Source organism: Panthera leo, chromosome F3 (genome assembly GCF_018350215.1).
Source record: "Panthera leo isolate Ple1 chromosome F3, P.leo_Ple1_pat1.1, whole genome shotgun sequence".
Lineage (NCBI taxonomy): Eukaryota > Metazoa > Chordata > Mammalia > Carnivora > Felidae > Panthera > Panthera leo.
In genome coordinates this window covers 64,895,141-64,964,835 of record NC_056696.1, presented here as the reverse complement: position 1 = coordinate 64,964,835, position 69,695 = coordinate 64,895,141, and the positions used below count along the sequence as shown (strand labels likewise).

General features: G+C 53.1%; 3 protein-coding genes across 3 annotated transcripts; all 3 read left to right on the top strand.

Moving 5' to 3' along the window:
- Nucleotides 1–14,031: 14,031 nt before the first annotated feature.
- Nucleotides 14,032–15,706, top strand: DUSP23 (dual specificity phosphatase 23). Its single transcript, XM_042925068.1, has 2 exons — nt 14,032–14,353; nt 15,383–15,706. The coding sequence occupies exons 1-2, from the start codon at nt 14,087–14,089 to the stop codon at nt 15,566–15,568; spliced, it is 453 nt and encodes a 150-aa protein (XP_042781002.1). The 5' UTR covers nt 14,032–14,086; the 3' UTR covers nt 15,569–15,706.
- A 10,231-nt stretch (nt 15,707–25,937) lies between these two features.
- LOC122211557 (Fc receptor-like protein 6) lies at nt 25,938–47,325 on the top strand. The gene is made up of 6 exons (XM_042924790.1): nt 25,938–26,016; nt 43,962–44,024; nt 45,458–45,724; nt 46,122–46,406; nt 46,553–46,831; nt 47,177–47,325. The coding sequence occupies exons 1-6, from the start codon at nt 25,938–25,940 to the stop codon at nt 47,323–47,325; spliced, it is 1,122 nt and encodes a 373-aa protein (XP_042780724.1).
- A 13,551-nt stretch (nt 47,326–60,876) lies between these two features.
- Nucleotides 60,877–69,276, top strand: SLAMF8 (SLAM family member 8). Its single transcript, XM_042925183.1, has 5 exons — nt 60,877–61,011; nt 62,834–63,160; nt 65,847–66,152; nt 66,234–66,338; nt 67,203–69,276. The coding sequence occupies exons 1-5, from the start codon at nt 60,921–60,923 to the stop codon at nt 67,265–67,267; spliced, it is 894 nt and encodes a 297-aa protein (XP_042781117.1). The 5' UTR covers nt 60,877–60,920; the 3' UTR covers nt 67,268–69,276.
- The last annotated feature ends 419 nt before the right edge of the window (nt 69,277–69,695 follow it).

Sequence of the window (69,695 nt, the reverse complement as noted above, 5' to 3'; positions counted from 1 at the left end):
AGTTAAAGGCAGTGCACCTCAGGGGCACCTGGGTGGTTCAGTTGGTTAAGCATGTAACTCTTGATTTCAGCTCAGGTCATGATCTTATGGTTCGTGAGTTTGATCCCTGCATCAGGCTCTGTGCTGACAGCATGGAGCCTGCTTGGGATTCTCTCTTTCTCACTCTTTCTCTGCCCTTTCCCCACTCATGCATGTGTGTGCGCTCTCTCTCTCTCTCTCTCTCTCTCTCTCTCTCTCTCTCTTAAAGTAAATAAACATTTAAAAAAATTTAAAAGGCAGTGCACCTGAAACTAATATAACACTATATGTTAACTATCCTGGAATTAAAATAAAAGACTTTTAAAAAAGGCATTGCTGTTGCCCTATGCCCCACCACCATGTTGCGGTGAATGAACAGGATCCCCAAAGTCAGGCAGATCTGCCCTCAAATCTCTCCAAGTCAATATCATTTATAAAGTGGAGAAAATCATACCTGCACTGTAGGGTAGGTATGAGGATTCAGGAAAAGAACACATGTAAAATGCCTAGTACAATATCTAACGCATTTAAGTTTGTTCAACAAATGGAAATTCAAAAACAAAACCAACAAAAGGAAACCAAAGAGTTATTTCCTGATACCAGTCTAAAAATCAGCAAGATCAGGGGAAAAAAAAGGTGGGGAGGAATAGGTTGACAATGTATCCCTCATCTACTGTTATGTACATTTTGAAGACCTTCCTGATGATTTCCCTTCGCAAAGGGACTGTAAGGAATAGTAATCTAAGGGACTTTTCTCATTCCCTGCCCCAGAAGGGCTGCAACATTTTTCTTCTTCCACCATTTTATGTTTTGAAGTCAATTAACACTTTTTCCCCACTGCGCCAGAGTGATCATTTCTTGCTGGCACAAACTATCTTGGTGGCCAGCAGAGTCAAAAGGGGATTTAGACTGAAGTGGACAACCACTGGTAAGCACAGTGTTCTTCCAGTTGGCCAGGGGTTCCCCTGGCACCTTATTCCAGAAACGTCCTGAATGCAGTGCCCAACTGAGTCTTCTGCTTGGTTTTGGGGGACCAGCTCATCATCTGAGATGGCAGCATTGCCCTTGCCTGGGTTGACCACATCCCAGACCCAGAAGTAAGCTCCTCATTGTCTCATATAAGGGATATCTTCCTTTATATGCCATGGGTTGTATCAGAGACGTGTTACTGACTCTATTTCTAGATGGAATTCATATCTTGACAGTAATTTATAAGACAAAGAGGTACTTCAGCAGGACCCTAAGGAAGCGGGACTGAGGACAGAGTATTTTGACATCTGAGAGAGGAATAGAGTTCCAGGGACTGAGCCAGCGCACAATGTCAAGAAGACCAAGAACATCACATGTGAGAGGATCCTGAAGTCAACTCAGAAATTCTCCTCTGTCCCTAGATTGGCTTGCAGATCCCCAATCCCGCCATCAATGGCCCGGCTCCCCTCATCCTGGAGTTACTGTTCCATCATCCCCAAGGACAAGGTCCCAGTGGACTCCTCAATGAAATGCTGTGTGGTGAACAGAGAAAACTCAAGAAGAAAGAGATCGGCATACAGTGCACACCTTCCACGCCCAAGGCACTGCAAACATGTTTCTGTACGTATTATCACAGTTAATCTTGATAGCGATCACCTACATTCCTGGTTCACAGGCACAGAAGCAAAGACTCAGAAATTCAGTAACCTGCCCAAAGTTAACTCACAGAACTACAATTGCACTGGGTCTCCCTGTTTCCTAGACCACTTCCATTCCCTTCTACCCTGTGTTCATCGGGCACTCTACCCATTATTCAGCGTCTTTGCCTACAACTGAGACTTTTAACACCTACCCTCACTCCATCATCAATCCTCCATTCTGTACACAAAGTTGCCAAGAGAACATCAATGACTTTCAGAAAGCCCTATGTCCCAAGTGGATAGCATCCTCCTATTCTACCGTTTCCTAGGTGTAACTGGGAGCTTAAGAGGGGACACCTGTATCACTAATCTATTGCCGCATGATACACCATCCCAAAGCGAGAGGCTTAAAACAACAATATTTGATATCTTGTGATGCTGTGAGTCGAAGCCACATTTAGCTGATAGGTTAGCCAGGTACTGGGCTAAACTAGGACTGTTTGGGGCGACAGGGCCTCTCTCCCCATGTGGTATTTCATCAGACTTCTTCACAGCATGGTGATCTCAGGGCAGTTTCAAGAGGACAAGGCCAGAATTAAAGCGCTTTTCAAGCCTGTCTGCATCACAGGTGCTGATGTCCCATTGACCAAAGCAAGACTTACAGCCATGCCCAGAGCCAATGTGGGAGGGGGCTACACACAGCATGGATACCACAAGGCATAACTCATTGAGGGTTATCCCTGTAACATGTGCCATGGTCTCCCCTCTGGCCCCAGTGATTCACGTTTCCCTCATTTGAAAAATGCACTCCCCCTCCCAAACCACCAAAGATCTCATCCAATCATGGCATCAAGCTTCCAGTCCGGTATCTCCTTCTCCTGATCTGTCTCAGGTCCAGATGTGCCTGAGGCTCCTGAGGTGCATTTCTTCCTGCAGCTTCTTGGGTGTGACTTCTCATCACTCAGAACCCCTGGACTAAAAGAAATGTAATGTGTTCCAGACATATCAGCACACAATTTTAAGACGGAACACCCAATAGACACTCCCATTTTAAAGGGGGGAGGAATGGGGAGCCACATAGCAGTCACTGGTCCATAGCGATTTTGAAATCTAGCCAGGCAATTGTTGCAGGACCTCCTACTCTGAGTGCAGGAAATCGTTCTTGCATAGAGCTGGTTCTGCTCCCTGGAGGTGTCTGACCTTGCCCTCTGAAATGGTCTTCCTTTGTAATAAGAAAGAGCCTGTAGCTTGCAGCTAACTGATTTTCTCTGCTGTCTCCCTGCACCATTTAGTCTAAGCTCATCCAATTCCCTTATAAACTTTGTGGGCTTTCTACAAGCTGTGGTCCATTTCATTACACAAAGGCTATACCAACAACTATTTTTGGTCAGTATGTCAAGGTGCTATGAAAAAAAACAATGCCCTTAAGATTCTTAGAGGCCCTTTTGTCTTGCTAACAGAGTGCAGTGGACATCACTTTACATCTTCCTGTGGTCCTCACAAAGTCTTAAAGCCACTCTTGATTTGATCTATACCCTGAGGTCATTCCTCATTTTGAGAATCTTTTGCCAGTTGCAGAGACTGGAAACGCGAAGTGGTTTTATTTCCCAGCCCAGCATATCCTGGACCCTGCATATTGACTTAAATTCTGCTTTTGAACAAAGCAGTTCTTTCTTGAGTGCACATCTCTCTCTTCCCATACCCTATTAAATACAACTTTTTAAGTTAATTGACCTCTTCAGCCTCCCAAATGGAAACCTTAAGCAACAGCCACAACTTCATGGTGTGCATTTTCTATCTTACAGGTCTCTGGCGGTGAGCGTGCTGCTCTGGGCTCCACCAGAAGTCTGCTCGTGCTGCCCTTACGGCCTCTGCCAGCCACTCAGTCCCAGAGCCAATTCCACATAGTGTAGGTTTTTATTACAGCAACAAGCCACTTCTGGGTACCGATTTTTAGAGCTGCTTTCCATCTCTGTGTAATAAACCACCCCCAAACGCAGTGACCCAACAATTCATTACTTGTCATGATTCTGTGAGTTAGCTGGGTCACTCTTCCACAGGTCGTGTCTTGGATCACTTGTGCAGCTGCGTTCAGCTGACGGACTCTTGGGGGCTGGACCCAACAGCCCTTTCCTGACACCTGGTATTGAAATCCAAGCTTCCTCATAGTACGGTGATCTCAGGGTTCCTGGTGGACAGGGTTCGTTGTGAAAGTGCTTATTAATCTTCTGCCTCTGTCACACTTGTCTATGTGTCACGGGCCAAACAAGTCGTGTGGCTGAGCCCGGTCTTAACACGGAAGAGGAATACATAAGGATGTGGCTACTGGGAGGTGAGTTTCACTGGACTTGTGGCTGTGATGCGCAGAGCACCAAAATGTAAGTTCTGTGTTTTTCTCTGTATCGTCATTTAAGTATATAGCCCAATATTTTGTGCACCCAGGCATATTTGGTATATGTTTGTATAACTGAGTTGAAGAAGCACAGAGTTTTCAAAATGCAAGGGCCAGAAAGGCTAGGGCTACTATACGCTTATTTTGGAGATCCAAAAATATTATATAACAATGGTAACCATCACAAGACCTTTTTCTCACCATCTTTCCAAAATTCTTGTGAACCAGATACCTTTTCTAGCTGAAGGTCTTTGGGTATCATGAATTTCAAAGAAATAACTCGTCGACCTTGTTTCTGTAATGGTCAGAGGCAAGCCTAGAAATGAATTCTATATGAATTTGAAAAATTTCTGATCCTACATAACTGTTTGAACATCTTGATAATCACACAATGTCTATTCCTCCGTATTTGGACAAGAGAAAAGGAAGTGAATACAATTACTGGCATTTCAAAGCCAGTATTTGAATTTTGCTAAGATCAGACATGAGACTTGATTTGTCTTTCTCATCTAAGGAAAAGGTATGTTTAGTTTTTCACTAAAATAAAGAGAATAGTGAACGTGTCTCAATGGCCTCACAAGCTCTCTTTCCATCAATCATTTTCTCTAGAATAGGTTGAGGTTTCCATCAACAGTAGTGGGTAATGATGAACACATTTTGAAACTGCCTCTTGATTAATGATGTCTTGCGTTCCTGGATTGATAGGTCATAAAATGCTGCTAAAAGACACATTCTGCCCTTGCTACCAGTTGTGATTCTAAGAATCTAAGTATGTTTGCACTGTTTTTCCCCATGAAGCAGAATATCCCTTCAAAGTGTGACGAAGGGATTCATGAGAATTAGACTTGCCTGTGCTGGTTTTCTCTTCTGTTTTTTGTTGTTGTTGTTTTGGGGTGGGTTTTTTTGTTTGTTTGTCTTATTTGTGTGTGTGTTCATTTTTTGTCTGTGTCCTTGTTATGTAATTAACTCTCTGCCTACTTTTCCGACCCCAGCTCTGCAAACGATGCTCCTACACCCATCTGGGGAAAAACAGGGAGAGTGCCTGAACCTATTCTTTGGGACCAGATGGGGGCGGAGGGGAACGGACATCATTCCTACTACCAATTAGTCCTGGTAAGTACCTAGAGCCTCCTGTGATGATGAGAACAAGAGCCGGCATTTATTGATTTCTCACTGTGCCCAATGTCGTTCAAAGCACTTTGCATGGATTAACCCATGTAATCCTCACAATCTTATGAGGTAGGTGCCATGATTATCTCCACCTAATAGAGGAGGGTGCTGTGGGGGGAAAGCAGTTTATGCCTTTAGCTTTAAATGGCAGCACTAGGATTCGAACCCACCACCAGCTCCTCGGCTTCAAAGATGCTAGTCTTGTCAAGAATCCAAAATTCCTTCCCGCATCCATGACCTTGGGGACCGTCCCTTCGGTGGCAGGTCACATTTATACGCTTATGATGTTCGTTGACCCAACTTTCTGATTCGCACAAATGGTTGACAGAAAGACGATTACAGAAGCTCTCACCGGTCGCGTTAGGCAGTGAATCTCAGGCGGGGTCCTTTTCCCTTGGGCTGTCTGGCCGTCTACAGTCTCCCGGGACTTGAATGGAGTTGCTACCCAGAGCTGGGACCCCAGTGCCAGGCGCCCTCCTCAATCAATCAAAATGTTTTTCTGAGGACTTCCTACATGCCCCGCCCCAGAGCCAGCACAGACAGACAGACCTGCACTCTGGAAGCTCTCGGCCCCCACAGCCCTGACTCCTACTTGGAGAAACACGATTAATTGGAGGAAATACCAACCTGGAAGTAATCGGAGGGGATGTTTTAAAAAGATTCAAACGACACCACCTTTGTGGTCCCTTCCAACCCTACCCCCATCCTGCTGATTTCTCTCTAAGGCAAGCATTTATTAGTTTGATTTCAACACACACACTTGTACCTGTAATTACTATATAATGTCTGTTTACTTTTTTTAAATGAAAATGAATTTAAATTAATCTTGTTTTGTGAATTTCAAGGCACCCCCTGAGATAAATGAAGACACTCCAGGGTGTCATCAAAGCAGTGCTGGGAATCCTTGCTCTAAAAAGTAGAGAAGCAAGCTCATTAAACCTTCAAGGAGCCAGAGGGGAGAAATGTATAGAGATACACAGATAGAGCACAGTAAAGGGAGGGCTTTATATGTCTATTATTCACTTATATACACATGCACACAAATACCTGTGAAAGGTGGTTCACCAAAGTGTGGTTATCTTTAGGTGAACTGTCTGTTGTAAACCTCCCAGCAATGCCCCTCATTATTAAAGCCTCTGCACCACAGAGGAGATGCTGGGAACAATGTTTCCAAAGGAGAGAAGAGGCCATTATTTTCCAGAGGTGGGCAGATGCATGGAGGGGTCCACACAGCATCCAGGTGAACCTCTTGAGACTCTCCACATTCGTGCTGCAGACTGAGATCATCGGTGGGAATTTTCCAGACATTCTTCAGCTTCATAGCAGAGTGGCCTCCAGGCAAGGTCTTTGAGAGCCTCTCACGCACATGTCCCAGGCTAAGATCAATCATGTGGGACCACATCCCATCCCACGGGTGTGTAAACCTCTAGAGGCTTTGTATTGCTTCCCTTCATACTTGGAAAACGTACAGCGGCTTCTCCTTGAACGCCAACTAATATAATTAGGTAAGAGGTGATCATTTCTTTTCTTTTTTGTGCATATATATTTTTAATGCGTTTGGACTAAAAACACGTCATTTGTATGGTAAAGCAATAAATGCTTCAAGATGTTTTAGATAGGTAACGTAATAAAAGTTTTGATAGAGATAACTGCAGAAGCTCAAAGAGAGCTACAAAACACGATCGTGTGGGTGCGGGGAAGGCGTCCTAGAGAGGGTGCTGTGTTCCAAAGTGGACCTTGAGGGAGGTGAGGAGTTGCAAGGTGAGCGCAGGACAGCTAATGGGAACAGCAGGTGCACAGACGGGGAGAGAGCTCTGCTTCTCCAACGACCCTTACTTTACGAAGTCTGACAGGGACACATTGCTGCAGAGAGTGAGGTTAAGGTGGGGCTGAAGAGAAAAGCAAGAGGCCTCATCCCAGAGAGCTTTCTAGGCCAGTCCACAATTGGGATTTGTCTTGAAGGCAGTCAGGCGTTCTCGGAGAACTGGAGACGTCAGATCTCTGTTCTGTGAAAGTCACTGTAGCTGCACAGAGGGGAAACGTGTAGAGGCTGGAATGGTGGAGGCCAGTCCAGACAGCCACGGGGCTGATGGGTCCTAAGAAGATGCCAGAGGGATGGGGTCTGGGTGGGAAGAGGTCTGTTGGGGGGCTGCGGGATGTGACAGATGGTGGTCCGTGGCTCTCTTCCCCTTTTCCCCAAATTGCAGGGAGGCTGGGGGGGGGGGGGATGATAAATCAGGCAATTTCTGTCATGCCTGGAATGTGCTGTTAAGGTGGAGAGAGTGGAAAATGATGTTTCAAGAATGCCTCCAGAAAGGAAATCTGAGAACCAAGCCCTTCCTTGAAACAAAACAGGAAAGCCACAATGTACATCTAAGCATATTTTTCTTGGACATCTGCCTAACTTGTAGAGAAAGCAATAGATTGTTTCCATTAGGGACTGTTCGGTGTTACTAAATGACCTCGGGCTCCTACCCAGGCCAGTCGGGCCTCTTTGAGGCCTCTGTCTGCACTGGTTGGTTCCTCTGCCCACAGACCCGCTCGGTCAAAGCTTCCCAGCTCCAGGGAGGAGACACCTAGAGATGTCCCCTCGTGACCAAGCCATGTTTTAGGTGCTATCAATGACTGTCAAGCAGAAGAGGTCCACAGAGCCACAGAACAAAGCGGACTTACACCGGGACTTCTAGGCGAAGATGTGCATATGAACCACCTGGGGATCCCACAGGTCTGGGGCGGGACCTGGGTCTGTACTTCTCAAAGCCCCCCAGGTGACACGCAACTGTGGGCCCCACTCTGAGAAGGACTGGTTCCAAAGCGTTCAGAAGAACGGCCAGGAGGTTGGTAAGGCGACCAGAGGGAAGAAGATATTGACAGGTCCTGAGTTCCATTGATTCACTATGTTTGCTGCCTCTGCACTGGACAACGGGCCTGTGCAGTTTACAGTTTTGGACACTGGGAGACTTAAAACAAGGGGACAAGACACAAGAAATAAGACAGCAATTCCGAAGCCTCAAAGATCTACTATTGCAGCCAGCATACTAACAATAAGAAAAGAAAGAAAGTCAATTAGGGCATCTGCGTTCGTGGTCTATTGCTACATCACAAACCGCCACAAACTTGGGAGCTAAAGAGATATCCAATTGCCGCTTAGCTAGATCCTCTGCCCAGGGTCTCATGGGGCTGAAATTGAGATGCCAGACGGGCTGTGACTGTCATTGGAGGCTCAGGGTCCTCTTCCAAGATCATTCAGACACGGGATTCACTTCCTTGCAACTGTAGGACTGAAGTCCCTGCTTTCTCGGTGCGCCCCTTTGGCCGTGCAACGAACATAATCATGGGAGCCACATCCTCTCGCCAAAGGGTGTGGGCCTTTGGACCTGTCTTAGAACTCTGCCCACCACAGCATCTCACGAGTGTGTGTTCCACACTGGAGCTATTTCAGCATAAGTGTGATTACTTCACTTATTCTCATCAGGCTCTGAATCACCTGGGATAATGGTGGCATCGCCCTCCATGCTCTGAGCACCAATGATGTGCAGGCACTTTGCTTAGGTACTTTACAGGTTCCTAGCATGTTCAGCCCTCTCAATAATCCTTAATGATCAGTTTTATTGTAGACATCTATATTTTGTAGGCGAGGGGACTGAGACCTAGAAATGTTAAGTAACTTGGTCTAGCTACACAGTTTCGTGACCCAGTGACTTCTGATAGAATGGATGGGGTCCCCAGTCTGGACCACCCATGAGTTTCCTCACCTAGAAATGGAGAGGTAAACCCAGGAGAGCCCTGAGTTTCCTTCCAGTTTTGACCTTTATGCCATGAAAACTGCAACGTGGAGGTTTTCAGGAATCTCTTCCCATTCAGATTCAAGGCAAAACCAAGGCTGTAGCAGCATGAACCGTAGATGTGAGAGAGCTCCCCGAAAGGGTTTCCATCCCGCAGGTGGCTCTTACCTACGTGAGCATTCCCACTCCTCTGACTCGGCTCTCTCACCTGCCTGGGTTGGTAGCTTTGCCAAGGACCAAAGCCCGATCCCCTGCCCTTGCCCACCTCCAACCCTCCTGATCACGGCTTCTGGTATAAGACACCGTGCCCCAACATCTCAACCTAGAGCCTCAGTGAACTTCTGGAATGCTCTAAAGGAAAAATTTACAGTGTCATGAAGGTGATGGAATTGTCGGGAATACAAGGCATCAACTGGTGAATTGGGAGGGTCCAGTCATGGAACGTTCTGTAACAGTATACGAGTCAGAAATTTTTCAACAAGACGACAAAGAAAAACAAGGAAAAGCTATCAGTGCCATCTTGTGGAAAGACCTGTATTAAAATGTCCAAGGTAATCTGGCCACACCCAGACCGTGTGGAAGCCTCCACACTCAGTGCTGATGAGCATCCAAGAGAGAGTAGGGTGGCTTCACTCTTTGTTTACAGCCACGGAGCTGATTGGTGGAGGGTCTGTTCTGATAGCTTGCTTCCTTTGCCATGGGCAGTAATTAAATAATTTGTGTATCATCCCTAACTATACGGATACCACGTAAACCCCCATACCTCCAACACCACACACACACACACACACACACACAACCCACACTCAAGCTGTTCAGCCTCGATCCTGTACACAGCCCGGCTCTCTAAATGGGATACTGGCATTGATCTACCACGGCACCTCAGCCCCGACAAACATGCACGTACGACACACTTAGACCACAACTGTTTATGGTATAACTTTTTCTTGTAAAAACAAATCTGATTTTATTTTACGTCTTGAGTTGATTCGATCTGATTCGATCTGGATATTCCCCCCTCGTATTAGTTACCTGCTGCTGCAGAAAAATCACACCTAAATCTGATGGCGTAGGAAATAGTTATTATCTCCCGGTTCCCATGGGGTAGGAATTCGAGAACAGTTTAGCTGGGTGGTTCTGGCTCAGGGAATCCATGAGGTTGTCAAGATGCTGGCCATCTAAAGTCTTGATGGGGCTGGAGAATCCACTTCCAGCAGCTAGCTCCCTCGAGTGATATGGCCATGAAGCCTCAGTTCCTCACCTCATCTCTGCATAAGGCTCGTTGAGTGTCCTCGCAACATGGCAGCTGGATTCTCCAAGGCAAAACCACAATGTCTTTCATGACTTAAGAAGTCACCCGCCATCATTTCCACAGAATCCTGCCGGCTACACTTCTGTCACTGTGGGAAAGGACGAGGCAAGGCAGGAGGTGGTTCACGGGGGCCACCTTGGAGGCCGGCATCACACCATCCCTTCTTAAGCCCAATCGCCAAATCCTCAGGTTCCAGATATGAAATGCGTTTACACAAAGGAAGAGCAGCATACTTCAGATGCTGAGAATTCTGACTGCAATCCAGGGGCCACAGGGACCCAGCCCAAGCAGTCCAGACAACGTGTAAGAGTAGGTCAAAACATTTGTATGGACTGGGGAAGGGGGAGCTATGGTACAGGATGCCCCCAAACTGTTCTGTTGAGCTTGTCGATGAAAAGTTACTTCTAATATATTTTTTACTTTTATTGTTTTTTTTTTAATGTTTATTTATTTTTGAGAGAGAGGGTGGGGGAGGGGCGGAGAGAGAGGGAGACAAAATCCCAAGGGGGCTTCCCAACGTCAGCGCAGAGCCCAACATGGGGCTCGAACTCACAAACCTCGAGATCATGACCTGAGCCCAAACCAGGAGTCGGACGCTCAACCGACTGAGCCACCCAGGTGGTCCAATGAAAAGTGACTTGTAGGATTTCGCAATGGAGGGAACAAAATGTAAGGTCACAGGACTTTCTGGTGATTCTAACCCAGGCTTATCTTTCCCCTGCTGACTTCTTTGTGCTTGTTATTTTTACTACACAATTAACGTTTTAATATATATTAACTGATTATCTTTGATGAGGAATTTAGTGCTTCATTATATGAGAACAATGACATTTGAGTCTAAATCCTCGCAAGTATGTTGTAAATTCCTTCAAGTCGGGGAAATTAAGCTTCTTACTCAGCTCACCATCAGTGTCAACAGAACGTTCTCCGGGAATATGGCCCCCCCCCAACACACTCACATACACACGCAATCACACACACGCGCTCACAACAGGAGAGGAGCTCTAAAAAAAAACCAAGGGTTATTTATCCTCTTTAACAAAACTAGTAATTAGACTTAGCCAGGATCATACCGCACAGACAGGTAAAAAACACACCATAAGAAGGTGTTACAGGACACCCAATACGGTCCTCAAATCCACGCGATTAAGAAGCGATCACGCGTTGTCACAGAGTCCCGGAGACTCACGTATGCTCCCAGAAGTGTGTCTTCTCAGTCTGGCCTATGCACTCTTTTTTCTCCCCCATTCGTTGGTTCACTGCACACTTCTGAGCACTGCGTATCAGACTCCACGTTAGATCTGTGGAATTCAAAGACGAAATTCAAAGACGGAATGATGCAGCCTTGGCTTCAACACAAAGAGGTAACCACAATGCAATAAAATAACTGTTGCCTGGGACTACATATTTATATAAGGTGAGGGGCGAGCCCAGAAAAAAGAAAAAAAAAAAAGCCTAAATCTTCCTGAGCGTCAGGTAACACCTGAAGGAAAACCAGTATCATACGGGGCGTGCAAGGCGCTGACGTGGTTAGTGGCAAAGGTCTGGGCCAGGAAACCATCACAGAGGGGTCTTCCTTTCAGTCTGAGACTCCCGAGGCCCAAGACAAAAAGTTAAACAGCACCCCTGGCCATGGGACACAGCCCAAGGCAGGGACCCTGGGCCCTTTTCACCGGGGCTCTGTTGGAAGGGAAGGGCACAGTTGTAGAGAAGAAAGGAGTTCCTACAGGCTCTCCATAAGGGGGCCCAGGCAGGTGGAAGGATGCACAAGGGGAGAGTCACTGTTAGGGGCTCAAGGGAGAAGGGAATCTCTGTCTTCCCCAGAAATAGCTCCAGAGAAGATAGGCTTTGACGTAGATCTCAAGGAGACAAGGAAGGGGCACCGGGTGGCGGGGAGGGATGTGGGAAGTTTTCCTCTGACGAGTGAGGGCTGCAAAGACGGGAGAGCAAGACAGGGGGACCAAGAAATGCTCAACCCCAGGAGCCCTGGAGACTGCTCTCCACAGTCAGTGCAGCCGGAAGCCCTGGGGAGCCACAGCAGGCAAGGAGGGGATGGATGGATGGATGGATGGGGATAGGCAAGAAGAGTGATCAGGGGTTGGTAGGAAATGTGAGTGCCAAAAGGAAGGGCCTCATCAAGGCTCGGGTTGCAGGGAAGGCAGGGAAAGGGGAAATGGCTCAGCTCCTGGCACCCAGCGAGCGAGGGGGAGGCAATGTTCAGCCTTGTCTGGGTGAACGGTAAGTGCATCTTCCGCAGGGTCAGCAGAGCCTCTGAACTTTGGGGGAAGAAAGTTCCTTTCCATATTGCTGGAACCAGAGCTTTCAATGGCCCAATGTGTGCATCGGGGGCTGGAGGGGACAGGGGGAGGGAAGCGCATCTTTATGGCTAAGTGCCCTAGGCTTGGGCTCAGGGAGGCCTCGGCTCAGCCAGCCCAGCCACATACTGGTTGAGAGTCCTTGACCAGGTTAACCAACTTGTCTAAGCCTCAGATTACTCCCGTACAAGAGGGACATAAAAATACCGTCCGCGTGTTGTTCTTCCAGAAAGCGCCTGGCACAGGGCCTGGCACATGAGCAAATTCAAGGAGGGTTAAATATTTTCACGATTATAATTAGTCTGCATCACTAGCAAGCGCATTGTCCAAAAGAGGATGTGGGCGGGTCAGATCACAGGGAAGGCGCTGTGCTCAGAGCTGGGTCCCCACCTTCTCCGAGCAAGGCTGATGAACTCTGGTCTCCCCACCGGAGGGTGACTCAGCCTGGAAGTCATGAAATATGAAAAGAGATTAAGAAGTGCTGCACTTGCTTCACGCAGATGATTTGGGAGTGTGAGGACGGTTATATGAAGAGGCAGCATCCTTTCATTTAACCTGAGCAAACAAAACTGGGGCGTTAAAGATGCCGGCGCCAGGCTGTCTGGTTTCAAATCCCCGGACATTAGTCATATCGGTGGCATTCCTGAACCTCCCTGGAGCCTCAGTTTTCTCACCTGTAAAGCAGGGTGCATTAGATTACCCACGTCGTAAGATTATGGTGGCAATTAAATCAGTTCCTACAGGTAAAGTGCTTAGAACACTGGCATGTAGCAAATGCTCAATAAACGGTAATTCTTATGCTGTGGGTTGTTATTATCATTGGACTCTAATTCCTACCCGGGTAAGATTTCAGGGCACCAGATGGCAGCCCCGTAGTTTTTTGAAGAATTCCAGCGATAGAAAATGAGAAGAGTCCCCGCAGCGGTGATCGCCCCAGCTGGACGGGTTCACCAAGTCACTGGAGAGACCAGTCGGTCATCATAGAAGGGGTTCCTCCCCGGAGGCGGAAGATCTGCTGGGCGTCCACTGTGAAGGAAGACTCCATGAGGCCAGGCCCTGGGGTTGCAGGGGCAGGGGACACTGATGTAATAACTGCCACCGGCCGCCAGGGAGCAGCAGAGCCCGACCCCGGGTGGCGTCGTGCGCAGAAAGCAATTCATCCCGGCCTCTAGGTTTGCCTCCGGCTGTTTGAGTAGCTCCACCAATCCCCGTGAGCACCGCTGCGGCAATCCCGCCCATTACCGGCTACCCAACCAATCAACGAGCGCGCTGCCCCGGACTGCGGCCGGCTCGCGGCGCCCGTCTCGTCGGTCCGGCGCCCCAGCCCCGCCCCCGAGGCGGGTGGGCCAATCCCCGCGCCGGGACGGGGCGTCGCCGGACGGGGCGCGGAGCCCACGTGGTACCAGGGCGCGGGTGGGTGGTGCCGGGCCCCGGGGGCGGGCGGGGGACGAGGGGCTGGCGCGGTCGCGTGCCCTGCCGCCGCCATGGGGGTGCAGCCCCCCAACTTTTCGTGGGTGCTCCCGGGCCGACTGGCGGGTCTGGCGCTGCCGCGGCTGCCCGCTCACTACCAGTTCCTGCTGGACCGGGGCGTGCGGCACTTGGTGTCCCTGACGGAGCGCGGGCCCCCGCACAGCGACACCTGCCCCGGCCTCACGCTGCACCGGCTGCGCATCCCGGACTTCTGTCCACCGGCCCCCGAGCAGATCGACCGCTTCGTGCGGATAGTGGACGAGGCCAACGCGCGCGGGGAGGTCAGTGGGCGGGGAGGAGCCTGCGGGGGTCAGCGGGGGGCTGGGAGGGGCCTGCGCGGGGCGGGGCGGGGCCGGGCACCGAGGAGCCTGCAAGCGTCAGCTGGGAGCAGGGCGGGGCCGGGCAGGGAGGAGCTCGCGGGGGACTGGGCGGGGACAGGGCGGGGCTGGGGAGGGAGGGGCCTACAGGGGGTGAGCGGGGGGGGAGGGACAGGGAGGAGCCTGCGGGGGGACTGGGCGGGGCCGGGCAGGGAGGGACTTCGCGGGACTCGGGGAGCAGAGGGAGCGCCCAGGGGCCAGGACGAGAAGACGGGCGGAGGCGCGCAGTGGCGGGTAGGGCCCGCAAGGAAGCAACGAGTGTTGTGAGCTGAGAGGCAGAAGGGTGGCCGCACTGGGGCGACATGCGGGTGGAAGGCAGTGGCTCGTGAGCGCTCTCCCGAGCCACACTTAGTCCAAATATAACGGAACCACATTTGCAATTTTAAAGTTTCTAGCAGCCACATTTTGAAAAGGTAAAGAAGAATGAGGGGAAACTCGTTTTGATGATGTAGGTTAACCCAGTAAGTCTAAAATATTACCATTTCAGCAATATAATCAATATAAATTCCTCATGAGATATTTTAATACTTTTTTGTACCACGTCTTCAAAACCTGGTTGTACTTTATGTCATATCTCAATCCGGATGAGCAGCGGCTCCGCGCTCCGCGGGGGGTGGGACAGGGGGGAGGCGGGCGGGGGAGTGGGGGTGTCACTGGTCAGTGCAGGTAGAGGGTTGTGGGCGGGCAGGCCAGGAACCCGGCTCTTGAACCAGCTACTTGAGGTGTGATTGGCAGCCTCCAAACCACAAGGGACGGGACAGCCCTCCCTGACTTTGATGTCACTTCTCCGGCCCCTGAGAGCCTGAGCCGGCCTGTGAGGTCCTGGGCCTCACCCAGAAGCAGCAGCTGCAGGGAGAGGGAGGGGTGTAAGGGAAGGGCAGGGGGGGAGGGGTAGGGCACCAGGTTCCACCCGACCAAGCTGCTTCTTCGCAGGCTGTGGGAGTGCACTGTGCCCTGGGCTTTGGCCGCACTGGCACCATGCTGGCCTGTTACCTGGTGAAAGAGAGGGGCCTGGCCGCGGGAGATGCCATTGCTGAACTCCGGCGCCTTCGACCCGGCTCCATCGAGACCTACGAACAGGAGAAAGCCGTCTTCCAGTTCTACCAGCGGACTAAATAAGGGCCCCCGGCACCCATCTGCCTGGCCCATGCCCTGACCTGCACTGGAAGCACCAGGCCCTCCCGCTGGCTCGAGAGACTGAGTGGCCATTCCCTGCAGGCAGGCCTTGACCAAAGAGAGGGCTGGGGCTGCACTGCAGGGGGGCCGGGGGGGGGGGGGGGGGCCTCCGCTGCTTCCCCGAATAAATAACTTCGAAGAGCCAGCTCGCAGTGTATAGCCCCGTGCAGTTTACAAAGCATTCCCACATGCCAACTAACTGGAGCCTCACGCTAGCCCTGTGACCCAGGAATGACAGCAGGGCCATCGCTGTTCTTTGGGTGAAGTAGCTCAGGCCCAGGCCCAAGGCCAGGCTTCTAGAAAGTGGAAGGGTGTGCCGGGACCACAGCACACGTCTTCAGCCCCTGAAAGATGCTGAGACGCTATGTGTCTGTTCTCTGACAATCTTTGATGTCTCTCCCGGGGAGCCGGTCAGCGAAAAGGTCACAGATCCCCAGGGGCCCGGGGTCTCTGATGCTCACAGGCCGGAAGCGTCCTGTGGACACAACCCCTCAGTCTGGACCCGCATGCCCCTCCTGTGTCATCCTGTCCACCCTCTCGAGACGGAGAAGGCCTGGGTGTTGTGCACACAGATAACTACTATTGCCAGTTCCGCAGGACCAGGCGTCTCTTACCAGCCGTGGGCTTCTGGGCTCCCCCGTGAGCCCCTGCCTGTGACACTGTCCCCCAGCCCCAGGCCCAGGGAGGCTGGAACCGAGCCAGCCTGGGCGGTTGTGTGGAGAGGGCTATTTGATGGTTAGATGAAGGGATGCGGGGCCGTGACTCTTAGCGTGTTTCTCTGATGTTCCCTTCCCTTCCCGGTTGGAGACCATTCTAGAAGGCCCAGAGCCTTTGAGGCACAGGATGAATGGGGTAGACCAGCCACATGGACTCTTTATTGTAACTTCTGTCTGAATCCCCGTCCCCTGTTGTGCGGCAGGCCGGGCTGCACGAGGCAGAGGTTGGTCCTGAACCATGTCCTGAGTGCTGTGCGTCCCCGGCCTTGTCAGGTGCGGAGGCTCCAGCTGAGTGAGATGACTCACCACCTCCTGCAGGGACGGGCGCGGACAGGGCCGCAGGACGGACAGGGGCAGTGGGACAGACCTGCCTTCCAGATGCAGTGGACACAGAGGAAGGAGGCCAGCCCCCCCACCGCGCACCCCGTCCCGTATAGCCTAGGCCAGAGGCAGGCCCAAGCCGCCCGCTCCTGACCCATCTTTCTGCTCTCTCACGCAGTGTTACGGCTGGAGTCTTGCCGCTGTCCCCGGAAGGGAGACAGGCCGTTAAGTTCCAGTCCTACAGCGGACTAACTAAGGGCCCCTCTCCGCTGAGGACTATCAGAGCCGAGTAATCGGTCCTTCATCCTGCTCCCCTGGGTCCCCACCAGCCCGGCCAGGCCGCGCGTGAGAGGCACCCACAGTTGCAGGCACTCCGGCTGCAGCCTAGCCGGAAGCGGCTCGGAGACCGATGCACCGAAGCCCGGCCACCTGTTCCACCTGCCGCCTCACCGGAGGCCTGGGCCTGTTTCTCCCACGTGCACCAGAGCCCCCTTCCACAGGGGAGTGTGTGTGCGCGTGCGTGTGCCAGAGCCCCCTTCCACAGGGGAGTGTGTGTGTGCGTGTGCATGTGTGCATGTGCCAGAGCCCCCTTCCACAGGGGAGTGTGTGTGCATGTGTGCGTGTGCCAGAGCCCCCTTCCACAGGGGAGTGTGTGTGTGCGTGTGTGCGTGCGTGCGTGCACCAGAGCCCCCTTCCACAGGGGAGCGCGTGCGTGTGTGTGTGCACACGTGCGTGAAGGGAGCAAGCCTGTGGATGGCTTGCTCCCCGGACCCCTCCCCTCCACCCACCAGGATGGGAACAGGGAAGTGGGGGCTCGAAGCTGCACCCCAGGGTTCACGTCTGCTCTGATCCTGCTGTGCCCTGTCGAGCAGCCAGTCCTCACACTCCTGCCCTCCGCTCCCACCCCCCCACCCCCCCCCCCCCCCCCCCGCATCCTGTCCTCTGGACGGCAGGAGGGGAGCCTGCCCTTCCCTTCCTCCCGGGGCTCCTTCAGAGGAGACGGAACATTTTTCTAACCCCATTAGAGCCCCCTATGCAGCCTCCGTCCCCATAATTCAAGCAGATCTCTGCTGCCTCAAGAGTTCCTCGGGGAAATAAACATATAATTATGTGCTTAAGGAAATCGGTTTTTAAATAAGTAAGAGTTGACTTGAGATGAAAAACTCTGCCCGTATCCTTCCACCTACCTGGGGAGGTTAGCCTGAGGCGCCTTTTGGGCGCACCCCCACCCCCAGATACTTGGGGATTGGGAGCAGAGGCCTGCTCGCCTCTCCTGTGACCACCAAGGAGGGGCTACAGGCCTCCCTTCCCCGTCCCACCTTCACTGAGATGACGGGTGTGAGGAACGGGCCACCCCCGCCGACACGGAGCCTGTGCCCCCCCCTCAAACCAGGCTCCCTCCAGCTCAGCACTGCTGGCATCTGGGGCTGACGCTTCTTCTTGGTTGCGAGGCCATCTGCGCGCCGTATGGTGTTTAGCAACATCCATGACCTCTCCACGCACCAGATGCCGGTAGCGTGCCTACCCCCCCCCCCAAAATGGGACCTCGAGAATGCTTCCAGGCATTGCCAAATGTCCCCCAGGAGGACAAAATTGGCCCCAGTTGGGAACCAGTGCCTCGGCCCAGCAAAGCACCAGAGGCAACCGTGAGCTTTCGTTCCCTATAGGAACGTGCTCGGGCATTTCTCCTGTGGACGCACGCGTCTCGAGGGGGGGGGAAAGGGCCAGACGCCATCAAACGCTTCCGTCTTGCAGCGCTTCCTGCTGCCCGCTCCCAGCCCCGCCGCCTTGCCCAGGGTGGCTTTCCAAGATGGTGACAGACACCGTTCACTTTCACCGTCTGCAGTGATGTGGACTCACACCCCCGTGTCTTTACAGCTCACGTTTACGGTCCGGCAGGTGGCTTGCCATCCCTGCCCGATGGAGGCCGTTCTAAGTGGAAGACATCCGTCCACGTCATTCGGGTTCTGCGGCCGGCGCCGTTTCGGTTCCTCTCCCGGAAAGCTGTTCGGTTGCGCGAGCAACCAGAATCGGGACAGGAGGCGCACGGGCCGCTCTCTGAGACACTCCTCCCTGGTTCTACCTCCTCCGCTTCGCCTGCCGCAAGCCCCACAGGGGTACTTCTCCGTGGGCTCTTCCCAGGCCATGTGTCCCCGCCCTGGGGGGGGGGGGGGAGGGGGACATGCGTCCTCCTGTGCAGAGATCCGTCTGCATCATGTATCCTGCACCCACCGCGTAGGGACCTGTCCCACGGGGTGGCCCCTCCTCCCCCTGGTGAAGGAAGTCCGCTCCTCGTGCCCGGGCCCCCAGGTCTCCCCAGGAGAATGATGAGCACGTCACGGGGACCAGGGATTTGATCCAGATCTCGAACCATTTCCCAGAATGAACCGCACTCCTGCGCCGAGCCTCAGACCAAAACTTCTGCTGTCTGCGTTGCCATTTTTCCTAAGAAGGAAACTAATTTGGTCTCACGGGACTGTTGCGTCGCAAAACAGCATCAGTGACCACGAATGCATCTCACGCTTCGTCGTGACTGAACCGTCCCATTTATGAAGCACCGACCGCGTAGCAGCTGTTTTACACACATCGTGTTATACCATCTTCTCCTTACAACCGCTCTGCGAATCAGGTATTTTTCCCTTTTTATAGATAAACTGAGGCGTGCAGAGCTGGCTAACTTGCCCACATTTGCAGCGACCGAGCTGGGATCAAACAGGGACCCTGCTCCCGCTGCCCGACCTCCCCCCAGCCCCAGTCGCGTGTGGCAGTCTGTCTTCATGGTCAGAGCTCGGCCTCGAGGGCCGTGTTCACACAACCTCTGACGTCCCTCTGTCCATCCTCCGAGGAGGTCAGAGAATACACTGCACCTGACGCTGAAGCCAATGCATCCGAGCTGTGGCTGTTCCTTAAAATGCAGCCCCAGCGTTTAAGTCCCGAACAGGGAAGCCGGTCATCAGGTCACCTCTGTCACAGCTGCTACTACAGGACTCGGAGCTTGTGATGTCCTCGCCCAGCAGGATGATCTGGAGGCACGTGTGAATGTCACTGAGCCCTTGAAAATATCCGATGATTTATTGAAAACTCGAATCTCCTTTCTGGCTTTGTTGTCGTTATTGGAGCCCTTAATGCGTGCCAGGCTCTATGCCAAGTGCCCGACAGACATTATCGCAGTCGATCCGCAGAGCGACCCTACGAACAAGGTCATGATAATGACCAGTGCACGTTATGAGTAAACTGAGGCCCAGAGAGTTTGAATAACATGCCCAGTCACATAGCTAGACCAGGACTCAAACCTGGGTTTCTCTAACTGTAAATGCCTTGTCTCTCAGGGGTGGAGAGGGGACATTGTTCTCATTAGAAAACACACAGCAGCATCTCGTGTTTCCCCAGAAACAAAGTATTTGGACCGACAGGCTCCCGGTGGAGCTCTGGGATCATGCACCCCCCCTCCACGGGCACCACCGCTCTGTCCTGGGAGTGTTGACCTGCCTGACCAGCCGCCACCCCAGCCGGCTTCCGCCTCAAGCCTGCTGCACCATCAAAAATATAGTCCCCTATTGATTTAGAAGTGAGTCACATAAGCACCTCTTCCATTACTTAAAAATTTGTCTCCGCTATTATGGACTCGAGGCGTACTCTCGAGAAGGCCTGTGCTTCTGCAAGCAAGCAGAAATCTGAGAAACACTTGGTGCACGTCTATGCCTCAAGTTGATGACTTATTTGCAACCTTGATAACCGAATCCTTTGTGCCAACAAATTCCCTGAATTGCTTCGGCCACCCTCTCACCCTATTTTTCCCTTGACTCGCTCTGTCACCCTGGACATGTGATCACGAAACAAAGTGGCATGTCACCTCTGAGCTTTCGGTGTATGGGACTCAGCACCGCCAACAGTTCTGGGATGTCCCCCCTGCCTTTTATACTAAAGACATCACTGTGTCCTCCTCCGGCGATGCGTGCTGAGTAGTGAGCCTGCTCCAAACCCAGGGTGGGACAGATGGGGAATAACCAGTGTAGATGCCCCACGTGTCGCACTGCTCACCTCCTGCAGTGCATCTTCTGTGCCGCTGGGCTCCCCAGGCCCACGCCAAGCAAATTCACCGATTTGCGTGTTTAGGCATCTGTTGTGAGGGCTGGTTGGAGCTGGGTGCAGCCTGGGGCGTGGAGTAGAATTGAATAAAGTAACCACACTGGGATCAAGTGCACAGAGAGAACAGTGCTACGTTTGACCCTGACCTACGAGGCCCCAAAGAATCCAGTCCTTTTCGGGGTCCCCAGGACCACTCTTGCTAGAAGGACTCACAAACAAAACTGTTACATTACCAATTATATTATTGCAGAGAGAGGACACAAATGACGATCAGCACAGGAGGAAGGCACAAGGGACAGAGCCCGGGGAAACCAGGCATGGGCTTCCAATGGCATCACACGGGCACATTTATCTCCCCCGGAATTGTGAAAATGCATAAATACTGCCTGACGGCGAGGTTCACCGGAGTCTTAGTAGTGCCCAGGGGTTTTGCAGGGGGCACTCACAAAGGCACGCAGCCCCGGTGTGACTGACCTTCGCCGCTCGCTCGGTCTGCAGCCCCAGAGGGCAGAGTGAGGCCGCCCGGCCCCAAGCAGCCTGGCTTGGTCTCAGGTGCCCAAAGACGTCCTTATGAGGCAGGATGTTTCAAGAGCTCAGAGATCACCTCACAGGAGCCAGTTGAGGGGCAGGCCTGACGACCTTGGGAAAGCGTAAGGTTTGGGCCACCCTGCCTGCTGAGCTGACCCCGTCTTGCGCACGACCAGGTATCCCGCGCTCTGCCCGTGACAGCCTGGGGGGGTGCTGTTCCCTCTGCCAGCGAGGCTTTGTCCCCAACTGTGCCCAGCTCCCAACACCCGCCCCCGCCCCCCCCCCTTGGTCTCGGTTTAAAACCGTTTCTTGGGAAAAGGTTTCCAAGCGCCCCCACATACGCTCACACATATTCCCGAAGCATCTGTCCTTCTCCCTCACGGGCCCTTGCTCACCTATGATTCCTTTCATTGTCTCTCTCTCCTACTAGAGTGTCGGGACCTCGCCCATGCTGCCGGCGCCCAGCACAATGCCTGGAACCCCGGGTGCTCCGTAAACACGTGGCAACCGACTGACCGGGTACCTGCCCCGAGACGCAGAACCGGGAAGAATAATCCGGGGCATATCGTCTAGTGGCGGATCCGTGGCACGCGTGACCCGAAGTGTGACGGAAAGATGGGCACAGGGCGGTGCACAGGGAGCCGACTGGCGCCGAGGAGCTAAAACCTCCCCGAGCGGGCGGCGGAACACACGTGGGTAGATTCGGTCGGTGAAGGGGCCGACGACACTCCTGCCGGAGGGTCTGGGTGGGTTGCATCCGATCGCCAGTGCGCAGGCGCCGCAGGCCTCTGAGCAGAGGCCACCCCGCCGGGCTCCGCGTTTTTTCTTCAGTTCCGCGCGACAGCAGGGCCCCGTCGCCGGGCGGCGCTGCGGTGCTTTGTGATTTCACGCCGGCCAAAGAGAGACAAGGCCTCACCGCTGCTGATCCTTACGACGTTTCAGAAGATGCGAGTTAAGTAAGAACCCGCTTTCCCCGCTTGCTGAAAGTTAATGACGTTAACGCGTTGCCAGAGAGTGTAAAGGGGTTGTTCCAGCCTCTGGGCTTGCGGGTTATGACTTTTAATGCTTTTCAAATGCCAAAGGACCTCAAGGGAGTGTCGCGCCCGCGTGCTAGAGGTGCGTGTCTTTCCCACGGCGGCTGGCACCCGCTCCCGCGCAGCCACCGCCCTGGCCAAGTCGCTGGTGTCGCGTTTTAAATCTCGGGCCGCTGCCCTAAGCCAACTGACCCTATTCTAAGGTCCGCAGCGGTGGTGGCCCCAATTCTGCATTCAGTCCAGTGCCCTGGCGTGTCTCCCTAGTGCCCCAAGGCCAAGGGTGCCCCATGAGCTCAAACTTTCCCCTGCTCCCCACCCCTCCCGTGATGTCTGTCCCCTGACCTTCATACTTTCTTCCTTTTGTCAAGTGGTGGTCAATTTGTCAAGTATAGACGAGCAAACAGACCAGATGCTATGTTCTCCCACAGGTTCAGGGCACCGTGCTTGCCAAGGAGGGGCAGTGCCGGGGGCTCCAAAGGCCGCCCCCGCCCCCAGCGCAGGAACACGCAGATTTTCAGTGGAGTTGAGGCAGCTGTGAACACCAGAGTACCCCTGAGCCCCACCTGGGGGCCTGGAGAAGAACAGACCAGCACGGGCACCCAGGGAGCCCTCTCCTGCCCCACACGGGAGCCTAAGTCTGCACACTTTACTCCTCGGTCCTGCGGGTCCTGGGTCTGGCCTGGCAGGTGCACTCAAAACCCTCCGGGAAGGGAAGGAGGCTGGGGATGCGTGGAGAGACCTCCAGGCCCACGATGCAGGCGTCAGGCTGCACCCTTGAGAGCTTGAGGGTGACTGACCTTCAACCCGCCCCAATCCACTTCTGCTCATCTGATAACCCAGAAGCCACAGAGGAAATCATGGGGGGGGGGGGTTGGAAAGGAATTAGGGGAGTGCAAATTAAAGCGGCAATAAGATATGAGTTTATATAGGTCAAGCTGGACACACATACACCAAAGTCTCAAAGCACCAGAGTTAGCACGGCTGGGAGAACGGGAGCTTGCAAGTTGCTGGGGGGGGGGGGGGGGGGGGGGGGGGCGGGGTATGTAAATTGCTCCAATACTCTTCAGAGAGTCATGTGGCCAGCTCACCTGGAAATTCCAGCCACTTCACGTCGGTATGTACATTCTGGGCAAATTCTGCATGTGAGCCTAGAAACATGTGTGAGGCTGTTCGTTTATTCATTAATCTCGATACAGATGTGCTGAGCACCTAGCATATCGCACACTTCTAGGAGCTCAAAACCGAGCGTGAACAAAACACGAAAATCTCCACCCTCACGGAGTGTATATACAGCATTGTTTGAATGGCCAAAACCTGAAAACATTTTTAAAAGATGTCGTTAGGAGAACGGATGAACACTGAACTGAATACACAGGCGTGGACGTGGCTATGCCGTGGGACCAGTGTTGGGTGTATAAGAAAGAAGCTTGCAGGGGCGCCTGGGTGGCTCAGTCGGTTAAGCGTCCGACTTCGGCTCGGGTCATGATCTCGCGGTCCGTGAGTTTGAGCCCCGCGTGGGGCTCTGTGCTGACAGCTCGGAGCCTGGAGTCTGTTTCGGATTCTGTGTCTCCCTCTCTCTCTGACTCTCCCCCGTTCATGCTCTGTCTCTCTCTGTCTCAAAAATAAATAAACGTTAAAAAAATTTTTTTAAAAAGAAAGAAGCTTGCAGAATATTAGGTACAGAACCATTTGTGTGAATAAAGGCAAACACTACTATATAATTGCTTATGGATACATACCTGTGTTATGAAATTAATGCTTTGGCTAAGCCACTGCTCAAACCCAGGGGCTTAGCTGCCTGCTGGAGGGGTGGGGTGTGGGGGAGAGTTTAAGTGAAGGACTAGGGAGGAGAACTCCAAGCAAACTCTGGAATGTTAAATTTCCTAAAAAGAAAACATCTGAAGCAAATATATACGTTAAGATGCTAGCATTGTACTTTCCGGGTGTGAAACACACAGATGTGTGTTTTCACATCCTGGGTCCTTTATATACAGTTTTAGTTCAAGGTGGGGAAGTTTTTGTTCTGTATTGCTTTCACTTTCGAAAAGAGTTGGTTGAAAGAAGGATTAAGGCCACATCCCCCCCTCCCCCCTCAGCGACCCGGGGCCACAGAGCGCGCGCCTTCGCTTCTCTGGGATCGGGCCCTCCGTGGGGCACCAGCAGGTGCAGGCGCGGCCCAGGCGGCGGCGCGCGTCGTTGCGCCCCCTGGCGGCGCGTCCGAGCGCGGCAGCCCCGACGGCGCCCAGGCCCCGGCAGGTGCAACCGCGGGGATGAACACCTGGCGCCGCCTGGCCGAGTTGGAGGGGCGCGTCCGCTTTTCTTCTGAAATGCTGCTTTTAAGGGTCTACCCTAGGGAAACTCAAATGCGTGCCAAAGGAGACGTGTACAAATGTTCTTTGCAGCTGCGGTTAAGATGGCCAAAAATCGAAAACTGTCACCGCTATCCATCATTAGGAGAATCGATAAAGTTAGACGTAGGTATCCGATGAAATGAGGGCCAAGGTGGCAGTGACAGCTAGAGCCACGTGCGTCAGCGCGGACCCATCTCCCGAGCCATACCCGATCCTCCCACAATAAAATATCATTTGCATCAACTTTACATGTGCCCCAAACACTAGATATAGTTGAGGGACAAATACGTGTCGTGAAAGTACAAAAAGAGAGAGGGCAACGACAGATACCAAATTCAGGGGTGACTTCTGGAAGGCACAGCGGGGGTGGGGGCGGGGCCTCGGCTGATTCCGTATTACTGTATTCAAAGTAATAGAGCTGGATGGTGGGTACCCAGGTGTCTGTGTCACCTGCTCTGCCTTCCAGAATGTTCGATGCCATTGTGCACACACACGGCAGAGCCCAGAGGCGAGGGGAAGAGCAAAGAGGAGGCCCTGAGGAGGAAGGAGCTGGAAGTTGCTCGAAGAACTGAAGGACACACACCCCTCACCCCCCACACGGACGCACAGACAGAAGGCCGCGGCCTCACAGGAGGCCTGAGAGGCAGACAGGGTCCAGCCTGCGGGGCATGACACAAAGGGGTATGTTTGATGCTCTGGAGGTGGAGGCACAGTGGGAGTTTTAAGCAGAGGCGTGTTGACATTGTGTCTGTTTATGTTCTGAGTAGGTCACTTCTTTCTTCTGTGTGTGACACCCATGGGAGGCCAGAGCAGAGTCCGGGAAGAGAATTTAAGAGGCTTTCACAGCAGCGTAGGCAAAAACCGTGGAGGGTCCCCGGAGGCAGGGCCGGCGAGGACGGGGAGAGAAAAGGGGGTCTGAGGCACACTTCGGAGAGGAGCCAGTGGAACTGGGGGCGAGATCCAGGTGACCCCGGAGTTTCTGTTGGAGTCATTGCTGGCGGTGTCTGCTGAGGCGAGGCCACCGAGGAGGAGGGGGGCAGGGGTGCTGCAAAGGGCGGTGGGCGTCTTGGTCCACTGCCACCAAGAAGGACAGGGCGCAGCAGGTGTCCGAGAGCTACCCAAGGGGAGGGGGAGAGCCTTCCCGTATATTCCAGCCTCGAGTCCACCCGCGAGGTCAGTCGGTCAGGGATTTGGGGGCCACCACGCGTTGTTTAAAGCCTTGGGACTGGGGCACAGTCAGTTGAGAGGTGTGGCCAGTGGAGCCAGACCCTCCATGACGGGACGGGGAGTGACTCCAGCAGAGGACGCGGTAGATGTGGGCCACCTGGGGAAGCCGGGCAGCAAAGGGAGGAGTGAGGTGGGGTGGGAGTTGGAAGGAACGAGTGAGGCCAAGGGAGAGGCTGTCTCATCAGGGATGACGTCTGGGCGCCCCCGCACATCAGCACCGAGAGGGACGGATGGCGGGAGGGAGGAGGATGAGATCCGAATTCTATGGATGCAGCCAAGCTGGGGTTCCTGTCTGACCCCGAATGCCACACTCCTTCCCAAATATCTCCTGGCCTCTTGACAGCTTGTGCCTGCTCACCGGCATCTAACCCGGGGCCCAGCATGTGAAATCCTTCATCCACCGCCTCTAAGCACGCACGGCTTCCGGCCTTTCCGCTTCCACGTGGGGGCCGCGTCGGCCCAGGGAACTGGAGGAGAAAATGAGCAAACCGCAAAACATGAAGTCTGACCTATTTTATGCATTCTGTATAAATGCGTGAAATAGATTATGTTTGACGGTGGTAAACAGAGAACCCAAAACAATCCAATTCATCACTTGAATTATGTATGCTTTTCTTCTCCCATCTCCAGGGAAGAAAGCAGCTCCGTCCATTCTGGGCAGGGCTCCTCCCTACTTTCTTTCTTTTTATTTATTTTGGGAGGGGGGAGGAGCAGAGAGAGAAGGGGAGAGAGTGCGAGAATCCCAAGCAGGCCATCTCGGAGCCAGAGGCGGGGCTTGAACTCACAAACCATGAGATCATGACCTGAACAGATATCAAGAGTCGGAAGCTTAACGGACTGAACCACCCGGGCGCCCGACCTACTTTCTAAGTCTGTTGTTGGTGACCCGAGGCTTCAGGTCCGGGCTGTCCTCCCTGGAGCACACCTGAACACCAGTCACATGCTGCCAGGACCACACGGGCAGGGAAGAATGTCACAGGCATACATGACGGACGGCAGAGCAGAGACAGAAGCTGCAGACTGAGTGGCAGAACCACCAGCGAGGAGCAAAGGTATTGAATTGTTTGGATGCCAGGCTCACTCAGGGTCAGCCAAGCACCCTTATGCCGGGGAATCTCACCTAAGATCCACTGATTTGGGAATAAGAGAAGGAGAGGGTGGGAAGGCCTGAAGGAGAGCCCGTGAGACCCCAGTTAGCAGCCCTCCCACAGCACCTGCACGGGAGCAGGGCCCCCCGGGGTCGGCTTCCCGTCTCAGTCTCCACCCACAGCCGTGCCAGACGCTGAGGGTACAGAAAAGCACGAGACAAACACGGCCGTGCCCTCGGCAAGCCGGCGGTCCTGGGGACATGCGTGTGAGAGGCCACGCATGCGGGATGGACGTGCTAAGAGCGGGGACAGGATGCGTGTGCACCTGACCCAGCTGGGTGGGGCACCGCGGTCAGGCTGGGGTGGTGCGGGAATGTTCTATAAACTGAAATCTGGAACGTTACCAGGATTTTAGCCAGACTGGCAGTGGGGGCAGGCGGTGGGGAAAGTACGAACAACAGAAATACAAAGCATGTGCTCTCTCTCTCCACACACACACACACACACACACACACACACACACACGATAGCTGCTATCCCAAAGGTGCCATTCATGGGAACATTTTTGCTGAGCTAATTTGCACTTTGGGGCAAATCAGAGTGGTGACAGCAGGTTTCTGACTTGCACAGCAGGGTGGTGAGTGGTGCTGCTGACCGACCAACGCAGGAAGCATCAGGAAAGAACCAGGCTGGGAGGCAGAGGCTGGGTGCGGTCTTGACAGGCGGAGTTTAAGGAGCCTCCGAGCCCCCCACGCGTGATATCCCGTCACCCGGTGTTCCGTTGCAATGTGATTTTCTCCAGGTGCCACACAGCCAGACGGACTGGGAAGCATGGCGCTGTGTGTATTTCTACGCTAGCGGATCTTAGGCGAGGTTTTCCGACATAAAGGCGCTTGGTTGACTCTGAGTTAGCCTGACAACCAAATAATTCACCACCCGTATTCCTTCCTCCGTGACGGGAGGGGACGGTCACTTTCTTGGGCAGGAGGCCCACTTAGCCTGCGTTGCTCCTTTGAATCGCCACCCCGAGATCCGCCTCCGTGTGAATCCCCTCGGCACGTCCGTACTTTTCAAGTCCTGCGCGCCCATGACAGCTTAGCCCCCAGGTAAGTTGGTTCACGTCCTGAAACAGGGGGTTACCGCCTTCTCTGGAAAGACACATTTGGGACTCTTGCCTTAGAGGCCATCATTCAGACCCATGGTCACAGATGAGAATAGCTAGGGAGAGAACATAGAGAGAGCAAGGGCCCTGGGGCCTGGGTCTGTAGAACTCATCTAAAGCTCCCAGAGGAGGGAGGCTGAGAGTGCGGGAAGGAGAAGCCAGGGAATGGGGAGGAAAACAGGATAGGCGTCCTGGTGTCCCCGTGCCCCGTGTTTAAGGACGGACGGGGTCGTCTGCGGTAACAACGGGAGCACACAAGCAAACACAACGGGAACCTGCCCGCCAGATAGGCCTAGACAGAGAGTTAGTGTGGCCCTGGAAGTCCACGGCGCCTAAGAACACGTGGGGGCGGAATTCACTCTCAGGCGGAGGGACGGGAGTCCAGATGCTGCGTGTGTGGAAATGTAATCCCCCCTGTGATACTAGAAATCTGACCGGTTGTACAGCGGAGGTCAGTGACACTAAGTCGCAGCCCGGGGTCCCCTACTTAAGAAGCGGCAGAATCTGGATTAGAGCCCGGATCTTTCTGATTCCAGAACTCCTGACGGTTACACTTCGATGTGTCTAGAAGCTCATAGCGTGCGCGGCCTGGAGACACCGACAGGAAGTAGACTTAGCCTCGCCTTTGAGGAGGTCACGGCCTAGAAGTCGAGAAAGGCAATGAAACAATCATGATGCATTGTGACAAAATAGAATAATGGAGGCATTTAGGAACTACTGAAAGGGGCACCTGGTGGCTCAGCCCCACTTCGGCTCAGGCCACCATCTTGCAGTTTGTGGGTTTGAGCCCCACGTCGGGCTCTGTGCTGACAGCTCAGAGCCCGGAGCCTGTTTCGGAATCTGTGACTCCCTCTAGCTCTCTGCCCCTCCCCCGCTCTGTCTCTCTCTGTCTCTCAAAAAATAAATAAACGTTAAAAAAAAAAAAAAAAAAAGGTAAAGAAGCACAAAGATTGTACCGAGTATAAGCCCGTCTCTTCCCGAGCTCCCCAGGCAGGGCTGGGCTGCGCACTGACCAAGAGCTGAACAAAGAAAGCTGGGTGGGTGGCGAGCCACCTTCCAGGACGAATTCCCTGCTGTCCATGTGGCCACAAGGGGTCGCTGCAGACCTGATACGCTCTCTCCACGGGTCCCTCGGCCTCTCTCCAGCAGCTGCTAGAAGGAAGGAGAGCAAGGCGGGGAGGGAGAGTGTGGTGACCAGATGTCTCCCGGCGAGTCCTCCCCCTACAGACCAGCTCGGACCTCCGTCCTCCGTCCGGTTCCATCCTCATCGACTCCTGGTCTTCCCAGCTTCTGTCCTAAGGACTAGGCTTTCGATCCCTTTCTGCAGCTTGCTGTTTTTCAGACTCAGGAAATGGCTCTGGGTCTTGCCTTGGGCCTCTGGTCGCAGCCAGGGATGCTGCCCGGATCCTGGCAGGCTTCGTGGCTGAGTACCTTCGCACACATCACCCCACCTCTCTGGGACGCGCTAGTAAAAGCCGACGGGGGAGGCAGGGTCGGGGGCTCAAGGCTTCCGGGCTGGCTCCCTCTCTGGTCAGACAGCCCAGAGAACAGCTCCACGGCCACAGAAAGCTCTGGCAGCACCAGGGGCCTCTCACGTTTTTGTCTCACGGAACCTTCACAACAACCCTACGATGCAAGGGTAACCATGCATCCACCGGAGGTAAGGACCCGGACATGCACAGAGGTTGTAATCGCAGCCCGGCCCTCAGCGGGTTGGGGTCCAGAGCGAGGATTTAAGCTCAGATGGGTAGTTCCAGGGCCCAACACGCTGTCTCTGCACCCAGAGCTGCCCCTAATCTGGGCTGTGGTTCTCTCCCCCCAACCTCCTATGAGTGGGACTGACCTTCTGGTCCTCAACACCCACTGTCCCTCACGGCTGACCCTGAGTGATGGGGACACTGAGGTTTAAGCACCCCCCACCACCACTTTTAAAACTGAAGTGGGATTGCTGGATGGCTCAGTCGGTTGGGCGTCCGACTCTCGACTTCGGCTCAGGTCATGATCTCACAGTTCGTGGGATGGAACCCCCCGTCGGCCTCTGCACTGACAGCACAGAGCCTGCTGGAGATTCTCTCTCTCCCTCTCTCTCTCCGCCCCTCCCCTGCTCATCACCACCCGCCCCCCTCTCAAAAAATAAATTAACAAATTGAAGAGTAGTTGACAAACAAAATTATATTAGTTTCAGGTGCACGACCTAGGGAGTCACCAGTCCTAGACATTATGAAGTGATCGCCATCTGTGGTTGCCACACCGAGTTGTTACGACCTGTTAACTGGATCCCCCATGCTGCACATGGTACCCCTGTCGTATTTATTTTATAACCTCAAGTGTGTGCCTTTTAGTCCCCTTCCCCTATCTTGCCCACCTCCTCCCCCTCTGGCGGCCACCGGACGCTTCTCTGTCTTTCTGAGTTTTTTTCTGTTTCAGGTTTGTTGTTGTCCTTGTTCATTTGTTTCAGTTTTCAGATTTCAAATGCAAGTGAAAACGCACTGCGTTTGCCTTTCTCTGACTTATTTCATCTAGCATGATGCTCCCTAGGTCCACCCACGTTGTCACAAATGGCAAGAGTCCCTTCTTTTTATGGCTGAGTAAGACTCCAGTGGGTATATATACCACAGCTTCTTTGTCCCTTCGTCTGTCAGTGGACACTTAGGTTGCTTCCATAGTTTGGCTCTTGTAAATAATGCTGCAATAAACATAGCGTTGCATGTATCTTTTCAAATTAACGTGTTGGTTTTCTTCAGATAAATACCCAGAAGTGGAATTGCTGGACTGTAAGGTCTTTTTATTTTCAATTTTTTGAGGATGGTCATCCTACAGGGTCATCCACAGCGGCTGCACCCGTCAGCATTCCCACCAACCGTACGTGAAGATTTCCTTTTCTCTGCATCTTCGCCAACATTGGCTATTTCTTCTCTTTTTGAGAGGGCCCTTCCAACCAGGTGTGAGGTGGTATCTCGTTGTGGTTCTGATTTGCGTTTCGCTGATGATGAGTGATGCTGAGCATCTTTTCATGTGTCTGTTGGCCATTGGGATGTCTTCTCTGGAGAAATGTCTGTTCAGGTCCTCTGCCCATTTTTAAATTAGATTGTTCGTATCTTTTACGTATTGAGTTGTACGAGTTCTTTATATATGTTGCATATTCGCCACTTATCAGTTATATCATTTGCAAGTATCTTCTCCCTGTAGGTTTCTTTTTCATTTTGTTGATGGTTTCCTTTGCTGTGCAGCTTTCTAGTTTGATGTAGTCAAACTCTTTTGTTTTTGTTGCCCTGGCTGGAGGAGACACATCCCAAAAAACATTGCTACGACTAATGACCCAGAGCTGACTACCTGTGTTTTCCTTTAGGAGTTTTATGGTTTCTGGTTGTACATTTAAGTCTTTAATCCATTTTGAGTTTATTTTTGTGTATGGTATAAGAAAGTGGTCCAGTTTCATTCTTTTACAGGTAGCTGTCCAGTTTCCCAGCATGGTTTATTGAAGAGACTGTCTTCTCCCCATTGTATGTTCTTGCCTCCTTTGTCAAAGATTAACTTGACAAAGCGTGGGTTTATTTCTGGGCTCTCTATTCTCTTCCACTGCCCTCTGTCTATTTTTGTGTGAGTACTATACTGTTTTGATGACTGTAGCTTTGTAGTATCATTTGAAATCAGTGAGCATTATGTCTCTCACTTTGTTTTTCCTCAATTTGCTTTGGCTCTTCAGGGACTTTTGTGGTTCCATACAAATTTTAGCATTATTTTTTCGAGTTCTGGGAAAAACACCATCAGTATTTTGATAGGGCTTGCACGAAATCTCTAGATTGCTTTGCGTAGCATGGACATTTTAACAATCGATGAGCACAATACATCTTTCCATTTATTTGTGTCTTCTTCAGTTCTTTTTATCAATGTTTTAGAGTCTGCAGTGTATAGGTCTTTTGCCTCCTTGGTTAAATTTATTCCTAGGTATTTTATGCTTTTAGATGTAATTATAAATAGGATTGGTTTCTTAATTTCTCTTTCTGATAGTTCCTTATTAGTGTATAGAAATGCAACAGATTTGTGTGTATTTATTTTGTATTCTGCAACTTTACTGAATTCATTTATTAGTGCTAATAGCTTTTTGGTGGAATCTTTAGGATTTTCTACATCTATGCAAATAGTGACAGTGTTGCTTCTTTTCTAATTTGGATGCCTTTTATTTCTCCGTCTTGTCTGATAGCTGTTGCTGGGACTTCCAATAATACGTTGAATAAAAATGGTGAGAATGAGCATCCTTGTCTTTTTCCTGATCTTAGAGGAGAAGCTTTCAGCTTTTTACTGTTAAGTATGATGTTAGCTGTGGGTTGCTTATAAATGGTCTTTATTATTTTGAGGTATTTTCCCTCTATGCCCACTTTGCTGAGATTTTTTTTATCATAAATGGATGTTAAATTTTATCAAATGGTTTTTCTGCATCTGTTGAGATGATCATGATTTTTTTGCTTATTTTTTTATTTTTTTAAATTCAAGTTAGTTAACATATAGTGTAGCATTGTTTTCAAGAGTAGAACTTAATGATTCGTCACTTACATATAACACCCAGTTCTCATCCCAACAAGTGCCCTCACTCATTAATGCCCATCACCCATTTAGGCCATCGCCCCACCCAACACCCCTCCAGCAACCCCTACTTTGTTTTCTGTATTTAAGAATCTTTTATGGTTTGCCTCCCTCTCTGTTTTTATCTTATTTTTCCTTCCCTTCTCCTTCTCCTTCCCTTCTCTTCTCTGTTTTGTTTCTTAAGTTCCACATGTGAATGAAATCATAAGGTATCTGTCTTTCTCTGACTTATTTCACTTAGCATAATACACTCTAGTTCTATCCACATTGTTCCAAATAGCAAGATTTCATTCTTTTTGATTACCAGGTAATACTCCACTGCATATATGTATCACATCTTCTTTTTCCATTCATCAATCAATGGACATTTGGGCTCTTTCCATAATTTGGCTGTTTGTAATAGCACTGCAATAAACATTGGGGCGCATGTGCCCCTTCAAATCAGCATTTTTGTATTCTTTGGATAAATACCTCGTAGTGCAATTGCTAGGTTGTAGGGTAGTTCTATTTTTAATTTTTCGAGGAACCTCTGTACTGTTTTCCAGAGTGGCTGCACCAGTTTGCATTCCCACCAGCAGTACCAAACTGTTCCCCTTTCTCCACATCCTTGCCAACACCTGTTGTTTCCTGAGTTGTTAATTTTAGCCATTGTGACAGGTGTGAGGTGGTATCCGTTGTGGTTTTGATTTGTATTTCTCTGATCGTGAGTGATGTTGAGCATCTTTTTATGTGTCTATTAACCATCTAAATTGTCTTCTCTGGAAATGTGTCTATTCATATCTTTTGCCCATTTCTTCACTGGATTATTTGTTTTTTGGGTGTTGGTTTGATAAGTTCTTTAGATTTTGGATCCTAACCTTTATCTGATATGTCATTTGCAAATATCTTCTCCCATTCCATCAGTTGCCTTTTTGTTTTGCTGATTGTTTCCTTCACTGTGCAGAAGCTTTTTATCTTCAGGTCCTAGTGAGGGAGGCTTTTGTTTCCCTTGCCTCCAGAAATATATCTAGTAAGTGGTTGCTGTGGCCAAGGTCAAAGAGGTTGATAATTTCCTGTCTCATGTTTAGGTTTTTTATCCATTTTGAATTTGTTTTCGTGTATGGTGTGAGAAAGTACTCCAGTTCCATTCTTCTGCATGTTGTTGTCCGGTTTTCTCAACAAAATTTGCTGAAGAGACTGTCTTTTTCCCATTAGATATTTTTTCCAGCTTTGTCAAAGATTAGTTGGCCATACATTTGTGGGTCCATTTCTGGGTTCTCTATTCTGTTACATTGATCTATATGTCTGTTTTTGTGCCGGTACCACATTGTCCTGATGATCACAGCTTTGTAACACAGCTGGAAGTCTGGAATTGTGATGCCTCCAGCTTTGATTTTCTTTTTCAACTTTAGCTATTTGGGGTCTTTTCTGGTTCCATAAAAAATTTAGAATTGTTTGTTCTAGCTCTGTGCAGAATGCTGGTGTTATTTTGATAGGGATTGCAGTAAATGTGTAGATTGCTTTGGGTGGTATAGACATTTTAACAATATTTGTTCTTCCGATCCATGAGCATGGGATGTTTTTCCATTTTTTTGTGTCTTCTTCAATTTCTTTCTTAAGCTTTCTATAGTTCTCGGTGTACAGATCTTTCATTTCTTTGCTTAGGCCTATTCCTAGATACCTTATGGGTTTTGGTGCAATTGTAAATGGGATCTATTCCTTGACTTCTCTTTCTGCTCCTTCATTATTGGTGTATAGGAATGCAACCGATTTCTGTATGTTGATTTTAGATCCTGTGACTTTATTGAATTCACGTATCAGTTCTAGCAGTTTTTGGTGGAGTCCTCCAGGTTTTCCACATAGAGTATCACGTCATCTGCGAAGAGTGAAAGTTTGACTTCTCCCTGCCAATTTGTATGTCTTTTCTTTCTTTTTGTTGTCTAGTTGCTGAAGCTAGGACTTCCAGTACCATGTTAAACAACAGTGGTGAGAATGGACATCCCTGTTATGTTCCTGACTTTACAGGGAAAACTCTCACTTTTTCCCCATTGAGGATGATATTAGCTGTGGGTCTTTTGTATATGGCCTTTAGGATGTTGAGGTATGTTCCTTCTATCCCTACCTTATTCAGGGTTTTTATCAAGAAACGATGCTATATTTTGTCAAATGCTTTTTCTGCATCAATTGAGAGCATCATATGGATCTTATCCTTTCTTTTATTAATGTGGTGTATCACAGTTGACTGATTTGTGAATATTGAACAAGCTCAAGATGATCATGATTTTTGTCTTCCATCTTGCTTATGTGATGTATCAGGTTGACTGATTTGTGTATATTGAACCATCTCTGCATCCCTGGAATAAGTCCCACTAGATCATGGTGAGTGATCCTTTTAATATATTGTTGAATTTGGCTTGCTAATACTTTGTTGAGGATTTTTGTATTAATGTTAATCAGAGATATTGGCCTGTAATGTGTGTGTGTGTGTGTGTGTGTGTGTGTGTGTGTGTGTGGTGTCTGTCTGGTTTTGGTATCAGGGTAATCCTTGCCTCATAAAATTAGTTTCGAAATGTTCCTTCCCCTTCAATTTTTTTGGAATAGCTTGAGAGTAGGTATTAATACTTCTTTAAATGTTCAGTAGAATTCACCCATGAACCTGTTTTGTCCTGGACCTTTGTTGGAATTTTTTTTTTTATTACTGATTCAATCTCCTTACTAGTAATCAGTCTGTTCAGATTTCCTATTTCTTCATGATTCATTTTTGGAAGATTATATGTTTCTAGGAATTAATCCATTCCTTTTCGTTGTCCCATTTGTTGGCATATAATTGTTCATAGTACTATCTTATGACCCTTTGTATTTCTATGGTGCCAATTGTAACTTCTCTTTAACTTCTGATTTTATTTATTTGGCCCCTCCCTTTTTTTCTTGATGAGTCTGGCCAAACTTTTACCTACTTTCTTTTCTTTTCAAAGAACCAGCTCTTAGTTTCATTGACCTTTTCTATGTTTCTGTCTCTGTTTCATTTCTTTCCACTCTGATCTTTATTATCCCCAATCCTTCTACTAACTTTGAGCTTTGTTTATTCTTTTTCTAGTTCCTTCGGGTATAAGGTTAGATTGTTTATTTGAGATTTTCCTTGTCTCTTGAGGTAAGCCTATCATGGCTATGAACTTCCCTTTTAGAACTGCCTTTGCTGCATCCCAATGATTTTTGAAGGTTGTTTTCATTTTCATTTATCTCAGTGTATTTTTTATTTCCTCTTTGATTTCCTCATTGACCCATTGACTGTTTAGTTGCATGTTGTTTAGCCTCCATGTTTATGTTTTTTTCCAATTTTGTCTTGCAACTGATCCCTAATATCATACCATTATGGTCATAAAAGATTTTTGATATGATTTCAGTCTTCTCAGATTTATTAAGACGTGTTTTGTGGCCTAACATGTGGCCTATCCTGGAGAATGTTCCATGCACACCTGAAAAGAATGTGTATTCTGACATTTGGGGATGCAATGCTTGATATGTATCTATGAAGTCTATAAACCCATCTGGATGAGAATTCCCTCGCCCCCATTATCCTCCCCACCTCCTTTTAACCCCGAATTTCCCTTAGAGTTTTAGTATTATGGGTTTTGATCCCTCTCCCAACCCATTTCCATCTCAGTTCAAGGCCAGTCTGGGTTCTGGATAATTCCTAACCTAGCAGCAGCCCACCTTCATCCCCAAAGCAATGGTATGCAGCCAGCTCAGCTTGGAGAGCAAATCCCACTAACACCTTTAAAATTGCAGCAACATCTGGGGCTCCTGGGTGGTTCAGTTGGTTAAGTGTCCAACTTTGGCTCAGTTTATGATCTTGCAGTTGGTGGGTTCGAGCCCCACGTCGGGCTCTGTGCTGACAGCTCAGAGCCTGGAGCCTGCTTCAGATTCTGTGTCTCCCTCTCTCTCTCTCCCTCCCTGCCCCTCCCCCACTTGTGCTGTCTCTCTCCCTCTGTGTGTGTGTGTGTGTGTGTGTCTCTTTCTCTGTCTCTCTCTCTCTCTCTCTGAAAAATAAATAAATATTAAAAAAATAAAAATAAGATAAAATAAAATAAAATTGCAGCAACATCTCACTCTTCAAGGGTAGAGTGAGAAGTCAGGGAGAGTTCACATGCCCAAACTGCTAGAACCTGGCGAAAATAGAAGCAGCTAGGGTAGAGGCCTCAACTGTTCTGCATGCAAAGCACAGTAAGTGCTTGCAAGCTAGACCGTTTGCGGTTGCCCCATCTACCCTAGCTGCAGCCCTGCAGAGCTGCTGCCCCACACTCTGGACCTGCAGCTGAGCAGAGGTGGAGTGGAGACAACTCAAGCCAAGAGATCTGGTGGGAAGAGAACAGTAAGGGAAATGCATAAATGTTAACATCTTAGGGAGACTGGATAAGACACCGGTTTCCTACATTACTTCCTCGCTAAGTGCACCTCTCTCCCGATCAACAGAGTCATGACAGAATTGCCTGTCATTGTCGGATTGGTTTCCCATTTCCAGTCAATCAGAAAATCTAGAACACAAAAAGTTAGAAAGGTCACACTCTCCATTCCTGTCTTTGGCAATAAGCACACTGAATTCTTTCCAGACTCTATGGAACTTCTCACCTAAAGACTTCTGAGAAAAACCTTACTCTCAGAAACTGCTTCCTGGTATTTAACCCGGCCCTCCATGCTTCAGTTTAAACTCACATGTTCTGTCTTTAGAGGAGATGAGGGTTCATGGCCTCCTTCTCTGTTGAGGGCTCATTAAGTAGCTTCCAGATTTTATCTATTTTTTTAATGTTTATTTATTTTTGATAGAGAGAGAGAAAGAGAGTATGCGAGCAGGGGAGAGCAGAGAGAGAGGGAGACACAGAATCCCAAGCAGGCTCCAGGCTCCGAGCTGTCAGCACAGAGCCCGACGTGGGGCTTGAACTCACAAATCATGAGATCATGACCTGAGCTGAAGTTGGATGCTTAATGGACTGAGCCACCCAGGCGCCCCTCCAGATTTTTATCTATTAAAAGTTATGCTGCAGTGAGCAGTCCTGTGTATGTCTTTTGGTGCCAATACATATGCATTTCTGTTCAGTATGTACCTAGAAGCAAAAATGCTGGGTTATCGGGCATTCGTATAACCCATTTAGGAGATTTTGCCATGCAGTTTTCCAAAGTGGTTGTACCAATTTACACTCCTACCGGAGGTCTACAAGAGTTCTGGCTGCTTTGCATCCTCACCAGCACTTGGCTGTCTATCTTAACAGTGTTAGCCATTCTTATGGGGAATGTAGTGTTTTCATTTAGTTTAAATCTGCATTTCTACAGTGATTTATGAAGTCAAGCTTCATTTTCTGTTTATTCGGCGCTCAGGTGTCTGCTTTTGTAAATTACCTATCCAATTATCTTGCCCATTTTCCTAGTAGGTTGTCTGTCTTTTTCTTACTGACTTGTAGAAAGTCTTATATTCTGGATATGGATCCTTTTTCAGTCATATGTATTGAAAATATCTTGTCACCCTGCGGCTTGCCTAATTGCTCTCTCAATGGTGTCTTTTTAAGGCATAGTTCTCAAAATAATAGCCTGACAGTCTTAAAACCTCAGATTCAGGAACTCTAGCCTGATCTACTCTGACCTCATCGATCTCTGAGCTCCTCTGATGGTCTTGTGGACCATTTTCAGGATTCCTCTTTTCCACCTCATTGCAGTGTCCAAACACATTTCTCCTTGGATAGGAGGGAAGCTTGGAGAACTGGAGGTCACTCAAGGTAGAGAACAGATCTGAGTGTATCCAGAACTGTGCTGCCTTGCAAGCTAAGTGATGCTGAAATCACACAAATTCTGGTAGTCTCTGGATCTTCCCATAGCCGTGTCCCATCCTGTTCACTAGCATGAGCTTTTCGAAGCCATGGAGAATGTTCAAAAGTGCTTACTAGTAAATTCCCTGACTCCTTCATGCTTCATGGTGAAGAAAGTTCACTTAAATAATACCCCCTCAACCAGAGAGGAAATTTGAACTTTTGAAGTTTCTTCCCCACTTCCTCTATATAGGCTACGAAGCAGTAACACCACCTACGTCACAGGGGTCACTCACCCACCCCTGGGCCTGTGGCTCAGATGCTCTCCCCTCCACCCCGACTTCTCGTCTGCCTTCGGTTGGACCTGTATCCCCGCTCTGTGCCAGGCCAGGCCCCATGCTGCTCTGCAGGGTTCTGCTGTTTTTCGGTAAGTCACCGAGCATGGGCTTTACTTCCTGGGCACCAAAAACTGTAAATTATTTATGGGAATCCTAATTTCCCCTTTCCAGGTTCAAGTGGGCTTTATGGCTGGAGCTTGAAATGAGTGTGTGCACATGGGGTGTGGTGGGGGGCTTCCCTGATGTTTCCCATTGCATTTTCCTGGATCCTTGGTAAGGCAGGCCTTCAGTGTATCAGAGCTAAACTAAGGAGGCAGAAAATCACCTTCTGAGGCCCACCCACATGTTTACCCCATGAAATAAGGTTAAGTTACTCATTGGGCTGCCTCAAAAGGAAAATGAAGTTATGGAAGAAGGAAGGCTTTGGGCAGAGGTGGGCTGGAGGACCAGGGAAATGGGAAAACGCAGTTCTGTGCATTTTGCTCAGCAGTAGAAGGTGGGATTTTACAAAAAGTATTTTGGGGAGCACCTGGGTAGCTCAGTCGGCTAAGCATCTGACTCTAGATTTCAGCTCAGGACATGATCTCATGGTTCATGAGCTCGAGCCCCATGTGGGCTCTGAGCCCACAGTGTGGAGCCTGCTTGGGCTTCTCTCTCTCCTTCTCTCTGCCCCCTCCCCACTTGAACTCTCTCTCTCTCTCCCTCTCTCAAAATACATCAATAAACTTTGGGAGAAATCAAAGATAAATTTTTATGAAACCTCCGCATTTTTTTAGAACCACTCTACAATGTCCAGGCTGCTCACCTGATTAAGAGGCTTTGCCCGGAGTGTTCAAGCCCTTTACAAACTGGCCATCCTCCTTCTGCCTCTCTCTATTGGGGATTGTGGTGGGGAGGTCTGTTTCAGGTCTGACTGGTCCTTGGGGATGGTTTGAAGAATCAAATCCATTCTCTCTGATCTATATCTCTCTCTTTGAGCTACCTCCCCAGGGGCCACCCGTCACCCTCACCAGAGACTGAAGGGACTGGTCCTCCAAGGGCAGAGGATTATGAGAGTGGGGAGAGGGCCACTGGGCCTCCCCGACTCAACTCAGTCTCAGCCACTATCACCCTGCCACACTTAGAAGGAACAATTCTGGGCATATGTTTCACGTTACAATTTCTGAGTTGACTTACTTTTTATTTTAAACTTGTTCCCAATAGTTTGTTTGTGTTTGTTTGTTTGTTTGTTTGTTTGTTTTCATTGAACCAGAAAAGCAAACCATTCCTAAATGTGATCTCTTCCTGGACAGGATTTGCAGGCATTTGACCCTGTAAAGAAACACTTGTTCTGCCCAATGCTCTTCCTTCTCCCACCTCATTGTTACCCTGTGTGCTTACAAATGGCCATTTGGACAAGGGAAAAGGTCTAATGGTCATACTGGACAAGGTCAGGATGGCCTAGTGCCTGGATATATTCCAGAAGAAAGGTTATCATGGGCAAATCACCACCTTGTAAGAGGAACAGCCCTTGGACTTGACTGGATAAAGTCCAAGCGTTTCCCAACTTGGAACCCAGTATCTGGATGGGGAAGACCAAAGCAAGAGAGGAGAGAGTCAAAAGCTGACTGACTAGGGGACAGAGTGGTGGAGGACCCAGATTTGACAGGGTCATGCGTGATGCTTGGGGACCCCAGAAGACCAGCCTAAAATGGAGACCCCATGGCTAGATGTGGAGGAACAGAGTTACCATACGTGCACAGCTGCTATTTCCTCTTAGATGTGGGCAGAGAGACAGAGAAAACACCCTGCTCAGTAGTACACATATTATCTCATCTAACCTTTCGAATCTTATTGGGTGGGTATTTTTTGTCCCTATTAAGCAATTGAGGAAACTGAGGTTCAAAAAGGTTAAGAAACTTGTGTAGAATTGCTCTGGCAACAAGAGCAAAACAGAAATACAACTCCAACTCCACTTGTTGCCAGACTCATGCTTTCTCCATCCCACCCGGATGCCTCGGGCAGGACTCTGGTTGGGTTCTAATCACGTAAGACTGGAAAATAAAATTCATTTAAAGTGCCTGGTGGGGCATGTTCACACAATAAATGGTGCCCGTTACTCTTACTGGCCATCAGACACTCGACAGGCGAGGGGCCCCTGGCCCTGAACGTGCTGGGACACGGCCGTACGTTAAAGGTGATTTGAAGTTTAGGAGATGAGACTTAATTTCCTTCTGAGCTGAGCATCAGCCAGGTTCAGCCCCAGGACTGGAACCCACCACCCGTAGACACACACACCATCCATGACAGGTGTCTCTGGGCTTCCACGTCACGGCCACCCCTAGCACCACGGAAGCCATAGCTTGGCAAAGCAGCGGATTCCAATGTCCTAGACCTCGATTGTGACAAAGTCCCTCACACTTTGCTGAAATCTGCTTCCTTGGTCTCTCTCATTTCCTCTGAATTAGTCTCACTTTTACCTGAAAGTCTCTTCCCTCTTTTACACTTAGCCCATCAAATATTTGGAGACCTACTGTGTCCCTGCTTGGCTGTGTCTTCCTCGAGTGGGGAATGGTTTCTTGGCGTTGCTCATCAGCCTGGTCTGCTTGGGCTCGATGCCCTTTGTCAGTGGACCAGGCCCTGTGCCTTCCCCTCCCCGCCCCCCACCGTGGCCTGAGTAGTGCCAAGGTCAGCGGGGCTGTGGCCTCCATTGTCCAGGACTCTGTTGTGCAGCTTATTCAACAGCGGCTCTTGGCTGTGTTGTCGCCTCATCTTCAGCCCATGGCCCTCTTTGTAGGAAGTGCTGTAACGTGGCCGCTGCCCCTCTGCGCGTCCCGCTGCCCACTGCCTTCGTTACAGGCACTGGCTTTGTGGGCACAGCTCCCAGGTCTCATGGGGTCTGGGGACACAAGCTCATCTGAAGTGTCTCTGTGCTCTCTGGATGCCCCTTCTCTGGTTGTAGGGCTTCAGTGCCCTCACTCCTGTTTACTCATCACTTTGAAGCTGCAGAGGTATTTTGCGGGTGAGAAGGGAAAAGGAAGAGGGACATCACTATACTGCGAGGTATTAGTCACTCTGAGGTCAGGCCTCCTTTCTGCTTTCAGTCAATGCGGTAACCGCTTTTCCAGGTGGTGGGTCACGGTAATCTACGCAAACAGTCCGCAGGGAAGAAATGGCTGTGACGGCTCCCACTGTGTAGACAGGACCAGGAATTCAAGGCTATTGGAATTTCAATGATCTGTCCAAGTTCACATAGAAAGAGGTGGAATCACGAGTCCAGTTCAGGTCACGTGACTCCGAACCCTGCTTGTTTCCCACTGCACTAAGCCCAGGGAGGACATGTGCTTAGGGGCGCCCTGGGGGGCTCAGTCGGTTAAGCGTCACGACTCTTGGTTTCGGCTCTGGTCATGATCTCATGGTTCCATGGGTTTGAGCCCGGCGTCGGGCTCTGCGCTGGCAGCGTGGAGCCTGCTTGAGATTCTCTCTCCTCTTCTCTCGGTCCCTTCCCAGCTCGTCCTATGTCCGTCCGTCTCAAATAAATAAACTTAAAAAAAAAAAGTTTCCAAGAGATATGTTTAGATGGACCCAGTGAGAGATAGAGGGTTGATAAGAAAGACTCATAATTCTGCACACACTGATCCTGTGGCTGAGCTAACCCCGAGCTGAGCGGAGAACTAAGGCTAAAAACCTCCGTCTGGGTCCCAGGCCACGTGGACAGCAAGGGTGACAGCGAGTGATTCAACACACCAAACAGCCGCACCTCAAGCCCCTGGTGAGAGGGTCTTCACCCACCCCTCCCAAGGCCATTCCCACGTTCCTCCCTGTCTACACAGCACCTAGGACATGTCAGTGTGAAGGACACAGTAACTGCCTGAGGACGGCTGGCCCGACCACGCTCGCCCAATGCCACTGACTGCTTCACCCCTTGTCACGCAGTCTAGAACACTCTCCACCACTGTCACGCCCAGCTGTGCCTCCCCACCCCCCCCCCACCCATGCCATCCCTTGTGCCTTTCATACCTGTCTAACTTCATCTGTCATCACTTCGTGGTTTGGCCTCTCTTCCCGGGCCACCTATGCTCCTCAAATATTCATTCATTTAAAAGCATTCATACCATGGGGCGCCTGGGTGGCTCAGTCAGTGGAGCGTCCGACTTCGGCTCAGGTCACGATCTCATGGTCCATGAGTTCGAGCCCCGTGTCGGGCTCTGTGCTGGCAGCTCGGAGCCTGGAGCCTGCCTCAGATTCTGTGTCTCCCTCTCTCTCTCTGCTCCTCCCCCGTTCATGCTCTTGTCTCTCTCTGTCTCAAAAATAAATAAACATTTAAAAAAAATAAATAAAAGCATTTATACCACATATAAAGTTCCAAGCATAGTGCGTGATGCACTGGCCTGTGTGTTATCCCCTCACCCGTCCCATCTGACCCGCCCATCCGGGGATTCCTCACCTCCCTCAGCCGTCACTTCCAGGCTCTACTCTCCAGAGCCGCGTAGACAGATCTGGCTGCAGGAAACGCCAGGTCTGCTCTCTGAGTTCTTCGTAGGCGTTCAGACCCACTAGTGCAAGAGTCCACTCTTGTGTCTCCCACGTCGCGTGCCCTGCCCCACGTGGCTGGACACAGAGGAAAGCATTTATTCAGTAGATGCTTGTTGAACACTGACCCTTCCGGGCACGGGTCCGAGACATAGGTGACAAGACCGTGAACAAGTCTCCACCCTCGTGGGGCTTACGTCCCAGAGTGAGGCAGCTGATAACAAGTAGGCAATTTAAAGAATACGATAATTTCAAATAGAGATAAGTGCTCTGATGATAGTACAGTGGGGTGTTATAATAAGGGTTGAGGAGAAGTCCTTCAGTGGGGGGCCCCAGAACCACCTAAGGAAGCGACATTTGAAAGAGACAGGGAGCAGAGGATTCCAGGCGCTGGGTCCAACGTAAAAGCTAGGTGGTTTGGTGCTTGGATGGCTGAATGGTTGAGGGACTGAGGGACTGAGTGGCTGGGTGGGTGGTTGAATGGCTAGGTAGCTGAGTGGTTGAGTAGCTGGGTAGTTGGATGAGTAGGTGCTTAGGGGGCTGGGTGGTTGGTTTATTGAATGGACATGAGCACCCATGCCTGAGGGGACAGGCCTCTTTGTGAAAAAGTTCTATTATTTACCCTAATTCTATCACTCTGTTCTCTTACAGTTCCCTGTGTTGGGCAAAGTGGTGAGTCTTGTGTATGTCCCTTCCATCTCCAAGTGTGTCTCTGGACCAAAACTTAGTTGATGGGCCACTGGGTCCCCCGGAGGCATCTTCACAACAGCATACTAGGCCCATTCCTTAGGAGCCTTGACTGATACCCGGGCAGAAATGAGACCTGGGACTCCACTGTTCTCAGGCTGAGGATAATTCTAGGTGGCTCAAGCCCCAGCAAGTGGCTCTGGGGCTCATCCTATTCCCTTGTAAGTGGCACTGGCCTCTGTCCCTCTCAGGGTGGCTCTGGAGCTCCTGTATTCTCCACTCAGCAAGGCCCTGGACTCCCTTCCATCCCTCGTATGTTCAGAGAAGGCAGCTTTGACCCTCAGCTCCTTCTGCCTTCTAGTCCATCCTGACCTTCACGGGGCTTTCTATCAAGTAGGAAGTAGCCTGACCTATGAACATCTTCACCTCCAAGGACATGTTCTATGGTTCCGGAGGCAATGGGGGCTGCTGGGCAGAACTCAAAGCCATGCTCAGTGCTGCGCGACAGAACAGGAGTAAAAGCAAGGCTCGTCATTCAGTCACCCCGTGAGGCTCCAGGGGCGGGTCCTGAGGACTGAGGCAAAGGCAGGATATACCGCGAGTCCCTATCTGATTCTTCATTATTGTTCTCAGTTTATCAGGCCTGGCTCCTGAGACTCTCTGGGACCAATGGTGTCTGACTTGTCAAAGAAGTATGACCTGGGGACAGACCCAGGCTGGGGTCCCCGGGAGCTCTTCTCTTGTCCACATCAGGCCATAGAACGCGTTTTAAGAATGAGGACAGACAGGACAGATCCCTCCCCACGACCGTGGTGGAAATGAAACTCCCTGCTGGGGGAGGAGGTGGAGGCCAGGGGCCTGAGAAGGAAGGCAGGAGGGATGAGCCCTGGCGGGCACTTCCTACATCCATCCATCTGGCTTCTGGCTGGCGGTCCGGGGCCAGCTGTTCTCAGAGGTGGACGCTGCAGAAAGGCTTGACTGGGGGAGCCAGGGGGCAAGTAACCAGTCTAGGGAGGTGAGGATTGGGTGAGAAGGAAGGAGTTAGGACAATGGATGGAAGGAATTCAACTGGACCCAAGCTTGGCAACATCGAAAGGGTGAAGTAAAAGGAGCAGAGGGGAAGTGCAAGGGATAAAGGCCAAAGAGAAGAGGCAGGGGAAAGAGGGTGGGAGGGGAGTAGAGAGAGAGAAGAGGCAGGGGAGAGGAAGGAGGGGAGGAGGGGAGGGGAGAGGAAAGCAGAGGCCCCACCCAGGTCTGGCAGGAAGGCCTGGGGGGCGGGGCGGCTCAGCAGGTGCCATCCAGCAGCCTGTGTCCCCAGGGGGAGGCCTGAGGCGGGCTTGGGGGGGTGGTGGGGACAGAGGGAGAAAACGCCCACGCAGTGTGTGGCTCCGGGGCCTCCCTGTTCCCATGTCTCACAGCCTGGCTGTACCTCCGAGCCTGGCCAGACCCCGTGTTTGAGGGAGATGCCCTGACTCTGCAATGTCATGGATCGACGAACAAGGCCCTGTCCCAGGTGAAGTTCTACAAAGACGGAAGATTACTCCAAAACCCGAAGACCAGATGGTCCCTGTCCGTGGGGACAGCTACCCTGGAAAGCAGCGGCCAGTACAGCTGCACTGGGAAGGTGGCCTACGTCCCATACCTGGGCAGACAAACCTCAGATCTGGTCAAGGTTCAAGTCCAAGGTGAGTCACCAGCTCAGGGGGGTCGGGGGTGGGGCTGGGATGCTGCTCAGGGATCTGGTCTCTAGAGGTCAGCAGCTGTCCCTCTGGCTGCCCCTGATGCCGGGTGACCACAGGGCCCCCGTCTAGAGCCAGGGGAAGGAAGTGCCCTGAACCAGTCTGGGCCAGACCCTTCCCCTCTGGGGACCAGCTGACCCCTACGGCCCTCTGGCTTTGGCTCGGGACTCCAGAGAGGCTCTGGCGGTGTGGGTCATAGCTGGGAGGTGGGTCCTGGGACACAATGACAGGGTCTCCCGTGGGGCGTGGGGCTGTGACCTGGGATGCGCTCTGGCTTGGACCCGGCCTCTGGGGACTCAGGGTTCAGGAGGCCCCCCCTGAGCCTGGGCCCACATCTCCCCAGAGCCGTTCCCGCCTCCTGTGCTGAACGCTGTCCCCTCTCCCGAGCTCCGTGAGGGGAGCCCGCTGATCCTGAGATGCCAGACGAAGCTGCACCCCCAGAAGTCGGCCTCGAGGCTCCTCTTCTCCTTCCACAGAGATGCCAGCACCTTGCAGGACTGGGGCCCCCACCCGGAGCTCTACCTCCCAGGAGCCCAGGAGAGAGACTCTGGGCTTTACTGGTGCCGGGCCACCCTTGAGGGTGGTGTGGCCCAGAAGCAGAGCCCCCAGCTGGAGGTCAGGGTGCAGGGTGAGTGGGGAGGGAGGGGAGACACTCCCCAGGGGCCTGGGCTTTGGGCAATGGGACCCGTGGGCCTATGGGGAGGGATCCCCAGGGGAGGAGGGGCCAGGAGCCTGGGTGGCACAGCTGAGCCTCCCCTCTCTGTGCTGCCCCAGTTCCTGTGTCCCAGCCTCTACTCACCCTGAGACCTGGCCCCACCGGCCTCGCTGTGGGGGCCATGGTGGAGCTCCTCTGTGAGGCCCAGAAGGGCTCCCCTCCAATCTCGTACTTGTTCTACCTGGACGGGAAGATCCTAGGGAACATCTCATCTCCCTATGGAAGAGCCACCTGCTTCCCGGTCACCGTGACGTCAGAGCGGGATGCCAGATACTCCTGCCGGGCAGAGAATTATGTTTCCGGAGAGACCAGTGAGCCCAAGATACTCTCCCTGGATGGTACGTCTTGTCCCCGAGCTGGGCTCTGAGCCCCAGCAAGCTGGCAGGGGGCAGGTCCCACCCCTCCGTGTGCCCCCTACCCACACCCTGCACGAAGCTGGGCCCATAGCAGGCACTGCATGACGGAGCCTGGACGCTGCTCAGAGTATCCGTCCACTGGACCTGGAGGGAAAACAGGAGATCCTTGGTGGGGGGTGGGTGAGACGGCTGCCCGTCCTTGTTGGCGTCCTCGGGGCCATCCCTGATTCCATCTGCAAAGCTCCCCAGGCCACGCCATCCCCCCTGATGCCAGCCATTCTGCCTCTTTCTGTCCATCTGGGGTACAATTCTGAATTTCATCCTCAGCACTCATGGTCACCCCTACCTGGGGCTTGTCCGCCCCCAACAGCCCCCACTGGCTGGTTGCCGGGCTGTCCGCGAGCCTGCTTGGTGTGCTGGTCATCGCCACTGCGCTTCTGGCTTGCTTCAGACCCTGGAGAAAAGCTGGTCAGTAACCTTTTTGACTTTCTTGGTGGTTGAATCCCTATGCCGGGCATTACCCAGCCTTTGGAAGGCCTGCCGGGGCCAGCTGCTTCCTTTTCCGGGGTGTTGGGTGAGAGGAGGGACTTCTCTTTACATGTCACCCAAAGTAGTCCACGGAGGGACCCTTACAGCTTCCAAAACGCACACACACACAGTCACCCAGGGATGTGCACAACACACGACTGCACGCTTGGGCATGAATGGAGGCACAAGCAGAGGAATTCTCACCCGCCAAACGCAAGCTCCATCAGATTCTTTCACTTTCGAAAGATAATCTGTGGCTGCAAATATAGCAGGGAAACCCCAGACCTCCAACCCTCTGTCACTAAGCTCGGCAGAGGAGAGAGAAAGAATGAGAAGCCCGATGCGTGTCTGTGCACCTGTGCGCACACACCCCTCTTGTCCAGCGCCGAGCCCGAGGTGAGTGCCCAGGGGACATTCAGTCATCCGAAGGGAACACAGTGGAGAGGGCCAAGCAATGGCCCGCTCCCAACACCGCTATTTACTAATTCCGTGACCTCGGGCCAGTTCGTGAAGTGTCTCCCTCCCGGGGTTATTGTGAGCATTTCGGCTGATGACAGCTACCTGACAGGTGACGTGTTGGGCTGGCACTTGGTGGGCGCTCAGTACATTCTCCGTCTAGTCGACGCAGATTCCCCAGACCACCCCTTCTCCTGCCACACGTCCCCTAGTCTCTCCCGTGGGAACCGCTGAAAATAAGAAGCGTGGTTAGAATTCAGATGCCGTGGGGCCCATAGAGAGAAAAAGGGAAAGCAATCAGATAAATGGCATTTCCAGGGAGCCCATTGATGTTGGGAGACCCTCCTCCTCTCCTGTCCGGTCGTGAGGTCGTGAGGATGAAGCAGGAATGGGGGCTCCCACAGCCATCACCTTGGGTGGCTCCAAACTTATTCCTATTCTAATCTTTCTTCGCCTCAGGCCACATTTAAGGGAAGGCCTATCGGTGCCAAAGCTGTTTGATCCCAGCTTCCTCCTAGGCCTTCAAACCCACCTACTGAGACTCAAATCCACCCCACCCCCTCCTCCCCAGGGACAGCATTCTTATTTTCCACTTGCCAAGGGAAAACGCGATTGCTCCCACAGACCTCCAAAGCTGGGTTTACTTATTCAAGTTGGCAGCTCCTTCTGTTAAGGAATTCGCGATGAGTTTTTCGGGAGCCGGGCCAGACCACTCCGTGAGAAAGACCACCCAGTCATACACTCAAAGCATTCCTCCCTGAGCACCAGCCAGGATACCTGAAAGGGCCTCTCCCTAGCCCTGGACCCTCTCCCCTGCCTTACCAGCACCCCAGGTAGGGCTCGGGCCAGCCTCCAACTTCCTCTCCCCTTGTTGACTTATCAGTCTTTGTCCAACGAACATTCCCTCTAGTCCTGAGTCAAGGTTCCATGCAGGCTACCTTGCTTTAAGGTATATCTACCCGGATGGTAGGAGAAAGGTGGAGGCAGGCCCAGAGCTAGATGGGGAGGCAGCTGGAAAAGCGGACCAACACTGCATGTGTGACTTCTAGAATCCCTGGGTCTACAACAAAGCCCTCTGCAAAGGGCCCGGCCATTTACCTGGTGTCGGTAACACAGGTGTTTCTGTTTCTGTCCGCTCATCTCTGGGTCAGAACATTAAAGACAAAGCAGTGCAGTTGGCGGGGGGGGGGGGGGGGGGGGGGGGGGGGGGGGGGGGGGGGCGTCGCTGGGGAGGGGTCCTCAAGAGGAAGAAGCCTCCCTGTTCACGTGGAGGTTCTGCCCCTGCACGGTCCACGCTTCCCCCGCCCCCGCCCCCCACTGCCAACCCGGGAGCAGCTGGGTTCTATTGTATTAAGGAACCTGTCGCCAGAGAAAATAGGGCTTCGGGTGGCGGTCCTCCTATCTCAGAAGCTCGGCGACACAAAGGGTTTAGAGTATCACACAGAAGACCACCTCCGGGCCCAGTTCCAAAGCTCCCCAAGAAAAGCTGTAGATCAACAGCTTCATCCCCCACACCCCGTTCTGGAAGATTCTTAACCATCTCCAGATAACCTAGCCACTTCTTCGACAAGCAAAAACCATGCCGCCACCAAAGATGCCCAACGGGCTGCATCTCGCAAGGCAATTTTCAAAACATGTTGGCCGATGATGGTGTCCCTGGCACCATATGCAATTGTGCAAGGGGCCCACTTCAAAGCAGCCCTTGCCTCGATGTGCAAGCCCTGGTTTGTTTGTTTAAGAGCATTCGTTTTACCGCCTGTTGTCACACCTCCCGTAAAACAGAGGCCCAATGAATTCCTGGAGTTCTTCAGTGAATGGAGACTCAGAAACACAGCCCCTGACGAGGGAGCGTTAGGGGATGCTTAACAACCAAGAGCTCCTCGGAGTCTCCGTAAATGCACTCTTGGTTCTACGGGAGGCTCTGTTTCCGGCAGTCCTGCCCGCGATTCCGGTGCCTTCTTGCTGTCAGAGCTAATGGACATTTCCTGGGCACCAGGTGTGAGCAGGTGCTCTAAAATCCACATGTGGCCCAATTCCTATCCCAGGAGCTAATCTTTAAGGTTCTGGAAGCACCCGCTTTCACAGAGGCAGCACGCCAGTGGAGAAAAAGCATATAAACCTAGATTGAGATTCTGTCCCTACCCCTCACCTTGTATGACCTTGGAGAAGTCGCCTCTCCCAGCCTCAGTCACCTCCTCCATAATACTACATACGATACTATGATATCATAGCATCGACCTTTGCAAGACAGTTGTAAAAAGACTCTCAGACCCCGAAGGGTTAGGAAGGGAGGCTCTTTTGCCGTCCAGCTACGTGCTGGGCACGGGGTTAGCCACTGTACCGTGAAGTAGACATCGTGTTTGAACCCCCTGGCCCAGTGTCTCGCACAAGTGGGTGGTCACAGTTATCAGCTTCTCCTTCTTCTGTAAAGCAGCCTGACTGGTGAATCTGGGCCCTCTCCATGCAGGGGACGTGACCCATCCTTGGCGACCCTACTTCCTCCCGGTCTGTGATTCCCATGGGGCCATGCTACCCTCTAGGGTATTTTTCAAAGGAAACATCCCATAAAAATTAACCGTGTCCAGACCTGTGAATTAGCCCTCGTAAACAAACCAGACTCAGACCTCCAGCAGCCTCCACCGACTTTCTTTCTCTCAGACTCTCTACCCCCTACTTTCCAGCACGCTTTCTCAGGGAACTCAACAAATTGTGCTTTTGTATCTCCCAGAGTCCCTTCCATCTCAGAATCCACCCCCAGCCCCCGGTGGAGAGCAGGACCTACTGTATGGCGAAGGTGAGTCCCTCCAGCAGGACCACGCATGGTCTGTCCCGGAAGGCAGAGGAGGGCCTCTGAAGGGGAGCAAGAATGAGCCCCCTGGGAGCCCCCAAGTCTCAGGAATCAGTCATCGGGGAAGGAAGCGGATGGTTTCTGGGGAGAGCTAGAGGGGACAGTGCCGCGAAGCCGGTGGAGGCACAGGGAGGTAGGAGGGAAGCCCGGCCTCCGAAGAGAGGGCGTGGAGAGGTTAGACCAATGGTCGGCAAACTCTGGCCCGTGGGCCAAATCTAGTTCACCACACAATTTTGCATTTGTGAAGAACATTGCATGTGTTTTGTGTGATGGCTCCTTTCACACTACAGAGCTGAGTTGAGGCAACAGAGGCCGTATGGCCTGCAAAGCCTCAAGGGTTGACTCTTTTTTACAGAAAAAGAGTTTAAACCTCTAGTTGGGGCTGGTAAAGCTACTGGAACCTGCTGTGGGGGCGGGCACCTTCTGCCAAGATGGGTATCCCACATTAATGGCTGCCACCCACTCCCAGCTACCGCCATGACAGAGCCCCCGACTGGCTTCCCTCCATAGGGGTCTTCAGGACACGGGGGTCTTGAGGTGGGAGAGCAGGTGGGTCCTATTCGAGCCCCATTCCTTCTTTCAGTTCGTTGGCAGAATGAGAATGAAGATGATCATTACTCTGTAGTGTGCACAACCTCACAGAAGAGTAAAGGTGAGTACTCTCGGATGAAACTGGACATTTTTGCCAATGTAAAGGGGAAGTTTGGGGCCTGGAGTGAAGTATCATTACCAACATTACCTCTGTGCCATGACCACGATTATCATCATCACCTCCTCCCCCATCACCACCCCCACCATCACCACCATCCCCCCAAAAACGCTACGTCCACCATAATGACTGTCTTCCACATCATCTCCATCACCGTTGCCACCCTAACTAGGGAGTGTTTCCGCCTTTTTCTCAGCACCATGGAGGAACAAAGAAAAGAGAGAGAGAGAATAACACAGTGTGCCTTTGCCCCAGAGTAAAAGTCTCAGCAGGACAGTCCCAGCTCTTAGAGGAGCCGAGACCCTGAGCTCCGGCCACCGACACCAGAATCAGATGGCAGGGACAGGGAAAGGCTAAGTCATCCCTCCAACGGGGGTGGAAAGCAACATGGCGTCATGGGGAGAGTATGGGTTTCTGCGTCAGTCGGGTCTGAGTTCGAAACTGGGCTCTGTGTATTCACTGTGCTGCTACAGGGCAAGTTACTTAAGCTCTCTCTCTTAAGCTCTCTAATGTATAAAAAAAATGGAGATAACGCTTAATTTTGCAAGACTATTTTAAATTACTAGGAATGGAACCGGGGTTCTCGACACTTTACAGGTTATCTGCTGTGCCACAGGTATTCAAAACCAGGAAGCTTCTGGTTCTTGTTTTGCTGCTATTTCTATTCCTGGGCTGTACAATGGGTTTGAATCAGCCTGGGGTTCCTGCTCCTTCCCATGAAGGGCACCAGGGGAAGTGGACAGACAAGGAGTCTCTTGGACTCAGGGGCAGTTTCCCCAGGACCCTAGCATGGCCGGGTAGACGGGAAGGCACACGCACGTGGACACGGGTCATTTCAGAGGAGAGTCACAACGGGGACTTGAACACGAGAGAGACAAAAAAAGAAGCCAACCTCCAAATATGGTTTTCACTGGCTGCAATAAGGAAATGTGGCCGTTTTCATCGCAGCAGGGCAACGAGGCGAAGGCATGATTCAGGGCCGGGTGGCCTCCTCCCAGCTCACGATAAGCTTTCCCTGATGGGAGGGCGAGGGGTTCCGAAACCCAGAGTCAGGAAAGGCCATTGTATTCCAAGATTCACAGGAAGGGGATGCTGGATCTTCTATCATTGGAAGAATGCTTCACGTATGCAAAGATTTGATATTTGTCTACAGTTCCCCTTCTTACAGACATGACCGCAGGGAGTATCAGCCACTCTGAGCCTCCGTTTGCTCATCTCAATTGGAGAAGGAATCAATCATCGCTACTTTGCAGGATTGGTGTGAGATTAATATAATAAATATAATGCTCACACCGGAAGGATTGCCTGGTGCATGGTAGCTGTCTAATGAAGTAGCTGTTTTAAAGGCACCTTTGATAGGCTCATCTCTCTTTCTTCTCCTTATAATCCCTGTGACCACCCCCTCCCTTCTCCCTGGCCGGGGAAGCTGAGGTCCCAGGGCTGAGTGGATGGCCCGCAGTCACATGGCTGGGCTGTGGTTGAGGTGGAAAGACCCAGACCTCCTGTGTTTGGATGAAGAACGAGGGGTCCCCAGAGGCAAAAGGGGGAGCAGCGCTCCCTGGGCTGGTCCGTGCGTGGAGGAGGCGGGCTGCAGGTGCGGATGTGCCAGGCACCCTAACCTGAGTGTTTCTCTCTCCCCCACAGCCGGGCCTGCTGCCTCAGCCTCGGGGACTCAGGTGAGCTGGGCCCCCTGCCCTCCCCCCACCCTCTGTGTTACATCTGCCTCCTGATCCCGACCCGCCTCTCCCACAGGACAGTTCTGTCATCTACACGGAGGTGAGACAATCACAGCTTGGTGAGCTTCCAGCCGCGAAACGGAATCCGAGAAGCAGGACCCACAAAGCCCTCCCTGGCCACTTCGAGGAGGTTCTCCACTACTGACGGCCTTCCCCCCAACGCCACCCTCCGGTGCTCCCCAGGAGGCCAGCGGGAACCCCAGCCCCTTCTGTAGGTCCCCAGTCCCTGAGTCCGGCAGTGAGGGATCCCCGTGTCCTGGCCAGGGTCCCCGGGAGACTCGAGGAGCGCCTAAATGATCTCGGAGCCCCACGCTGAGCAGAACAGGCAGCGTGTGGGCAGGGACATCTGCACTCACGCGTGACGAGGGGACTGGACATGGGAGCCACAGATGTTTTCTTTCACACGAATGGAAGCATTGCAATCCCTTCTGTCTACACATCTGTAAGTGTTTTCTCCCACAGCCCTCGGTCCCCATGGATGTGCTTGGCCTCACCCTGCCGGAGAGAATTAATCTGCACACCCTGAGGGCTGGCCCTGGGCAGCTCCCATAAAGCATTTCCAACTTCCAAGCTTCTGCTGAGGCCCCTAAGTGACCAGAGAGCTGAGGGCCTCTCAGAGGCTCGGGGGCATCAAGGGTCGGGGGGAAAGGGCCTGGAGCCCACAATATCACACAACTCTTAACCCCTGAGCCAGAGCCCCCCCAGGCCCGGAGAACACTGCCTTCGCATGCAACCCGTTTCTGTCTACACCCCTTCGAGGCTCCCAGGTTACCCACGTTTATGGAATGAGGCCTGCCCCGAATCCCCCCGTGGGGAGCACCGCAGAAAACCGTCACCCCTTGTGTTTACAAAGATGCGTGCTGATAGAACGTATTTGTTCGTAGAAAAGCATCAATATTATTCACCAATACCAATCGCTTGTAGTGCCTGCTGGTTCAGTTTGGTCTGGGGTTGTGGAGCCCACACTCCGTGACACTGAGAGTGTCGCACTAGTAACTAGGAAGATCAATTATCCCTGCTTCTCCTCCGAGCCCCGGTTCCCTCTGGGTCCCTGCTCCCGGGTCACAGAGTGGGGTCCCGCAGACCCCGCCCGCCTCTCCTGGGAAGAGGTCCACGTTTTCAGGGGACTCCGGCCCGGACACCCAGAGCTGGACACGGTCAGGGTTCATCCTTGAGCTTAATAGAAACGTAGCCACTCAGAGGCAACCCCACATCTGCTGAATCTCACCCCGCATTTAAAATAAGATTTCTAGGGGCGCCTGGGTGGCGCAGTCGGTTAAGCGTCCGACTTCAGCCAGGTCACGATCTCGCGGTCCGTGAGTTCGAGCCCCGCGTCAGGCTCTGGGCTGATGGCTCGGAGCCTGAAGCCTGTTTCCGATTCTGTGTCTCCCTCTCTCTCTGCCCCTCCCCCGTTCATGCTCTGTCTCTCTCTGTCCCAAAAATAAATAAAAAATGTTAAAAAAAAAAATAAATAAAATAAAATAAAATAAGATTTCTAGGCGGTTCGTATTGCACAGTAAAGTCTAAAAAGCCTGGTCTGCCTCCAAACTTCGTGGGAATACTTCTGTCCACTCGCCTTCTGGAGCGTCACTGGATGACACAAGGGGGCCCAGAGAGCTACTAGGCCAACGCATGTGCTGGCGTTTCTCACTTCCCTATGCCTTCTCTTCCTTCCCTCCCCCCACCTGACCTTCCTCTTCCCCAGCCTCTGCCTCCTCTTCCCCATCTCTCTCTCTCTCTCTCTCTCTCTCTCTCTCTCTCTCTCTCTCTCTCTCGAGGTTGGTCCAATCCACATCCAGGATACACCGGGGCCCCTCCCCCTCGCTTCTTGTCTGCCAGGCCGAGAATCACATGCCAGGTCGAGAAGCACATGCCAGGTCATTGGAAGCACAGGGTCCTATCTGGTCAATCAGGAAACAACTGTAGAAGCCAAGCCTTGCCACGCCCTCTATAAACGGGCCGGGCCCCTCGTAAAGAGTCCAGTCAAAGACAGGACAGCTCATGAAGGAGACACTGATGCTGGGGACCCGGAAGGAGCCGGCCCTGCCGATCATCCCCACGGACCGCCTCCTCCCTGAGAATTCACGCCTCCTGCCCTCTGTCCTACACCAGCGACACGGGGCCCAGCTGAGGATGGTCTTTACCGGTCCAGGATGGGCTGCGGGGAACAATGAAAAGCAAGAACTTAGACCCTTTTATAGCAATCTGACGGAGCAATTTTGTTTGTTTAATATAGTCCTAAAAAATAGGGCTTAGATTTTGTATGTTTCTTTTTGTTTTAGTTTTTAGTACATTGCTTTTATTGTATCCTACCAAAGTATGGGTCCGCGATGGATGGGAAAATAAAGAAAAACAGTTCCTTTGACCCAGATAGGTGAAAAGTCCCACCCTACACACACACACAGACTCGGTCTACATACGCGCCTGGCCCGGTCTCCGCGCCCCCCCCCCCACTATGCTCCTCCCCCAGAATTCCTCCCCACCCCCACTTCTATTGACAGAGCCAAAAATATCCTTTCCCCTTAGTTTAGAAAAGAATGAGCCGGCATTTTTAAAAATGAACAATTACTCAGAAAATTGAAGACAAAGAAAATCCCCCAAAAGAACATAGAGAAAGCAGCGGCACCCGGGTGGCTCGGTCAGTTAAGTGTCCAACTCTTGGTTTCCATTCAGATCGTGATCTCACGGTTGGTGAGTTCGAGCCTGCATGGGGCTTTGCGATGACAGTGCAGAGCCTGCTTGGGACTCTCTCCCTCTCTCAAAATAAATAAATAAACTTTAGAGGGGGAAAAAAAGGCCACAGAGGGGACCCCAGGCGGGACCCCAGACTCTGGCTGGAGCAGGCGGCCCCAGGGCTCGCTGCCAGCCCTGGAAGCAGGAACCTGCTGCTGGCCCTGGAAAGTAGTGGTGGCGAGGAGAAGAGGACTGTCACGGGTCTCTGGGGACAGACCCTGCAGACACCAAGAAGGCGGCACATGGCATCCCCAAGCACCGCTGCCCGCAAGGCCCTGCGCTGCAAAACGTCATTCTCCTCTCTGAGTCGGAGCTAAATGCAAACACCGCCCCCCCAGCCGCGGCGAGTTGTCTGCCTGCTCCAGGGACAGGGGCTCCGAGGGGCCGCAGCACCTGCTGGGCAGGCGACAGAGATCACCCGCTGGGTAAGCGGGAGGGAAAGGACTCCAAGCCCAGCCGGGCTGAGGACGGAGGCAGCCACCGCCCCTTCGGGGAGACTGAGAGCGGACGGGGCCTCGCGGCTGCCCTCTGCTGGCCCCCTTGGGTCCGACCACCCGCCGGACAGCTTCACCGCGCGGTGCCATCAGGCACCGGGCGTTGCTTTGTGTGCGGCTAAACGTTTAGATGCCAACGACTAAGATGAAACGTGGCCCTTCCCTGAACCGGGCAGGTTGCAGATGCTGGGATTTCTTTCAATTCTGGGTTTATTTTAGATTTGGCTAGAAAGTAAGGTCTTGGACAATTTGTCCTAAGCAAGCCTCCGCTAAGCAGCCCTGCAGGGGGCGCCTGGGTGGCCCAGTCGGTTAAGCATCAGACTTTTTAGCTCCGGCCACAATCTTTGAGTTCCTGAGTTCGAGCCCCGCATGGGGCTCTGTGCTGACGGCTCGGAGCCCGCTTTGGATTATCTCTCTGTCTCTTTCTCTCTCTCTCCCCCTTCCCCAATTGCACTTGTCTCTTTCTCTCAAAAATAAATAAACATTTAAAAATAAAAAATAATAATAAAAAAAAGAAACAGCCCTGTATCCTTCATCTTTATATTGACACTCAGGCTCTTTGAAAGATCGGCCTGCGTTGTACTTGTTTGGGGATTCTTTCTGCCAGCGGGGTGCAGATGGGCGGTGACTGGGTCGGAGAACCTTCGTCCAGTCCTACGCTCACGGGCTTACCGTGCTGAGTGCTCACCGGCGCAAGGTGCCCAGGGTGGGGATCCCGCAGATGTTTGCTGAATGACTGAATGAGCAAATGAGAGTCCAGCCCCTCCCTCGCTCCCCCACGAAGCACAGTCCTGGCATTGTCGCTTTTGTATGCAGCCTGCCTTCAGCTCCCTGGGGAAGTATGTTTTTGCCTCAGAAGCAAATCCTACCAAGCCTCGGACCGCCCCACCCAGTTCCTATGGGCTGGCCCCCTTCTCTCCCACCTTCCATCTCAAGCTGCCTGCACCTTGCTCCCAGGCACCAAAGAGCAAAGACTCCGCTCCCTGCCCCTGTCCCCGGCAAGGCCAGGACCAAGGTGGGACAAGACAGGCACCATCCGCACAAATATTAAAGAGGCAGCTCAGGCCGCGCGCGCAGGCTGACAGTGTCCTCTGGTGGGCGGTCAGGTGCACCATTTCCACACGTGCAGGCACTGCCCCTGCTGCCCAAGCTGGCTGCGGAGGGAGTGGCGGGCATGGGCTGCCCCACTCTGGGCAGCCTTGGGGGCCAGCCGGCGCCCGGTGGCACCGTGTCGGCTTAGGCGGGGCTCTACCTGGCCTCTCAGCCCCCACCCCCCCACCCCTCAGAAGGTAACATCTCTGCCCCCTTCCCCCACCCTGGCTCCCAAAAAGCCCACTGAATGCCCCTCCTTCCTGCCTCCCTGCCTGCCTGCTCCCCTTTTTGTCCCTCCTTCACCTCTCCCCTGTTCTGGGTGGCCCCATTCTGTGTCCAGGCCAGTCCGAGAATTAACGACAAGGGTGAGTGGGCAGGGCAGGTGCCTCCCTGACACGCACACCCTCCCCCAGATTCCACTGGCCCCGAACAGAGCTCAGGCGGCCCGCGTGGTCACTGGGGACACCTGCTCCCCGCCCCCGCCCGCAGCGGAGGTAGGCTGAGGGCAAGGTGCAGAGGGGGCCGCAGCCCCAGCGTCTCCCTGGGTCAGGCTTCCCAGAAGGGCCCAGCTGCCAGCTGCTCTCTTAATTAAGGAATGTGGGAGTGGTGCCTTTGAACTCCCAGCCCGAGACTCGAGAGCTGTCCCCGCGGTGTGGTAATTACCGTGCTCTGCGCCAGTGACCAGCAGCGGGGGCGAGCCTGTCTCCGCAGACCCAACCCAGCCCGCACTGCCCGTGTCCATCTCTCTCCAGCCGTCACACAGCCTGGAGCTCTTCCCTTTGGGAGACGGAATGTCCGCTGACCCCCCGCCAACCCCCTCCTCACCCTTCCTTGGCTTCCCTGAAGTTCCCCTGTAGGTAAAGGGCACGGGGTGGGCTGGGAAGGCAGCGATTTCACCTCAGTGTCTGCTTGGACAGACCAAGTGGGAGAGGAGGGAGTACGACCGCCCACCATCTGCCCTGCAGGAATTGGGCGCCCCTTTCCCTACATCCCCGCCACGGCCCCACTCCTGCGTCTCACGCCCTCACCGTCCCAGGCCTGACTCCTGACCGGACACCTGACCAGGGCACTCCGGCTTGGGGAGGCTGTCCGTGGCTATCGACAGGGGGCGAGGCAAGGGGCTGGGGGGGTTGCCGGAAGGGGGAAGGGTAAGGACCTGGCCCTGTCCTCACCAAGCTTCCAGTCTGGGACCGGCGGATGGAGCTACTCACACCCGAACCCCCTTGCTCTGCATTAACCTGCTCTCCTCTCTTCCCTCCCTGGCCACTTAGTAGCAACGGTTAAGATTCTTGTGAGTGCTGACCACGCACCAGACCCCATTCTAAATAAGCCCTTGCAAGCCACCCTTACCAGGCTGACTGTCATTATCAGGTGACACAGCCCATCCCCTCCTCCAGACTGCAGACTCCTCGAGGGCAGGGCCATGCCTTCCATGTCTGTGTTCCCGGCACCTGGCACGTAACTGGGTGCTCAGTAAACCCGTGATGAAGAAGGATGGAATTCACAACGGGGTCATGAATGAGTCCCCTCCCCTGGCCTCTCTGCCCCAAAGCCAGGTGGCTTCCGAGTTCTGTCCCAGCTCTGCCCTGTCCCTTCCTCTCTACTCTGGGGGCTTCCGTTCTAGTCCAGCCAGGACCATCCCAACGGCTGCCACCCAGGCTTCCCTGCCTCTTCTTTCTCTGCCCGCCTGCCCTGCGTGCAGTCCTTCCACCAGCCAGGCGCCCTCAGCTCAGAAGGGGCCACATCCCCTCCCTCGGAGCCTTCCCTCGGCCCACCAGCTACAGAATCTCCTGGAACACAGGCTGGTTCCACTAGATTCCCGGGTCCTGGCCCAGCCCCCACTGAACCAGAGTCTCCAAGCATTTGAGCCCAGCGAGGTTGAGAGCCGCTGCCCCCAGAACCAAAACCTGATGCCTAAAAGCCAGTATTCAAGCGATCTGACCCTCGACCTCCTTTTCCAGCCCCACCCACGCCAGCCCTGAGGGGCTGCTCCCCTCCCTGCCCTCCTATCGTCCTGGAGCCCACCTGGGGCTCCCCCTGCCTGGCCTTATCCACTTGGATCTTCTTTTCCGCCCTCTGGCTCATCCCTTTTCTCCGTCTACCAAAATCGTGCCTATCTTCAAGGTGCGGCTCAAAGCCCACCTTCTAGGGAAGCGTCCCCTGCCCGCATCCACGGACGGACGCCTCTTCCCCACCGCACCCTCTGCACGGAGAAGCCGTGCTGCCCATGGCACAGAGCCTGCGGCACGGCCGACCTTCATCCTGGGCATATCCAAGCCAGGACACTTGGCTTGTGAGCACCTGAAAGGCAGGAAGCCTATCCTCCTGCTGTCCCGACACCATGGCTGCCTCGTTCCTGGTCGGGTCCCTAGCAGAGGCCAGGAGTTCTGCGGGACCAGACACGGCGAGCCACGCTCGGGACGCGGGGACTCCCCTCGTCTTCCCGAAAAGCCTCCCCAGACTGAAGCGGCCACATAACCGGAAGCGCAAAGAGACCCAGGGCGGGGGAGACACAGCTCTGGCAACGTGGCCCGGGCTCCCAAGGGTGAGGCTCCCGTCCCAGCTCGCACTCGTGACCTCCGCACGGGGCTGACCTCGGCCCCACGCCTGACAGGCGGCAATGAGACCCTCGCGGAGGAGGCCTGTGACCGTGTGCAGGATTTGTGCGCTCCTTTCCAAGTGTTTATTAAACGCCCACGGTGTGCCGAGCGCCAAGGGGAACACAGACATGAACGGGTGAAGACCTCGCCGGCAAACAGTGCGTGGAGACAAGAAAGCCATCACAGGACAGCGTGCCAAGGGTCATGGCAGAGACCCGGCCGGCACTGGGCTCGGGAGAGGAGGTCCCTCACTCCGTCTGCTCAGGTGGGAGCCCACTGGCTGCAGCCTACCCGGCCCGGAGGGGCGAACGGAGCAGGGCGCCCACTGGAGGAGCCAGCACCGGGCTGGAGAGGGTGCTCCCAGGAGGAGCACTCCTGGCTTGGGATGGCCAGAGAGCAGGCTGGGCCGGGGAGGCCAGCTCGGACAAGCGTGCCGGAGTCGAACTTAGGAGAGTCTTGCACACCAGGCTGAGAGTTTCGTCTTTATTTTGAGGGCGGCGGGAGGTGCGGAAGAATTTTAGAGAAGTAACAGAGGGAATTGCGATCTGGAGGCCTCTCTGTGGCTGCGGCAGGAAAGGCGGCCAGCCAGGGGGCCAGTGGGATGCAGGGAGGGCCGGCGGGTCCCACAGGAAGACGTGGGCTTGTGTTGGGGCGCCTGCCACTGGCAATGGCATTGGCCAACCACGGGCACATGAAAGAGGCTGACTTACAAGAATCCGCTCCTGAGAAAGTCCAGCTAGGCCGATGGCCAACTTCCACTTTCCTCTGGATATTTTCACTTTCGGGCCATCCTGTTCTGAGTCAAGATTCCTCCTTCTGAACATGGGACTTCCCAGAAGGACCACAGCTCCCTCTGGGTATCCACTTGACCCAGGATGTTCTGGACTGGGGTTGTCGAAAGAGCTTGCTGGCCTCTCTGGAGAAGGATGGCCATGTGGTCCCTGTGGAGTCTGCTTCTCTGGGAAGGTAAGTGGGGCAGGTGCGTGACCAGGGCCCCTCACCAGCCTTCTGGGCAGGGGCCTCATCCCAAGCAAGGACCCAGGGGCCGAGGAGGGCCAGGGAAGGTGGAAGCAGGTTCTCAGGCAACCTTGAAAAGCCAGAGGGAGCCAAAGAGATGCAGGGTCCTGGATGGGATGTGCTGGCTGCTCTAGAAGCATCCGCGTCCGTGAGACATGTCCTGTGGTCCAGGGCCGTTAAAACTTAGGCTGGTGGTGCCAGTGGTTCGGACAGAGACGGTTGTGAGAAGGGCGAGGGGATTCTCGTAGAGGAAGACAGGGCAGAGCAGACTCTCACAAAGAAGCACGTCTTTCCATCAGCCTGCGGGAGACCTAGGAGCCTCGACTGGGAGCCAGCACCACTCTGCACACCCAGTACGCATTAACACTGTAGCCTCTGCGGCCGGGCCCGATGCGTAGGGCCGGGGAGGGCAGCGAGAGGGGCAGGGGGCCGGCCGAGCGTCGCCCCCAGAACACGACTCCTCAAGCAGACGCCCGGCGCTTGGGTGCGTTCTCTACGGGCCGTGTTGTGCCCCGCACCCCGGGTGACCCCTGTGCCAGGTGCCCCCTGTGCCAGGCGCCAGGTGAGTCCCCCGGGAATCCCATCATCCACCCAGTACGGCAAGTTGAGTTTCTGAACAGTGGCGGGCAGGGGGTACGAAGAGGACAAGAGGAGCTCGCCGTCTCGCGGCAGGCGCCTGACTCATCTATGGGCAATCGCAGCAGAGGAACGGGGCGCCCCAGGGTGCTGGGCACACAGAGAAGCAGGGTGGATGTTGCCCTGACGGGAGGGGGGGTTCAGGGGAGGCAGTGGGTCCGGATGAGCAGCGATCGGCCAGCAAAGGGTTCAGGGGTACCTCCCGCAGAGGCATCACCCCACCTCAGCCTCTCACCTCCGCCAGCTCCTGACGGCAGAGACCGGCGCCCTCGGGTCCCTGGCATCCGTGACTCCCCCTCCTTGGCTCCCCGGACCACAACTAGGCTCAGGCCTCACTGATTGCACACCTGAATCCCTCTCCACCCCTCCCACTTCTCCCCATCGATGCCGCCCACCCCCCTGCAGCAGGAGTTCACTCACTGCAGGTGGAAAAACAGCAGCAGCCCGCCCCCGAAGCTTCCGGCACATTCCCCGCGCTCCCCCCCCCCCCCCCATGGTCTTTCGAACCAGAATTTCATCCTGTTACTCTCTTACTTAAACCCTGCGCAAGGCCTCCCATGGCTCTAAAGATAAAACCAGACGCTGCTTTCAGGCCCCGGGTTGGCTCCGGCCAAGGACTCCGCAGTACGGTTTCTGACTCCCCCTGCAGAGAACTGGTTTCAGTTCCCCTGCACCCTGCCCTCCTGCTCGCCTGCTGGCCGGGCCTTCCTACCCTCCGCCGTCCTTCCCTCTGCCTGAGACGCTTCCCGGCTCCAGACAGCCCTCTTCTCCTAGGCCTGGCTGATCCCCACTCCCCCTTCTGGTCTCAGCTTAGCCATTTCCCCTCTGAGCCCCTCAAGACCATTCACCCTCCCTGGGTTCTCCCGGAGCCTCCCTTTCTCCCCATCGTGGTGCTTACTATATTTTAATCATTTGCTTAGTGTCTGACTTCCTCTGTGAGCGTAAGGGATTCTCTCCCTGACGGTTTTATTCCCGGTCCCTGGCACGGTGCACCTGCTCAGCGTGGGTGGCGGGAGCGTGGGGAGAGGGGCCCTAATGTGCTGGCTTCACGGCAGCTTGGCGGGGTGCGGGAGGAGCAGAGGGAGAGAGGCGAGGAGCTGTGGGGCAGGCAGACTGATGGGCTCCGTCCTTTCAGCCCTCCTTCCCGCCGCCGTCCATGGTGCCCAAGTGCACGGCCAGATCGGGGGCTCCGTGCTGCTGGCGGCAGAGTGCCCCCCCGGCTTCCAAGTCCGAGAGGCCATCTGGAGATCGCTCTGGCCTTCGGAGGAGCTCGTGGCCACGTTTTTCCGGGGCGCCCCGGAGACTCTCTACCACTCCCGCTTCCTGGGCCGAGCCCAGCTGCACAAGAACCTGAGCCTGGCGCTCCAGCCGCTGGAGTCGGGAGACAGCGGCAACTTCTCCGTGCTGCTGGTGGACACGGGGGGTCGGGCCCGGACCCAGATCCTGCAGCTCAAGGTGCATGGTGAGTACCCCCGACACTGGAAAGGCATCCTGCGTCCTGGGAGCTGGGGAGGACAGGGTTCCAGGGGCCTCTGGCCTCTGACCTCCCGGCTGACGCGGGGCACAGCTGTCCCCACGGCACAGCTGAGAAAGTTCCTCCGGTGCTCCCAGGTGAGCTCCCGGCTGGGGCAGCCTGGCTTTGCCACCCCGCGGTCCTCGCCTGAACTCCAGAGCGGCCTCTTCTTGGCTCGGTGGCCAAGGACACAAGGTTAAGCCTCCCTGGCGCTCACCTTTCTCCCTTAGAAAACGGGCGTCGTGAGCAATGTCACAACGAGGCACCTGCAAAGGGGGAAACAGAGCGCGTCTGGGAAAACATCTGAGAGGGCGCTGGGCCCGCACTGCAAACTTCTAAGCTCATAGGATGTGCCATTACCTGACAAACTCCTACAGGGGAAAAAATTACGGCCCATCAGACCACGACGCGATGTTTTTTATCATACAGTGTGGAATTTTTATTTGACACTGCTTTCGAGAGTTCTTTTCGCCGTGTTTAGAGATTTTCCGATGTATAACGGTCACAGGTTCTCTCCGTTGTTCACTGTCGCAGAGCAAACCGTCCCCAAACCTACGGGCTGAAAACAACGCTGTTAATTTCTCATGATCTGTGGGTGACGGGGCTCGGCTGGGTGGGCCTCCTGCTCCCCGAGGTCCGCCAAGGTCGTTCAGGCGGCTGCGTTTGGCACCTCAGCTGACTTCGCTGCGGACTAGGTGGACCCTGCTTTCCAGCAACTTCCCCCTGCTCCCTCTGCCTCCTGCCACATCACCTCTGTCACCATCAGCCCCTCTACTTCTGCATCTACTGCCCCCACCTCCACTGTATTCCTGCCGAACAAGCAAAAAACAGTGGCCTTTGAGCTCTCATTCATCTACCTAATGGCTCAGAAAAGGTGGGTGAGTTACCCCCAACCACTATTTCAGTAAAACCTCAGACATTTGGTAGAGTAGTGGGGAGAGCAAAGCCCAACTTTAAGAATGAAAAGCACGAGCGACACCTGGGAGGAAGAAGACGGTGAGGGAGAGAAGGGCAGTCGTAAACTGGGAAGGAGAGAGAGCCCCCCACGAACCAACCCAAAGACAGCTAGCTGGCTGCCCTTGGGTGAGCCCCTGGGGGTGCCAGTGTGCGGTTAGATGGGTGTCCCAAATGCACGCAGCCCTGAACCCAGCTGCCCAGCTTGGCAAGCAGAGGGGGGGGCTGGATTTAGGCAGCCCCACCCTCACCTGTTATCCCCTCAGCCCCATTCCCTTGTGCAGTGAATAACCTCCGCAACCACACAGGCAGCCCTGGAGCCTCTTCCTATTCTAAGTCTCAGCTGCTGCACATGTGAAATGAGGACATTGAATGTGATAATACATGCAGCACCCACACCACTAAGCTCTAAAATGCCTTGTTCTCAGCATCTGAATTACAGATTTTAAGGAAATTGCTGTTTTATTGCTTCCAAATACATAGCGTGATTAGAACTAATTGCACAAAGCTGCCAAGCAGCCGTCCTGGGGAGCTCTGCTTTGACAATAGATAAGAATGATTTGAATTAGCAGATCAGTTACTAGAAATGTCAATGGGTGTTTCTACTGTGCCTGATAGTGTTTGGAAGCAGCTTGTCCTCTTAAGCGATGTAAATATCCACCACACGCGCGCGCGCGCACACACACACACACACGCGCGTGCACGTGTGTTAATCTTTGTTTATACTATTAGTGTGCCCAGCAAATCTTTCCTTTGCCATCTCACAAATCCCCCCAGATTGAGCTGGCATTAATGAGGTTTTACTCGGCTTGACTTTGGAATACTGTCAGAGACTGAGCCCTCCCGTTGTCACTAGAATGCTCTCCCGCTGGCCCCCATTGCCACAGAGACTCAGGATTTACTCATCAAGCTACACAGGAAAGGGAAGCCACAGTCTAGGATGCCAGGACTCCAATTTGCGCAGTGGTCCAGGTGTCTGTGCACCTAGAGGGCTAAGGTTATGAAGAAAACAAAACAGAACCCCCAGCCCCCTGCCCGGGTCTCCTTCGTAGGGCGTTGCAGCCTTGTAATTATTTTCTTAGTTATTCAATCACTTGTCTTCTCCACCAAACTGTAAGCTCGAATAGTCCAGGAATGTGTCTGTTTTCTTGCCTGACTCAATATCTGCCGATCATCTCTCTGGCTGATATATCATGAAGAAAGTGCTATGACAAGGGACAGGCCGAGTTCTTGGAGAGTTCGGAGCCTGGAATGTGAGGGAAGGCTTCACAATCGGAGCAGTAAGCAACGTGTCCGAGCTGGGTCTTGAAGGATTGGTAGGAGTTCCCTAGGAGGAAGAGAAGAGAAAGGTACACGTGCGCAGGCGACCCATATGAGAGCATGAGAGACGCGGAAGGGCGCCGTGCTCCGGAGAACTGGAAATTCATTAGGGCAGGTGAGTCAGACCGGCAGGAAGCTACCACTGGAGAGGTTGGCATTGACTATCTCCTGAAGGGTCTCGACTCCCAGACTAAGGAACTCAGCTTCTGTCCTGGACAACGGGAAACCAGACTAGGCTCTGCAGCAAGAGTGCGACGCCTGGTCAGAGGTGACCTCCAACCCTGCATGGATCCCGGGGCTGGCGCACTGGGCCCTGCCCAGCATCACTGTAACCCGTGCCTGCTCTTCTGTTCTTGCCTAGATGCAGTGCCCAGGCCCGTGGTGCAAGTATTCATCGCTGTGTCGGGGGACGCTCAGCCCCCCAAGACCTGCCAGGTGCTCCTGTCCTGTTGGGCCCCCAACATCAGTGACATAACCTATAGCTGGCGACGGGAGGGGACCACTGACTTTGGTATTGAGCCAAGCAGCCTCTTCACGGATGGACAGGTGCTGAAGGTTTCGCTGGGACCAGGAGACAAGAGCGTGGCCTATTCCTGCACTGTCTCCAACCCTGTCAGCCGGGACGTGGCCACCGTCACCCCTTGGGAGAGCTGCCATCACGAGGCAGGTATGCCAAGGGCCGGGGGTCAGTGGTTAAGGGATTGTGAAGCCTCCAGCCCCCCTCTGACCCTGCCCCCTCCGTGTCCAGCCCCAGGAAAGTCCTCCTACAAAGACATGGTGCTGGTGGTGGTGCCCGTGGCCCTGCTCCTGACCCTGGCTGGTCTCCTCTCTGTCTGGCACCCCTGCTACTCAGGTAGGAGTCCTCCAGACGCCAGATGTCCTTGGAGGAGGAGGACCTACTGGGAAGGAAGGCAAGGTTGGACCTCCTCCGTTTTAGGCTTCGCATGGTCTGTCCTCCTTCCCTCTATCACATCAGGTCCTGACTCTCACCGCATCCCCTGGTCTCCAATCAGATTAAACAAGGCGAAGTGTCTGTTGCACTTCTGAAAATGACCGCTCCTCTTGCCTGCCTCTTCAGGCCTTCGTGCCAGCCGTTCTCTCTGTCTGGAACGCACTTTCCATGGCTTCCACCTAATCCCCCTTCTTCATGTGACTATCTCCTCCACAGTCTCCAAGGTGCACCTGCTCCCGGAGGCCTTCCTGACCTGCTCCCCCAGCCCAGGCGCGGTTGGTGTTCTTCCTTTAATCTCCATCGCCCCCAGCCCTCGTTGCACTCACTCTCCCGCTGCCTTCTCAGCCCCTTGAAGGCAAAGGCTGACTTGCCACCGGGTTGTCTAGCGATGGTCCCTGGAACAGCGCTCGTAGGGATAAAGTTCTGTTGAGCGCAAGTCTAAATGGACGCCAGCCCCGTGCTTGCCCACCATTCCTAGGAAATGCTCCCTGAGAGAAGTACCTGTCTGGCCGGGAGCTGATAAGTCCTCCTTCTCCAGGAGAAGAGAAAAGGGGAAAGTCAGAGGTGGGGCTGGGTTCTGAGCCATCCCTCCGGCACAGCCCCTGCCTGGACCCCAGGATGCCCTGCCCCTGACAGAAACACCCCACTGACCTGGGCCTCATGGGGATGTCCACCCCAGGCTGTCCAGGATGGCTTCGGGCCAAGCCGAGATTCCAAAGTGAGAGGGCAGCTGTTGGAAGGTAACCTTTCTGATCTCTTTGCCAGGGAAAAAGCAGAAGGACATCTGTACCGACAGAGTGGCTCCAGAGACGGAGAATCCCCTTGTGTAGGGTCTGCAAAGAAGGAGGATATAAACTGTTGCCCGGACCATCAGGAAGTACACGATGCTCTGGGCCATAGCTGGTGTCTGGAAACGACCATGGTCCTCATGCCTCTGGTGACACTCCTGTCCCACCTCCAGGAGCAGCCCGGGAAGCTCTTGCACTGGGAGCCACCACACAGAAAACACTGGCACAACCTTCCACGTCCCCTCCTTCTCCGCCCGCCCCCCACCCTCCGCTCCTTGCATGTCCTGGCTCTGCTCGGGGCAAGATCACAGAGCACCCCCTCCTTCACCTTTGGCTATCTCTAGATCTCATGATAAGGCCTTGGTCATCAGGGGACATCGGGGTCTCAAACTACAGGGGTGGGGCTGGGGCCAGAGCTGGAAATGGGCGATTCACAGTTTCTCTGTTAGTTCAAATGTCTAATATCTTTTAGGGTCCGGGACCCAGACTGGATGCAATTCTTTGGTGCCAATTAGTTAATACTTGCATCGGTCTGCTAGGGCCGCCGTAACAAGATATCACAGAATCGGGGGCTTAAAGAACGGAAATTCACTTTCTCGTAGCCTTGGAGGCTAAAAGCACAAGACCAAGGTGTAGGCAGCTTTGGTTTCTTGTGAGGCCTCTCTCCTTAGCTTGCAGATGCCTTCCTTATCTAGGTGTCCTTCCGTGGCCTCTTCTCTACGTGTGCACGTATCCCTGGTGTCTCTCCCTCTTTTATAAGGACACCAGTCATAATGGACTAGGGCCCATCCCAGTGACCTCGTTTAACTTTAATTATCTCTTTGAAGTCCTATTTGCAAGTACAGTCGTATTGTGAGATCTTGGGGGTTAGGACTTGGACGAATGGATTTTGAAGAGACAAATCCAGTCCACAACAATAGTTCATCAGCAGTGGGGGGAGGGGGGGGTGAATGCCTGAACAGTCAATGTCCCTGTGGATCTTGCAGAACATCCAGTGTCTTAGAGGGGATGTTCTGTGATAACAGTGAGGAAACGGGGCAAGTTTTGAAGTATTTTCCCAGGGAAACTTCAGTCACTCACTAGGTCAGTCCTGTGCCAGGATCTCCCCTCTTTCTCCCAATTGCTGGAAAGTCACTTTACCTTCAACGAATGGTCAGGGTCAGCACAGCTGGCCTCTAGCGTCACATCCCCACTCCTCCACTCAACTTGTTCTGGAATTTCCCTGCCTGCTGGCTCTGCTCAGTGGTCCCCAGCAGGTCACCGGGGCAACACCTGTCTTCTTGCCTTTCCTGCACCCACTTGTCCCCACCCAACCTTCCCCCTGTCCCCCTAAACAGTGCCCGTGGCCTCCCAACCTGGAAACGGGTGTTGCCCCCACCTGCCACCTAGAGGCATTCCCTATGGTCACTGATTTCTCATGCAAAACTGGCCTCCATCCCTAAAAATGATGTGGAAGAGACAGCCCAGGATCTAGCAAGGAGCCATGGTGGCTGTGTGGAGGAAACACACACACACACACACACACACACACACAACCTGTATCCCCCCTACTTTCTTCCCTCCATCTCCCAGGCCCCACCTCAGATCAGACAAATTCTGGATGGGGGGTGGGACCCACATTTCCCCCTTCATTAGTTAACTCTTAGTGACCTCATTTAGCCGTGGTTCTGTGATGTGGTGCACCGGGGCCTTTTTAAATAGGCCTACGCCGCTCAAATAGACGGATGCTCCCGTTCCCCACGATACACTTGTCAGCTAGTGGACTAATCAGCCCTCCACCGAAAAACCCAAAGAACTTCCGAGAGAACCACGTGCTAACAAGCACCGGGACCGATGGTTTAAGGTCACACAGGACAAACATCGATTGAAGGTTCGGCACGTGCTGGGTACGGTCTGAGGCAAATCAGAAGCGGACAAAGCCCTTCCTTCGTGGAGTTTATATTCTAGAAATACAAACAAGCAAGGAGGTATGTGTCAGAGGTCGATGGGCTCTAATAAGAAGATAAAGCAGCGGGGCACCTGAGTGGCTCAGTCGGTTAGGCGTCTGGAGCTTGATTTCATGGTTCCAGTTATGATCTCGCGGTTCGTGGGTTCAAACCCCGAGTCAGGCTCCGCGCTGCTGGCACAGGGATTCTCTCTCTCTCTCCCTCTCTCTCTGCCACGCTCTCTCTTTCTCTCTCTCAAAATAAATAAACTTAAAAAAAAAAAAGAAGATAAAGCAGAGTAAAAGGCTAGAGAAGGGTGTGCTGGGGAGGCGGGGCCCATCTCAGATGGGCGAGTGGGGTGAACCGTGCGGTGGGTGGGCCAAGAGTAATCCAGAGAGCAGAGGGTACAAAGAAAGGCCCAGAAGTGGGGCATGGTTAGTGCTTTCCAAAACTCCACTCTAGTGGAGGCCAGGGAGGGTGCGGTGGGGGAGGGCGGAATGGGAGAGTCGGGGCGACTGGGGCCACAGCAGGGGGGACCTTGTGGT

Coding starts and splice junctions, on each gene's coding strand:
- LOC122211557 (XM_042924790.1), top strand. CDS start 25,938: ATGACGGGACGGGGAGTGACTCCAGCAGAGGACGCGGTAGATGTGGGC. Junction 26,017..43,961: donor GCCGGGCAGCAAAGGGAGGA/GTGAGGTGGGGT, acceptor TTTGTGAAAAAG/TTCTATTATTTACCCTAATT. Junction 44,025..45,457: donor TCCCTGTGTTGGGCAAAGTG/GTGAGTCTTGTG, acceptor CATGTCTCACAG/CCTGGCTGTACCTCCGAGCC.
- SLAMF8 (XM_042925183.1), top strand. CDS start 60,921: ATGTTCTGGACTGGGGTTGTCGAAAGAGCTTGCTGGCCTCTCTGGAGA. Junction 61,012..62,833: donor GAGTCTGCTTCTCTGGGAAG/GTAAGTGGGGCA, acceptor CCGTCCTTTCAG/CCCTCCTTCCCGCCGCCGTC. Junction 66,153..66,233: donor GAGCTGCCATCACGAGGCAG/GTATGCCAAGGG, acceptor CTCCGTGTCCAG/CCCCAGGAAAGTCCTCCTAC.
- DUSP23 (XM_042925068.1), top strand. CDS start 14,087: ATGGGGGTGCAGCCCCCCAACTTTTCGTGGGTGCTCCCGGGCCGACTG. Junction 14,354..15,382: donor AGGCCAACGCGCGCGGGGAG/GTCAGTGGGCGG, acceptor GCTTCTTCGCAG/GCTGTGGGAGTGCACTGTGC.